Here is a 72089-nt window from a genome sequence, read left to right as displayed (position 1 = left end):
TGTCCGTCAAATTGAAAAAAAAAAAAAAAAAGTGGATGAGTATTGGGGTACCTGGGTGACTTTCTCCATTAAGCGTCCAACTCTTACTTTTGGCTTGGGTCATGATCTCAGTGTCGTGGGATCGATCCCCATGTCGGGCTCTGCACTCAGTGAGGAGTCTGCTTCTCTCCCTCTCCCTCTTTCTCTGTCCCTCCCCCTGCTCACTCTCTCTCTCTCAAATAAATAAAATCTTTTTAAAAATTAATTAATTTTTTTTAAAAGTGGATGAGTTTTTATAGAATTAGGTTATGCACAGCCCATCATCACAGAGCACTGTGTTGGGCAAACTTCTGCTATAAAATACGAGATAGTAAATACTTCAGACATTGTGGGCCAAGAAGCAAATATTTGTCCTGGGTGGGAAGCCCATTCTAGGCCCAGGTGCATCTGTTGGAGACAGTCTCAGGAAGAAGAGCGCCCTGTAGGCCAGATCAGTTCGATGGGGGAGTTGAAGGGGATTGAGCCCCTACTCTCAATTCTCTTTGCTCAATGAACCCCAGACCTTCTCCTCCTGGAGAGCCTGTCTGCCCTCAGGAGGCTAGAAGTGAGGTTATTGAGGCTCTAGCTCCCAGACTGGGAGCCCAAAGCATAGTGCCAGGCAGGTGCTGGGAACAGAGTGGGGAACGGCAGAGACAGGGTCACACCAACCTGGGTTTGTGGTGCTCAGCCAGTACCTCTGGGCCATACAAAACAGGTGATAGGTGGCACTTAGCCTGGCGGCTGCAGTTTGCTAACATTTGATGTAGCAGGAGAAGCTTAAAGGTAACCCAGTGTGATTTTGGGAGAATGACTAATGAGCACACCCTCACCAACATTGTCCAGAACAGGACCCCATCAATGGGTTACAGAAACACTTCTGTGGGTCACTACTGGTGTAAGAAAGAGAATGGAGTCTATCTCGGTTTTCGATTGCATCCATGTATATGGATGTATGTCCTGAATGCAATGTCAAATGGGTCTCTTACTGAGGACTGCACTTTAGGCATCCTTTTTGGTTTCTGTATACCTCAGAAGAGGTTCTCTCCTCTATTCATCAAATATGTATTGAACACTTACTATGAAAACTGAGTGACAAGCTCTTTGAGGAAAAAGGTCAAATCATAACCTTCTGCTTTCCCTGAAACCTACCATCTTGCCTGGCAGGTAGGAAGCAAAGAAAGGAAAGGAATCTGCCTGCATGTGAGGCCAATGTCTACTCCTTGGAGGCCTCTGGTGAGGGGCAGGTCTTTGCTAGCAACCCCCCACCACAGATCTCACAGGCTCTTACAACTAGAACTTCATACAGAGCCTCCAGTCCAGTGGTTCTCAGACTGTGTTCAGAGGAACCTTAGGGTTCCTTGATGTGCCTTCAGGGTGTCTGGGGCACAGGCTCTTGCCTTCCCTCCCTGACTGCAAGGGAGTGGCTTTGCATTTTCTTCCCGTATTTTGAGGTGACCTGCACATTTCTTCTGACCAAAGCTGCTCCAGTTCCTGAACATTAAACACCAGCCTCCTCAGAGATGTGCGCTCATGTGTACCCGAAGGGAAGAACCACCTCCCACCAATTTTCCAGTAATTGCTCTGTGACCCTCAGGGGAGGGAAGGCCTTGTGCTCACACTAAACAAACTTCAAAGAGCTGTTTGAAAGGGAAAACTGGTCACAGGTTCTTGAAAAGAGGTCAAAGGACATTTGATAACAGGGGGAGTGATTATTTATTCAGAGTGTGACATGGAAGCTCTGTGGGAGACTATGAGCCCTGCTCAAGCAAGTAAAATTGCAAGGTCTTTTTGATCAGGTGAGTTTTCAAATTTTAGGATGTGTAGTATCAAGTTCTGTTGACTATCAGAGGTCTGGTTTCCTCAGGAGGATATGAAAATAAGTCACCCCAAACGTACAACTGAAGCTGTCTGCTACCGTGTCTGAGCTTATGAGACCCAGAGAAAGAGTCAGGGTTCTAAGTGGGCCCCAACTAGCATGTGACTTTAGACAAAAGGCTCAAGTGATCCTCAACATCTCCACCTACAAACCCAGCGCAAGCCCATCTTTCTGCCTCTCCAAGTAAGACGACACAGATGGAACAATTTCAGGTCTTTTGATACTTAAGGTGTCATGTTATTCATTTTCCCCCAGTCATTTGTTTCCGGGTCTTGAAGGAAAATCTCACAAAAAGGGGAATTTTAATTAATACCAATTCACTGAGCTCTCAGCATAGCCTGAGAAAATGGTGACTTTTTCCAGTTCTCGAGGGGATTTCCTAGGAAGGGAGGTGTCCCTAGTGATTCCACAGCCTCATCTCAAGAGAGAAAAAAGAATCACTTTCTTTTTTTTTTTTTTAAGATCTTTCTTTCTTTCTTTCTTTCTATTTTATTTATTTGACAGACAGAGATCACAAGTAGGCAGAGAGGCAGGCATAGAAAGAGGAGGAAGCAGGCCTTCTGCTAAGCAGAGAGCTCGATGCAGGGCTCCATCCCAGGACCCTGGGATCATGACCTGAGCCAAAGGCAGAGACTTTAACCCACTGAGCCACCCAGGTGCCCCAAGAATCACTTTCTACAACAGCCTTGTGTTGGACAAACCATTCGCCAAAACAGCATGATGTTGAGCATAAGTCAAATAATGTTCGTGAACACCAAGTTTCATTTGAATGCGCCAGCCCAATGAGAGACACACTGCAAGGCTTTGCGATTTGTCAAGAATACATCCCAAGCTTTTCATTTCGACCTAATTTTCTACCTTGGGCTCTGGGTGCAATTAATCGTAGGCACTAAAAATCTCAGGAAAGGAGAAAGCTGTCTGGAAATCCTGAGAGAGAAGGGATAGGACCAGATTCAGGGACTGCCTGAGTTTATGATGGTTACCACACATGTCCATGCCCCCCTACAGCTGTAGTGCAGTGCTGTAGCCCCAGAAAAATCAAGCACAGGATGGAATGCAATCACCAAACAATTTACCTATGAGATAGCCTTACAAAACAAACCAGAAGTATATTCTTCTATGTTTAGAAATGAGAAAACAGTGATACAAAGACAGAAGCATGCCACATGAGTTGTAGAATGAATGAGGACATGTCACCCAGTTCTCATCAATCAGATGATACCATGCCCATGGCCACAGTGAACAGTCCAGGGAGAATCATAGGACATAGCTGAACAGAAATATCTGAGAAGATTATCTTTTCCCAGGTGGGCTGTTGCACAAATATAAAGGTTGAGCTACCAGTGGCTAATATGCCCACCATATGGAGAGAATCATTAAAGAGACAAAGATAAGGCTCCCTGATGGCACCTGGATTCAACCATATCTGCAGCTGTGTTGTTCCCAGGTTTTACTTTACTGTCTTTTAATCCAATAGATTCTCTCTCTCTCTCTCTCTCTTCCCCCCCTCCCTCACATGTTACCTTGAGATGGGTTGTCACTTACAAATAAAAAAAAACTTACTAATATAAGTGCTTAGTTATAAGGAGTGAGATTATATGCAAAATTTTATATTTTTAGTCATCTTCATATTTTTTACCATAATTCAAAAAAAGTGACTTATGTTTTATATGTAAAAAACATATAAATTAGAACTCTTGAAAATATTATCTTCATAAATATGTCAATGAGAGAATTTGCCTGCTCATTGACGTGAAGTTAATCCTTGGTCAACTAGAGTCAAAATGGGGACTTTCCAAACTGGGATGTATAAGAGATTTTGTGCTCTGAATGCCATCCAAGGGAAACACTTCTAAAACACAGAATGCTCGGTGAACCCACTTCAGTCTTTCAATCCAAGAGAAAAACATTTATAGCTGTGAAGTTATAAAAACACTTCCAAGAATCTAAAGTCAAGTGTTTTCTGGAAGATCAATTTGCTGCTTTGCACTCACTAGGATGTGTTATTAATAAAATACCTGTTAAACGATGGCTCTGAGCTCTGGTCTGCTGCTGCTCATGGCCAGGATTCCTATGCCAACCTCGTTCACTCCAGAGTCTGTGAGATGCTCTCACCATCACAGTGTGAACAACGCATGAGGCAGCCACTGCCATAGGCACAGTCCAAACTCTGGCCTGGCCAGAGACATATTCTGCTAGAGAAACCCCTGAGAGCAAAAGTAATGATTCGGTGCCCAAGATCAGAGAGCTGTTCAGGGAAGGAGCTGGAATCCCAGACCCTAGTAGGGGTGTCCCCAGCCCCTTTCACTCTGGGTCTCATTTGGAAATGATGAAGAAAATCCATGTGGCAAGTATATCAGTCCCAAACCATTGCCATCCTCACCTCTGCATGTCAGAATAGAACCCAGGCCATGTGATTATCCTCCACAGTGCTGTGACACTTGGGCCCCTGGGATGACACTTGACCCATGACAACAGTACTCAGATTCCACGGCCCCAAGACTGTAAGTCAAGGAATGTTGGTTCTGCAAGGAACTCCTGGGTCACTTAGGGATGCTTCTTCTAAATTGGGGAGAACAGAGGCCCAGAGAGAGGAAGTGATGTGTCTAAGGTCACATGGGCACACCTGGTGACAGACCTCAGACCCAAACCTGGATCTCACTCACCTGCCAGAGCACTCTGCCTCAAGAGATTTCCCATCTTCCCACATGCTTGCCTTCCACTGGTGCCCAGTGCCAGACCTCCAGCTCCCAGTTAATCCTGTAAGGTGACAGGTGTGCAGACTCGCTCGGTTTTGCCTGATCCCAGCTCCCCCGAACTCTGGAGACATCCACTATACCTATAAAAGAGGGATTTTTTTTCATTTTCCTTTTGTTTGAAAAATTGGTTTTAATGTTTTGATAAGCAATTCTAAGGCATAATTTTGAAAATGTTCAAAAGTCATTTTGAAAACAGAGCTTGAATTATTTCATTTTGACTCATTTGTGTGTATGTGTATAGATATAGACATATATAGACAGACTCAGATACACACACGTAGATGCATATATACTTTTCCATATACAGAAATACATATGGAGAAGGGAAGGAAGAGACAGGCAGAAGAGATCATATCCCATAAAACAGTAGCTGAAACTCTCCACCCCCAGCCCTTATCAAGCCTTTAGCATGGCTCACATCTCTGTCTTTGACTCATACTGAAGCTGGGGTTATCTTTGCTCAGCAAGGCCTCCAGAAGCACCTACAGAAGTGGGCACTCATGGTAGCTCGCAGCAGCTGGGCCCAAACCAGCCAGACTCCCAGAATTCCTTTCTGTTGGTCTGCCCACTAGCTGTACTCTTTCAAATGATTCCAAGTTACTAATACTGAAGAGAGGCAATCAAGAAAGAAAAGCAGGGATTGCATTGTGGCTTTAGGTGCAAAGTTACAGAGGTTGGGACGGGCAGATCCAAGTGGCAGAAAGTGACTCATCACTGTAGGACTAGAAGGTGAGCACCCTGCAAAATGGCTACCTTGAGGAGTCCTGGGAGAAAGGACAAATGAACCTTTGACAGCGAGGGGGTCAGGAGGTCTGAGGTGGGGGAAGGGAGAGGAACAGTCTCGAAGTGGCTTGGGGTTGCATGTGAGATTCAAGCCCTCAAGGGGACAGGAATGATTCTTCACCCCACTCTCCAGAGTAGAAGATTTTAACCAAGCCCTTAAGTCAAACCGGCTGCTTGTGGACAGCAGAGTATTGACTGTGTAAGGCGGGCAGACGATGTGCTCCAGCAAAGAGGGTTTGCCTGGATGCCCGACTAGAGCAGGCAGCTAAAAATGCTAAGTTTCCTTGTCTCCATCCTATGCGGCTGGGTACCCAACTGCCTTTTAGGTTCACACCAGGTTCTCTGATTGGAAAGCCTGAAAAGGGTCATGGGGAGCTATGTGCTGTCAAAGATGGGATGCACAGGGTTCCCCAATAGTAGGGGAACCTGCAGCCTGTTCTGATTAAACCATCCCTTCCCTTTCCCTGTGTGCCTACTGCAAACATGGAATTAGGTGTATTAATTAAGTAGTTCATTTGTTTTCCCCTTGAAAGGGTTCTCTTCAGGTAATTAGAGTATCTTAAAAAGCTGTTTTGGAGCTTGACATAAAGATGGACTTGGGTGTTAGACGGGGAAGGCCTAGAAAACTCTCCTTCTACTGGCAGAAAAGGAGCAAGGTCAGTGCTCAAACGTTCCCACATCTTCACAGGGTTCAAACTGGGGAAGAAACTAATGATTCTGGACCAGCAAGTCATCACCACACACACACACACACACACACACACACACTCCCCAAACCATCCCCTCAAGAGGAGAAGACTATACTATTGACCTGTCAATTCTTGGTGACTTCTTAAGAGTCCACATCCAAGCAGACCTTCATGATCACTGCAGGGATGGAGACCTTGATGAATGACCAATCTGAATGGCCCTGAAGGATCATTTCCAGCTGAGCTGGTAGCTAACTCCATAGGTCTGAGCTAGCTAACCAGAAGAAAAAGCCGCCATCACCTCCTGAGTTCTAGAGGCCTCCCCTCTCCCTCTAGGTCACTTTTTTGAGCAGAGAACATCCATTTTTGCATAGTCACATAGTCCCTGTCGCTGGATCCCAGGTAGAACTTTATGAATGGGGAGCCCCTTCAGTAGAACAGACTTTGTGTGCATGGCCTCAAATGCTGGGTGATGAACACGTCAGAATTTGTGTGGGCTCTTAACCAAGACATTAGGGAAGCCTGCCTGCATCTGAATGTCTCCAGAGGCACACTCCTTCTGAGTATTCACTTCTGGTTTGTGTCATCTTTCTGTTTCCTCAGTCTCCTTCCATGGCCTCTTCATGTTACTGTCATGTTACCTGCTTCTGCCAGCCACTCCCCCTTTTAAAAGAACTGATTTGAATCCTGTCTCTTTTGGGAGGCCAGATAACCAAGTACCAAAGGATAAATATACTCTTGGAGAAGATCAGAGAACTTTCCTTTGTGGAAGAGAACCAAAAAATCAGGAAAGAAGCGAAGTCCCACCAAGACCACAAGCCTTTTGAGCATCTGTAACTAGGATGCTGGAACCTCAGAAACAACAGAGGAGAGAGCCACACAACACTAAGAAGAACCTTTCCAAGGTCCGTTCAGTAGAGTGAGCCCAGAAAGCCCTGTTCACCTACAGTGAGAGCTATCTCTCAAATCTGGTCTCCCTGGGCTGCAGGCAGCTTCCTCTGCCACTTTGTAGAAGGATGCTTTGCAGAAGCCATTAGCAGAGCCTCCCCTGATGAGGGAGTGCCCAGTTTGAGCTCTGCAGTGTCTGACACATCATGCAATCGCCAGCGCAAGAGCAAAGGGCTCGACACCAGTCCCTCACATAGTGCACACACGGTCACAATTGAATGAATTAATGAAAGCATGAGTGAGTGAGCAAATGAGAACACAAGGATCTTGATCACTAGAAACAGTTCATGGAGCTCATGGGATTCTGCCAGTAGGACTCGGTCCTTTAAAGATGATCCTTGGCAATACAGAGACTCTTTCAAACTATTGTGTCAGCTGAATTAAAATTGAGAAAAGCAATACATTGAGTGGGATGCAGAAGCTATTCAAGTTCAATCAGTGAAGAGGACCAGGAGGAGGACAGACAACTGCCAGAGCTCTCTGGGGCAGTATCTGTGGCCAGTTCTTCAATGAGGAAGCATCAGTGGTTAACATCAGGACAGTACTGTGCCTACACCTGTGCATTGTGCTGAATCGGTGTACACATATTCACGTGGACCTTTGACACTCTGGATCTGGTGGTAATATACTCTTTGGGTGGTTCTTATAAAATCTTGAATCCAAGGACTTCTTTGGGCATGAGTGGGGAGCTGTGGGTGAACCAGGTGGAGGCAATATCTATAGGCCTGGGGCCCACAGAAGGCAATCCAAGAAAGAAACATTCTCAAAAATGGGGCCTGAATAGGGTGGATCCGGGTCTTCAGGTGCTACATCTTACCCAGAAATGTTACAACACCTGCAGTAGCCAGCCTCTAAGATGATCCTCTCCAGATGATCCTCACTTTCTAGTAGGCATGCCCTGTACCTCAGCTACTTAATCAGGACCGACTGGCAGAAATAAGAGCAGAGGCCTCCTAAGGTTAGGACATAAACAGCACTGGAGCTTCCACAGTGGCATTTAGGACCCCACATTCTGGAGGAAGCCAGCCACATGCTATGAAGACCCTCAGCTGCCCTGTAAGACATGTGCAAGGTGGGGAAGGGAAGTCCCCTGCCAACAGTTCCCTGCCAACAGTCAGCACCACTTGGTCAGCCATGAGCCTTCTTGGAAGCAGAACTCCCGGTCCCAGTCAAACCTTCAGATGATGACAGCCCCAGCCGGCATCTTGACTACAGTCTCGTGAAGGTCTTGAGCCAGAATGCAGCCCAGCCAGCACTCCTGAATCACTGGCCCTCACAGACTGTGAGCTAATAAACAGTCGTCCTTGTTCAAGCAAGGGAAATTTATTAAACAGCAACAGATAACTAATGCAGTGTCTATTTCAGCTTTCAGAGGGCATTTCTTTACTCAATTCCAAACTCTTAATTCTATTATCTGGATAATTGAGAGTGGCAAATATATGGCTCATGTACCTACTACCCCAACCCTCCTCATATTCAGGAAATACAGGAGGCAATTTTGGAAGACAAAATAAAAAGCTAAACAACATATGTGTGTATCCATATGAATATGTACATACACACATATACATACACACTCACATACACATATATACACATATGCATGTGTACTCTCTCTCACTGCCCCAACCCCGCTTTCTGTCACACACACACACACATACACAGTACAAAATTAGAACCTTGAGAATTTTGGATTTACTTTAACCTATGTAAAATGGGTAAAGTTCGATACATGAAAGGTTCTCTAAGGGAAAGGAGTGTACCCCAGCCAGGAGAGCTTTGACCAAAGTTAAGTGTGTGTTGATAAAATATCTAGAAGGGACATGTTTAGGAGCCAAACCAGGAAAATCAGGTGACCCAGGAACACAAGGTGCTGTGAACTTAGCCAGGCTCACTCCTAACATTTCTGAGGCTTGAAATGAGAGTCCAAAGATGGGCCACATACCATGTATCTGGATATTTCTAATGTATTTAATATAAACTTAGGAATGCTAAACCTGAACTTCTACCTGTTTGTGTCCGGGGCCTATGGCTAGCAACCAGGTGGTTCTCTGACCCTAAAACTTTGGAGGATTCCCCACCATCCCCACCAAGCCACACCTCACTCTTCTGACTCAGAGTTTCTAAGCAGTTCCAAAACCACATCCTCCCAGCCAAAGGGAGGAAGAGACTATAATTATCCAGGGAACCCAGCTCCTGCCAAGACACCCACTTTCAGCAGCTGGGGGCAGTTAACTTTAAACAAAAGGAGCAACTGTCTCTGGGTCCTCAGAGCAGACCTGTGATTTTCCCCTCTTCCCACACAAACCCAGTGCCCCCACCACAATATACCTAGCCTCAGAGGGGTCCAGTTTGTTCCAAACAACTTCCTTCCCATAATCTCTCTTTGCTCAGTGTTTGGCCAAACCTTCAAAAAAATTCCTTAGGAAACTGAAATTAAATTAAAAAAAAAAAAGAAGTCTTTGAGATTTGTAGCTTATTTCTCTAAAGTGTGGGGCCTGGGGCAGGGCCATCTTACAGACCTAAGGGCAGTTCTGAGCCCAGCCATCATGGATACCATTGCTAGAGGGTGCTCTTAGTCAAGGCCAGTAGAGGAGTTGCCATACTCCTCCTTGATCAGGATGCAGTTGAGGGGATAGAAGCATCTCATAGTTGACCACTAAGATCCCCCTCAGCGGAGATTCCATCTTTCATGACCCTTTAATATCCCTCACTGACAGCTAGTCCTTGGGTAGGATTTTACATCCCTCATTCTTTTCAAATGAGCGTAAGGGATTCTTGCTATCCATGTGAACACTGACCTGCTCAGGCTTAGTGAAAAAGAAATAAAATAAGGTCGGGGGAATCCAATTTTGCCAACTTCACTCTATGAGAATGGGTGCCTCAGTCTCCCTGTCTGCTCCTTCCAACCTCCCAAAGGGTGAGAGAGTTATTACCTTAAGGATAAAGACTAAACAATCCTCTTCTTGGCCCCTTGCCCATATCAGCAATTCTATCTGGTGCTCCAGGATCCCAGGGATTCTATAGATGAGGGATCAGTAGATCAAGCCCAAGGACAGAATTCTGCCCACTCCTGTTTTTCCAACCATGTCCACATCTTTACCTTATATCTATGGCTGCTTCTGTGCTGAAATGACAAAGTGAGTGGTCGAGATAGAGAGTGTGTGGCCAGCAAAGCCTGAAATATTACCATTTGACTCTTCACAGAAAGAATTTGCTGACCCCTTCTCTAGATGATGACAGCCATTAAATATTTCTAGTACTTACTATGTGCTGAGCATTGTTCTAGGTACCATACATATTGTTATCACATCCTCACACCAAGCTTTGAAAACATCCAATGAAATTATGCCAGTTTCACAGATAAGGAAACAGTAGCAGAGAAAGCTTAAGGAACCTTCTCCAATGTCACCAGCATAAAAGGGGCTAGGGCTCAGTGCTGGCCAGTCTGGGTCCAGAATCCATGCTCTTAATGGCCATACTAAACTGCCCGAAAATTCTGTCAGGAAAATTCCACATACATTACTGGTGGATTGATTTCATGCAGCCTTCAGACCCCAAATTTAGCCCCACAGTTACCTCCATAAATCACTTGGAGGGGATATGCCCACTATAAGGAACAAATGGGCATTCTGGAATTTAATAGCTTCTTAAATTTGATTAGAATGAGCCCATCTATGGGAGCCTGAACATCACTGGGCACCAACAAAATGAAGTTTCTGGCTGCAGTGTGAACCTTCCTGAAGACCTCAGTGACTCCACTCACACAGGGCAACTAATAAAGTCTTTTCTGAGTCACCAGCCAGGCCCTTCAGTGCACAGTCCATCAGTCACCCTGGGACACAATTCTGGAGAGGCCAAACTTTGCCTTTGCCTTAGCACATCTGCAACCCTTCCCATAAGTGACCCTGTTTTATCAGTTTGCTTCAAAGAAATGTTAACAGTAAAGTCCAGCTGATTAAAGTCCTCCACTGAGGGAAGAAATGACTGTTTATTTAAGTTCCTTGCTTTAGTGAAGCATGATTATTTCCATTCTGGAAGTGTTTTTCGGAGAAAACCAGCCAGCCATCGTTCAATAGTGGCTTTCAAAGCACTGGTTGATATCAATGAGAAGCAAGAGGAAACTTCTGAAAACAAGGCCATTTGATGGAAGATCCCAGAAGACTTCATGCATCCTGATCAAATAGGCTACTGGCTTCCTCCAACTGTTGGCCTGAATCCCAGTTGTCAGCTTGACAAGGATTTGAACAGCCCCACCTAACCACACAAACAGGAAGGTCTACTGCATCTATCGAATGTACTGGAAGTGATACACTCTCTCCCTTTCTGGCCATGTGAGGAGACAGGGGCATGTGTAATTGATCTTAGACATTTCCATTGTCTTGGCCATCTGCAGAGCAGGGTTGGCTGTGTTGCAAAACCCTGTGCAGATGTCGTGGCCAACTTAAACATCTCAGATGAAAAATTGCTTTTAGGTATAACTAACTTCCTAAAGTACTTCTGTCTTAAAAGGAATCCTTTGAAGGAGCCAGAAAAGTTGTTAAAATGTCTCTAACTCAACTCGTCTGTTTGGCAAATAAGAAACATGAAATTCCACCGCGTTTGGTGACAGGTGGCTAAGATCTCGCCATTAGCCCTGATACAGCTAGAGAAAGTCGGTCTGATTAATGAAATGGAAGAGGAATATATGCATTTGGTAAAACAGTGCTTTGAAAAGTAGTGTTGTTCCCATTCCAGCACATCTGTCCTCCTCCCCAGAGACAGCGACATTAACCATGCTTCCATGCATCCTCAGAAACATTCCAGATTGAGACAGTATCGTCGGTATATACACAGATAAACTTCTCTCCCACAAACCAGTGAGTCAGTGTGATCGCTCTGGGTGTTGCCACAAGCACAACTAGGACTGTTTGTATTGATGACATGCCACCAGACCCACGCCCACTTCAGAGAGTCATCACCTGCCAAGTCCTGCACGGGCACCCTCCACGCTCATTCCTGTTAGCAGAACACAGCCCCAGCTGACACTCTGCATGCTGCCCACCTAAAGTTGGGCTAAATGGACTTAAAGGCAAAAGCCCTGAACCCTGGCTGGACATTTAGTGAGGTTACCTATAATAGGCATGTGGCATGGCATGGCCCTTGGTATTTCACCAGATTGGGGGAAATCCTTTTTGTCTTAGACATTTATGCAGAAAGTTATTCTTCCTGCCAACAGAGCTGAAAACACCCTTCCATCAGGATGCCTGGGTGGCTCAGTTGGTTAAGCGTCTGCTTTGGGCTGAGGTCATGATTCCAGTGGCCCGGGATGGAGTCCAGCAGTAGGCTCCTTGCTCAGAGGGGAGACTGCTTCTCCATCTGCCCTCTGCTCCCCCTGCTTGTGCACTCTCTCTCTCTCTCTTTCTCAAACCTCAATTAAATGGGTGTAGTTAGAGCTGCCTTGCCACTCCCATGGGTTGTTGTGAGGATAAAATGAGTTTGGTATAAGCCAAATAAAATTATGAGTTCATGATTTTCTAGCCTATAGCCAGACTCCAGGAAAGAAGAGAAAGAAAGACCCAGAATCAGGGGGGGTTCACCAGCTAGACCAAGGTTCCAAGAGGAAGGAGATGCTCAGGGACAAGGTGAAGTGGCCTGAGGAGGGCTTTGTCTGTAGTACACAAGAAGAAGACTATGACACAGGGGAGACTCTTTTCCCTCAAGGGCAACCTCAAAAGGTTCAGGTTGTTCCCACTGATTTCTGGGCACATGTTGCTATGACACCCTCTCCACAACTTCTTCTAGATCCCTGGCAAAACCTGTTCTTAATTTTGTGCCACCTTTGGGGACAGCATGTTCCATGAACTTACTCCCTGTTCTGTGTGTGTGTGTGTGTGTGTGTGTGTGTGTGTGTGATCTTCCATGTATTTCCTGACATACCCTGCTTCTCCTGCTCCAGGAGAAAATGGACAAAGTCGATTTTCAGTTTAAAAGTATCTTTTTTAAATAGTTTTACAGATTTGTATTCTCCAGGCTGTCCAGTCCCAACCACGGGGCCTGCCCTCGGGCACCCTCCCTGATTTGTTCAGCCTACAAAAACCACCCTTGGTTTGCAATGAGTAATTGAATTTATTGCAAGCAAGACTTGGGTCTGTGGGGCACACATCAGCATCTGCTGAGAGGGTGCTGTGCCTGGAAGGGGGCTTTGGGCTGGGTACAATGCGAGGGGACACCAAGGGAATGATAACTTCCCAGTAAGCCAGGAAATGAACCAACAATCAGAGAAATCGCTGTAATTCAAAATTCCCCAGAACCTAGGCTTAGAGAGACCAGGATTTGGTAATCATGATCAATGTCATCTGAAGATTATGACAATTGAAGGATCATTTATTCTGTGACAAACCACCACCATTTATTATTTCATTTAATTTAATCCCTAAAGCCACTTTATGAGATAGGCATTATTGTCCTAGTTCATGGAGACTTTAAGGACCCTGTCCAATGTCACACAGTGAGCAATTGGCTGAGCTGAGATTTGAACCCAGGCTAACCTGGTGCTTAGTCAGCCACCACATTACGACATCATCTCCCTAGACTGATGCATTCTGGAGACATTCAGGAAGAAGGTGGGATGGTCAGAGGTGAAGGATAATTCTGAGGCAATTTGTGGCCAGATTTTTTTAAATATGAAATGAATTAGAGTAGGAGGAGGACATTGTCGGAAAAACAGCTCTCAGAGCAAAGGGTCTCGTGGAAATGCAAGAAAATACTTTCATCTTTAGTATCTCTAATGCCCTATCTTATGGATCAACCACTCTTGGTTAAAATGTTTGTTATAGAAATTGATACAAAAAAATAATTTTTAAATTGGCATTTCTACTAAAAACAATAATCTTCACTTGGGTTCTTCTAAGATTTGAGGGCTGTCCCTGGTCAGGTGAGAATGTGTTGCTTAATTACCTCTGTTGCCAGGATCCTGAAAAGTTGATTCTAGAATGACCTGTCTGCCCTGGTGCTCACCATCCTGGGCACGCAAGGCTCACGGAACCCCAGGGCAGCATCCCCTCAGAGCCATGATCCAAGTCCCACCCCTCAGTCAAGTGGAGCCCAGTTCTAAATTCACAGACTGAGGATTCCCTGGGGCTTGGCAGCACCAAATGACATCATATTCACAGCCATTAAATAGCTGATTCCAAACTTTGGATATATTCCATCTACATGTTTGATGTGAAAAAGCAAACACCAAAAAGTGAGGAGCAATAAGAATGTCATCAGCTTCTCTGCTCATAGTGTGCATCCTGAAAGGCAATTATTCCACTTCCTGGGCTTAATGGCTCATTCACCTTGAATTTCTCTAAAAGAAAAATATCTTCCTAGCAATGTCAGGCACAGAAACACTGGGACATCTCCACCACTGCTGATAAAAATGTAAGCATGTAGTACCTTTCAGAGGGTATTTTACTTAAAGCCCTTGGAATGTACATCCCTTGGGCTCAGCAAATTCAGTCCCAGGAATTTACCATAAGGAGCTATTAAATAGGTGTTGGCAGAGTCAAGGATGTTTATTTTGGCACTGTTTATAGTAACTAAAAATTAGAAACAACTTAATGCCCTATGGTAGAGATTGGTTAAATAATTTTTAAGATTTTGACTCAAGGGAATGTCATTCATACCATTAAAAATTTTCTTGTAGACATGCATTTACTGATGTGGAAATATTAACCGCAACTCTACTCGACTGTTTTGGGATTTTACTAGATACCACCTTTTCATGAATGACTTCTATCCCCTTCTTTAATGATATTCAAAGGACCATTTCATTGCGCTTGTCCCCTCAAACATCAAATGGCTTCCTCTAATACATCCTAGAATGTTGAGTAAATCCGATTTAAATTACCTATTATATAAGCTTATGGTACCCATTCTTGACTTGCCCAAATGGAAATCCCAGGTTTGATAAATGACCTCCTCTGGAAGTCATCATCTCCTCTGGATCCTGGTCCTACTTCAGAACTGCCCCAAATCTAACCTGACAACTTCAAGATACAGCTAGTAGAGAAGCAAGCATTGATTATGCTAGACAGGAAACCTAGGGACCAAAACCAACTTTCAAGATATACAAATACTTGAACATGATCCAAAATGTGGGAGTACACAAAGAAATCTCTAACTTTGCCGATGACTCAATTCTTCCAAATGATAAAATGGCAAGCTGTTCAACTGCAAAAGATCCAACAAAGAAATGAATAGTAAGCAGGAATTTATAGCTGTACTTCTCTGGAAGTACTAATAATTATACTTTTCCTTCAGATGACTTTCAGAAAAGTCATCTCTACTGTTTTTATAAGACAAACATGTCAGCCTATCCATCATAACCCTGAGAAGAAACACAGCCATTCACTGTGCCCATTTCTTGGCAACATTTACCCATCACCCCACTGAATCAAAGTGTAGCAAAGCCACTGCTATCAGAAACAGGCATTGTGCATTTACCCAAAACCAATTTCTAGCTGTATTTGGAAAAGTATGTGAACTTTAGGTTACCACATCTTTAAAAAGAGACTCAAGGAAACTCTCAGAGCACAAATAATGGTTGCAAAGATATGTACAAGGTATACAAACATTAGACAAGAAGGCAGAGAACTGGATGAAAATCCCACCCACTGACAGTGGGTGTGGCTTGGGCAGAATTGCCCTGGAGTTCAGAGGATTTGGTCAGGTAACATTCCTGAAAGATCCTCTCACGATGGCTGGAATTTACTAAGGGCTCAGAACAATCCTGATCTGCCTTTTAATGGGAAGTAGGTGATGGGATGGGAGCCCACCATGTTGAGGATTTTCAACCAGAAAAGATCATGGCACTAGGGATACTAATGTTATCATACAAACCAGGAGAGTATGTACGATGAGACCCCCTCCCCAAGACCCTTGAGAAACCAACCAATGCCCTGTCCCACCTCCAGAGAGCCAGCACTTGGTGGAAAGCACCACAAGGACCCCAGACCCATTCAGCACAAGATCTGAAAGCAGAGACAGCCAATAGAAAAAGGACAGGAGCCTGGCCAGAGGCAGCCATCCGTAGAAACTTCAAAGGCTTTCCCTATCCCCCTGTCAACCCCAACCAACACAGAGGTGTTCATTCAGGGGAAACTAAGAGGGTATAGGATGACAGACCCTTCCAAATACACAAGAACACAACACACACACACATGCATGCACGCACGCACACACACACACACACACACACACACAGCAGTTGGTAAATGGAAAACATATGTCATGAGATTAAATTTTTTAAATGATCAATACTAAATCTCAGCAATCAGAACTAGACTGTTGCAATAACTCAACATTACTGGAAAGTCATGGAAATGGACTGATGAGTCATTAGGGGGATCCCCACCCAGAGGAAAATGTGTATGTCAGGACACAACTGGCAGTAGTTATCGAAACAGAATTTACAAACCATGTCATGCTTTTGCCTCCAAAGAGGTGAGATGCCTGAATAAATTAGTTACACAAACGGTGAAAGATACCTTTTTTCCATCAACACCTATGCGATTGAGGTCGCTTGCAAGGTGAGGAGGGCGGTGGTCTTATGTGCATGGCCAGTCTTCTGGACCTCACAATGGTACTGGACACCAGTGCTTCCTGCTGTAATCCCTCCCCAAGCCTGGACATGAACTCAACAAACAAGCTCCTCACTTTCCCAGCAGCCAGCTGGTCACCTCAGACCCCTGGCCTCATCTGTGGGTACTCCCCCAAACTGTGGTTGTACTTCTGCTTTACTTCCCCTCAGAAAGCCCACGATAATCATTGCTTTACCTGCAACTCCTCCTGGAAATCTCACACTTTACAAAATTCCTGCTGCTCTGTGCCCTCTGGAGATTCAGGTCCTCTGCTTAAAAGTCAATGCTGAGAATGGAAGTGTGCTTTCCTCTCCTACGGGCAAGTTCTTCAGAGTCTTGATCCCAAATCCCAGTTGTGGATCATAGAGAAAAAGAGAGAGATGCCCAAACTTCCCCGTGATTTATAAATGTGTATATTATTGGAACTTAGTTGAAGCAGGGACATTTTGGCCTAAATTTAAAAATGGTACATCTTCTTCTAAGAAAAGTAAGACTTCAGTGACTACTGGAAACAGAAAGTAGTGGCTAGGTTCCAGTTATCTACTACTGAGGAACAAATTACTTCAAAATTTAGAAACTTAAAATAACAAGCATATTACTTCATCTTACAGTTTTGTAGGTCAAGAATATGGGTGGCTGGGTGACTCATCTGTTCCATGTGGCATCAACAGAGGTCATTGGCGCTTGGTTGGAGGAGGCCTGGTATAGTGGGTCTCTGATACACTGGCACCTTGGCAGGGGCACCAGGGACACTGAGCTCAGCAGATGCTCTTGAATAGAGCACTTACCTGGAGCCTCTCCAGCCTGGCAACCTCAGGGAAGTTAGTCAACCAATATGGCAGTCCAGGGCGCCAAGAGCAAGTGTTCCAGTCAAGACGCCCAGCTGTAAGCTACAGAGATCCCTGTGGGCAAACTTTGAATGGCTCAGGAAGTTACTCCTGCCTCACTCTATGAGTCAAGCAAGTCACTAAGACCAGACTGCATTTAGAAGGAGATTTAAATGTCACTTTTGGTGAGAGAAGTTGCAAAGAATTTGCTACCATCTTTCTTTTTTCCGACCATCTTTTGTCTACCACAGACCCTGCTGTTGTCCCTTTCACTAGTTTATGCTTGCATTAGGGCATCGAGTTTGCTCTGCAGATGACACAGTGTCTTCCCTCACTAGCTCCCAAGGACGTGATTCATCTTTTGCAGGTGCTGTAGCCGGCAGCAGACTTAGCATCACTTTTAGGCCTGGTAGAATTAGTGACTGTTAGAAAAATATCACAGCAACACTGATACTAACATCCATTCCAGCAGAAAATGGTGGTAAGAGTGTGAGTTTCGCAGGCACAGCCTACGTGGGTTCAAATCCCTGCTCTGTAATTTACTGGCAGTAAAAATAATTGGGCAAGAGGCTAAAATTTTCTGATCCTTGCCTTTTAAATGAATACGATACCTACAGCAGGTGTCTCAGGGGCCCCTCACCCCTGATCTGTATCCATTCTTTCAAGTAAAATATTATGGGGGACCTTCTGTATGCCTTCCAGGAGGTCCCCGGGACAAGAGCCCCAGTGGTCACACCCATAAATCACCCTTGACATGTTTTTTCCTTACTTCCTGCTTCCCTATCTGGGCTCCCTCCCTCCTGTTTCCTGGAATCACCTCCCCCATGAATGATCTGCATCCAAGTCTTCCTCCAAGAATTCACCTTCAGGGGAGCCAAAACTAAGGGAATTCTCATGTTGTAGGGCTGTTTTAGCATAACATAAGCTCAGAGCATGAGAAATGTCTGGCTGGCAAATAGTTGTCCCAAAACATGCTCTTTCTCTACCTTTCTTAGATGTCAGGACCACTCACATTTCCCCTGAACACAACCAGCCCTTTCCAGACCCATTCACTGCTCAGCCTTCCCTCCCTCCACTTGGTGAAACTCCCACTTACCCCAGTGCATCCAGCTCTGACCTCCCTGAGCCGATTACACCTCCCAGCAGCACACCTCTCTCCTTGCTGTGCCTTCCACAGTCTTGCGCTTTGTCACACTCATTACATTGTCTTTGCTGGTCTTCCGTATGAGACAAATTCTCAGAGGGCAGTGAACAAGTCTGTTTCTGCTAGCTAAGGAAGGAAAACAATATTTGTTATTTGTTGAATGAATGAATAAATGAATGGGTGAGCTAAATGTTCTTTCTTCTGTGATGTATGCACTATCCTCAACCTCTTCCCACTAGCCTTCCACCAACCTGCACACACAAGCACCCTGCAAGTCATTCCCCTTCTAGACTCAAACAGCATGCTGGTGTGACATGCATTTACCATGCTCTTCTCTGTAATACGAATTAGTGGGGTTTGTTTCTTTCTTTCCTCCCTTTCTTCCTTCCTTTTCCTTTCCTTTCCTTTCTTTTCTTTCTTTCCCTTCCCTCCCCTCCCCTTCCCTTCCCTCCTTCCCTCCTTCCTTCCTTCCTTCTTTTTGTGAGAGTCCCATCATAACAGTCTGAACCATGTGCTCATAGGAACCTCAGACATGTTGGTTTCAGTCACACGTGGGTCTCCCCTGCATAAGTTCCCTGTTATTACTGCACAGCACGTCCAGGCTAACATTCAGCCTTACCCCAATATCCACCCTCTTGCAAATCAAGGACAACTGGCTGCCCCTACAAAACAATATTCTCACCGGGGAAAGGAGCTGCCCCAAAGGAAGGGAGGTTGGGCAAGGGATCCCGTTGCAGACACAGCTGCTGAGGATTGACAGCCGAGGGACATGCTGCATTGTCACACCAGCCCTCCTCCAATCCAGCCCACGGAAACATGTTGCCCAGTTCCTAGGAAACTGGGGTGATAATAGGTGAGAAAAGAAAGCCTTCTCACAGGCTGTATAGTAGGAAACCGAATGCGTGGGGCTGGGCTATGGCTTTCCCAGACTCCTGTGGGGTCAAGGAAGCCCAATGGGAAAGATTTGTTCTAGGAGATATAGCAAAAGCCTGCAGAGAGCTCAGGAAAGGGTTTCCAAGTAAAGGTAAAGGTAAAAACAGAACAGAAGTTCCTCTTCTCCTTCTCCCTGCCTTGAATGTAACACCATGTCTGGGACTCCAGCAGTCATCTTGTGACCACGATAAAAGGTCAAAAGTTCAAGAGTCACTGATCCTGACATCTTTGAGCTGCCAAACCTCTATACTTCCAGTATGTGACAAGAAATAAACACCAATTTTTGTGCAGATCGCTCTCTATGGTTTTTCCTTACTTGCAGCCAAATGCATCCCAACTGATATGGATCTAGACTAGAGAAGACTCTTAGTTGCCACTGTGGCACCCTCCCCAGTGGCACCCACAGCTGGTGTGGCCTGGAGAAACAGGTGCTGTTTATGAAACGTCATGCCTGCTCTTGTTCCATGAGCTCCTGGAGAGCAAGGAAATGTTGCAGAATCCATCAACGTGTCTCCTTCTATACCATCACCAAGCCCAGCATCTCACTCGTGCCAGTTACTTAATAGACTTTTGTTTGTTTACCTAATTTGCTTATAAGCAGGATAAAACAAAGAATCTTCTTTGGGCTACTGCAGAACAATTGTAATTTAAGAAATATTGGAGTCAGTGCTGTCCATGAGCATGGGAAGGTCATGAGACTCATGGTTCCCCAACTTCCCCCAAATCACCCCACTCTGCTACCACATGTTCTGGGTTAAGGAGCTGGTGGAATGGAGAAAGGGAGACTGAGGGCAACCCCTTCAAAAATTTTCTTCCCTGGAAGATTGTAATTTCAAGTGCATTACAGGAATATTTTTTTAAAGATGGCAGCAGTCGGAGGGGGTGGCAGTTGGGTGGGCAATGATAGGCTCAAACAAAAAGCCCTACTCATGAGATATCATCAGAATACTTTCTCTCCAGGAGGTTTCTGAAATCAACCTTGGCTTAGGACTTTGAAGATAAATCTTCTGAATTTCCTCAGGATGAACACTGCTGAGTAAAAGCTGACTCAAAGACATGGCAGACTCAAGTGTTTACCAAGAAAAGTGTACTCAGCACTTGACATAATTCCGAAGGACTTTATCCTAAAACTATTTTTATTAGAGCTTGAAATAATTTAATCACAGGCTTCTGTTAGTCAGAGATCCGCCAGCACCCTGTGCCCAGGCTCTCAGACATTTAAACAGGAAACTCTAAGTCCAAAGAACAGAAAACATTCTGAACCCATCCAGGGAGTTAGAAAGTGACCCTCCCTGCTCCGACTAAGCTGTCCGCCTCCCCGGCTCCACTGTTGGAAGATAACGTTAAATCTAAATCTCAAAGTGGGGGTGGGACAGTTCTTTTCACAGTGGGATAAAGGAGTTTGCTCAAGGCTGAAGACAGAGCCTGACAGCATCAGAACTTCGAGAAGGGGAACTCTGATCTCTGAGCGTAGGAGGGAGTGATTCTTGGACTAGGACTCCAATCTCTTCCTTTTGTTACAGAGAAAATCCTCCTTGTTTGCCTCAGAACATCTCACCTCCCATGAACACCAAGAAGCCAGCACAATTTGTTCACTCATTTGTCTGATATCTTGGACATTGGGAAATCCGTAGACCTCTGCCTTACAAATAAGGCGGATTCCTTTGAGGCAACCAGGTAAACATCTGGGTAGATAAATGTGCCCACAGGGGAAAATCAGTATAGACACTCCAGGAGGAGGTGGAGGTGGAGGCCAGGGACTCTGTTCTCCTTGACCATGTATGCTCAAAACCTTCCCACTGTCCTTTGTTCATTCATTGACCAGGTATGAATGCTGAGTGCTTCATGTGAGTTCAGTCAGGTAATGCATGCTAAGCATAAGCAACCAGGACAACCAGGACAAAGCCAAAGTGTGCAGGGTACAGACCCTACCCTCAAAGAGCCTATAATTTGCTAGAAAAGACAGATGGGACACAGGCAACTTCAGTGTTCTAGAAGACCAAGTTCAGGGACTAAGAATGTGACATCTGGAGCTAGAGAACAGGGTTTGATCCCCATTGCTACCTTTGTAACTAAGGCAAGTTACTTAAGGTGCTCAAGCCTCAGTTTCCCCATATATCAAGCAGAGATATTATTACTAGCCGTCTCATAGGTTTGGGACAACAAAGGAGATAGAATCTGAGAAAGTTTTTAGGTAAAGCCTGGCCTGTTGGATCAATATATGACAACGATTCCAACTGTGAGGGCTTCCTGGTGCCCTAAGGGCACATAAAAGAGGTGTCTTTGCCAGGTTTGGGGGTTGGAAAAAGCTTCTCAGGAAAGACCTGAACAGGAAGAAGGAGTCAGCCCAATTGAACACAATGGGAAGTTTTCCAGACTGGGTAACAACACATGCCAAGTCCCCGGGACCAGAGACAACAGACCTGAGCAGAACCGTGAGTGGTTCAGTCCTTCAGATGGGGAGGGTCTCACAGGAGGTGAAGTGTCCACCTGTTCGCTTGATAAATATTTGAAACTGCAAACACAGCAGTGAACAGCTACAACCATGGCCCTCTTGGAACTTACATTTTAGTATAAGGAGACAGAAGCAGACAAAATAAATGACATAAGTAAGCCGACTGAGAAAAACCTCTTGGTTTGGACTCCAGCATCCTGCCAATAGGCAGCCATTAAAAAGTCTGAAACAGAGCAGCCACACCACCATGTTTGGGCTTCAGAAAGATGACTCTAGGGGCACCTGGGTGGTTCAATAGGTTAAGCATCTGGTTTCAGCTCAGGACATGATATCAGGGTCCCAGGATCGAGCTCCACCTTGGGATCCATGCTTGGTGGGGAGTCTGTTTCTTCCTCTGCTCTTCCCTCCACTTGGGCTCTCTCTCTTTCTCTCTCAAATAAATGAATAAATAAAATCTATCTTCAAGAAAAAAGAGAAGGAAGGGCGGGAGGAAGGAAGGAAGGAAAGAAAAGAAAGAAAAAGGAAGCGGGGGGTAGGAAGGAAAGAAGGCAGGCAGGCAGGCAGGCTGGCTCTGCCCTGTGGAAGATGAGCTGCAGTGGGAGGCCAGCCTGGAGGCAGAGGATCACGTCCCACCTTGAGACTGCGAAGCTAGGCAAAGTGTAAGCCTAGGATACAACTGCAGCCTGAGGAAATTGTGAGGCCATGGCCCACGTGAAATTCCCACAAGAGCACATCCCTGCCAAGGCCCCTCACCCCAACCCCCTTCAGCACCTCCTTGTGGCCAGTTCTCTCCAAAATGGGTTCAGAGTCCCAGGAGAGAATCTGATTGGCTCAGCAGTCTTGTCTGTGTCATGCAGTTCCCTGGGGCATCTCAGAGTCAGTCCTGTCCTGAGTAGCCTCCTCAGAGCCCTTGCGTGTGTCTACTATGAGCTTTTTGCTCTGTGATGCTATGGGGTCTGCTTTGGAAAGACAAATCAAATCCTGAACCTGCTCTCAAATTACTCACAGCCTCATAGGGGAAAAAAGGGAAAAGTTGAAAGCACTAAATGTTATAATAAAGGCCCACATAGGATTCAGGACTGGAAGGGACAATGAGTCCTGTGTTTGGTTCGGCTTTGTGGTGGCGGAGACATTGCAACAGAGCCCTAAGAGAAGAGTAGGGTTTGGAGAGGAAGAAAATGCATGGGCAAAGCCAGTTGCAGGGAAGCCAATGGTAAATGGGCAAGGTCTTCCTCTGGCCCTGTCCTTTCAGTGCAGAAGCCATTCAGCCACCTATCCATTCTTCTGTCCATTCATTCAACAAGCAGGTATGGATCCTACTGAGTACCAGACCGTAAGGACCGCCTCACTTCTGAATGTCTTTTGAACAATTGCTGGACATTTTTTTTTCTTACACATCACACAGGAAACAAAGACATGGACAACAGCCTTATAAATGCTTTGTCCTGATCTCTGGGTCTGGCTGGCTTCCAATGAAGAGAGCCCAGTGGTACCCAAAACTTTGACCACAGCCTGGCGACTCTGCCTGTTCTTTCTTCCAGGGAAGAAATTCTTGATAATGAAGAGTTGAACAGAAACAACAACAAAGTCGTGGTCCAGTTGCCAGAAATAGCCAAGAACTGCTTATTTTTAGGAGGCAAAATGTCACTCCTGATGTTTCCTTCATCAGGACCCTTTTGGACCCTGGTCCCCTGTAAGCCACCCTGAGGAAGGAGGTTCCAGTGACCCTCCCCATGAGTTTCAGAGAGGTGCCAAGCATGCTTTGCTCTGTCACGTGCTCCTGTTCCACCTTTACAGTCCAGGCTATCCACAACCTCTGCCAGGCTCCTCTGTGTCCTACATTCTTTTGGGACCAAGTGCTGGAGCTTGTCCAGCTCAAGCTTTCAGAATCAGGAAGGTCCTTTGTCACACAACTACAACATACCCTCCAGCGTTGGCTCTGTCTGTGATAAGGGTAGTGTTTGGTTCCCCCTTCTGCCTCCTCTTCCATGCTTCCTCTGAATTGGCTCAGAACACAGCTGGGAAAAGCAGAAGTGATAAGGAGTGGGATTTGTGGGTAAAATACACATCATGATAGAAACCTCTGACGGAAACCTCTGACGGCTGGCTTTTCCCTTGGAGGCTTATGGCAGCCCACATAGGATCACGTGGCTGCAGAGATTCTTCTAGGGAAGGTGGTGGGCCACTTCCAACCCATGTTACACTTCGTCGCACGGAAGCTTCCCTTGGTAGCCAATGCAGCTCATGCGTGATTGGTTTGCTTGCTTGCCTTCTTGTTAGCATATGGTTTCATATTGAGGCTGTCTGAAGTAGGACAGAGGCTGAGCAGGGAGGCAGGCCCTGTCATGACCAAAGCCAAGTCAGACGCCTTCAGAGACAGAGTGGTACAGCCTGACCTTGAACTACATTAGCTACAGGCAAGTGTGGTACGATTCCAGGCAAAGCTGAATGAAACTGGATTAAGCCTTTTTAGTCGGGGCGGCACTGCTTCTAAACTGCAAGGCCGCTGAGTTCCTTTGTTGCCCGTGGGCACCAAGACGTTTTAGCCCTGCACTGTCCGTCCTGGGCCTGAGTTGGCAAAGCCAGATCATGTGGCCCAGTTTCCATCTCCACTGGGTCCAAGGATGCTACTGTGGAGGGACACATTTTATATTCATGGGCCTTGTCTATAACCCAAGAATCTTAAAATAGTCAAAGTGCTCAGTGAGTTTCCATATGACATGATTCTTGCTAGATGGGGTTGCAAGACTGTTTGTTGAAGGAACATGGCAGAAACTCTACTTCAGGCACTCCATTAGGACAGTAATAAAGGAAGGTAAGGCACAGATGAGGCAGGGTAAAGGGGCCATTAGGACAAGGGTATTGAGCCTGGCCTTAAGTAGATGTTGAACGGATAGCATCCAGTGGGATTACCAAGCTCAAGAGAGGTGAGCAGGGGACTGTGGCAAACCCAAACTTACTGATTTTATAGCTCTTACAGGAAAGAGCCAAAGGAGAAAAAAATCTAGAAAAGCATACCAGGATGAATGAATGAATGAGTGGATGAATCCTGATCTGGACAGCAGAGGAAGCTACAGTCAAAGCCTTCAGACCCACAGGCACAAGAAGATGGAAGAGGTTAAGCCAGGATTCCAACCCAGCCCCAGCTACAGAGCATGGAGATTGCCAGCACCCTGACCACTTCCAGCAAAATCCGCAGAGGCGGGGCCAGGCATCCACAGCTTCGGTTCAGGCCTTCCATGTGATCCCAGTATGCAGCCAAGGCTGGGACCCTGCTGCTTATCTGAGGCACACAAGCTCGGAGCCTATCCCACTGCTTCAGAAACTTATTTATGTGGCCGAAATGCTACAAGGGTCTTGACCATTCCAAAGCTGAGGGAAAACCAAGAACTGAGCTGCGCTTGGTGGGAGGATCAACTTCAGGGAACCCCAAGGGCACAGGCAGGGTCTGCAATCTGCTGAGGGTGATTTTGAAGCTCAAGTGGAGCCAGAAGAGATGCCTGCCCTTGGGAAAGGTGCAGAGGCCTAGAAAGTTCCACAGTAGGAGGCCATGGTCACCAGCGCTCCAGGCCAGGACCTCACAGGCCTGCTAACAACACACTGGGGAGGCTCTGTCACCAGGCAGGGCCTGAAATCCAGGACTCCAAAAGAAGTTCTGAGTGGGGAACCAGGTGGGGAAGAATGGCACCAAGAAACACACGGAGCCTGGAAGAAGGGCTTTCCCTGGAAACACGGACATTACTCAAGAAGATATCAGGGATTCAGTTGCTGAGATAAGATGCGTAAGATGCAGTGGAATTTTCCAGATAAGGTCACTGTGGTGCTGTGACTAAGGCCTATGAGGGTAGTTGGCCCAACAGACTCAACATTCTTGGGTTAAAGATCCGAGATAAACCACAGAGGGCTCAGGCCATGAGCATGCCTCATGGGCACCCCAGGCCACCGTCCAGGGCCTCTCCTCAGCAGCTCCATCATTTCCAGTTTCCCTGGGACACCAGTGCTGCCAGGCTGGGGTCCACACTCTGAGGACCAGCAGCCTGCACCAGCACCTGTCTGCCCTTCTCCCCAGTACCCCTGCGGCTGCTGGGGTCACTCTGACACTCAGTGCCAGGTGGGAACAACAGTGGCCTGCAGTATCAGCTCCAAAGGCCAGGAGGTAGCCTATCCTAAAACACGGTGTGAGTGGAGTCCAGGCTGTGCTCATATGCTTATATTGTATTAACACCTGGGACTTTTTAAAAGGGACACGTGAGAGGCCAATGCCATGGTCAAGGCCTAGGAGCCACACCCTTCCCTGCAGAAGGCAGACCAGACTGCCCGCTGCCGGTCACTCCCCCTGGACAGAGAAGCCTTCCTGCGGCGACCGAGCGAGGTGGGATGGGGGAGGATGAAACTCAGGTGGCAATCTCAACATTTCTGAGGTTTGGTTTCTCTACCCTCAGCTTTACAAGGGCAAATTTAATCTTTGAACTTGAATGTCTCCTAAGGAACTTGGTAGTGAGAAAGGACTTGAAAATCAAATTCGGGTTACGGAATATTGTTTTATAACCTTTTACTGTTAATGCTTGCAGGTTGACCGTGACTGCTTTTCTGGCTTGGTGGCTGGCTTAGTAAAGGATATTTGATTCTCTTGCAAAAAAATAAAATAAAATAAAATCGGGAGCCTATCTGATTTGTTGGCTCTTCACTTTTGGCCATTTATGTCCTCGCACAACTGCCGGCCAGCCCTTCACCAGCCCCCCTGGTGAAGCTGGGCGTCAGTGCACGAAGCATGCGTTTCTGACACCCAGGCTTTGCTGCCCCTCCCAGGGCTAGCCAGTTCCTAGAGCACTATTTTCAAATGCAAACCAACCAAGACAGAGTCCACACCAGGATCAGCTCCTTTACCAGTCTCTCTCACCCTCCAGACCTCCACCCACCTGCCCTAAACCAGAGAGCAAAGATCATTCAATGAAATTAGTCACACTAGCCAATCCGAAGTGATCTAATGCTCCCCCTGTCTTGTCCTTTCCTTCTACAGAAACAGCAGTAAAGCCATGCTTTCCCCTCATTCCCTCTGCCTCCTGACCCAGCCTGGTGCATCCCCATGTGGCTCTGCGCGGCATGGGGTGGCCCCTTCTTCTGGGATCTGTAACAAACCATCTCTTCAATGACAATCATTTCCAAATCTGTTGGCCTCACCATACCTGAATAATAATAAAACTGATATTTTAGGGGCACCTGGGTGGCTCAGCTGGCTAAGTGTCCAACTCTTAGTTTTGGCTCAGGTCCTGATCTCAGGAGTTGTGGGATCAAGCCCCAGTCAGGCTCCATGCTCAGGGCAGAGTGTGCCTGAGATTCTTCCCCTGTCCCTCTGCCCCTCCCCACTTCAATCAATCAATCAATCAAAATAATAAGAATAATAAAACCTACATTTTAAAACAGTAATTTGGGACAGGAAATTTAATTCACATCCATTCCTAATCATTTCTGAACCTTCTGGGGGGGCTAAATCTACATTGCCCACCATCAGGCCCAGAAAGATTGGATGGAGATGGTTCACTTCTATTTCCTGGACGAGCAGCCAAAAGGTCAAGTAAGTGGGCTGCTCATCCCCACCCTGTGGGACACAGGCCGGTTGGAGTCCCACAGGACAAGAAGACTAAAACCTGGGGAATGCTATAAGGAGACATTTGGATCCCATGCATGGTACTTTCTTCCCTGCAGACGAACCCCCACTAGAGTCTCTGTTGTCCCCTCCAGATGTGGCTTCGGTGAGTCGGGAGAAGAGCTGGACACGTGGATCTCAGCTCTTCCCCAGGGCCAGGTTGTCCCCAGGAAAACGAATACTTGCTCTGCTCCCTCTTTCTATATTCTTGCAAAGGACTCAGCCCGGCTTGGGGCCAGCTGTTCTCCAGCTGTGCGAAGTCCCAGGAGTCCGTATTAGGAAACTCTCTGTTGCTGCCCATCTAAGCCACATGATGATGTAATATTGAAACTGAGCCCCCCATCGTCATCTCCAAAATGTAGCTTACAGGATTTGCCTTGATTTTTTTTGGCGGGGGATGAAATTGTGTAAAACCTATAAAATCTTGCACATTGTAAATGATTCAATGTCAGTTTCCTCTTCTTCCTTCTTGCTTTTTTCCTCCATCATCCCAAGCTCTCCCTGCCTCCATCCTTGCAGCTGGCTGAGCTTCTCCTGGCCCCGTGTGGCCCCACGCTTGGGCCTCCCTCAAGGGCCTGGTAACGGCAGATGGGCCGTTTCTGAAGAACCAGTGGCAGTACCTCTAGACTGTTGGCAGGAGACTATTTTGCTCTGCTTCAACCAAACAAGAAGGAAGCGGTTTCTGCAGGCACGCTAGGGAGGAGGAGGGCATCCTTCTTGGCTGAGCTCTGTGGGAGATGGGCTGCAGGCCCCCACCACCACTCCACAGGGGCTAACCACGTGAGCCACGGAGGGGGAGCATCTGTGAACACACAGGGAGGCTCCCGGCCCTGCAGCAGACAGGGGCTGCCACCGAGTGTGCCAGCTGGACTGCTCGTCCTCTAGACACCCTGGGACACCGCCCTCTGTGGGGTGACAGCACTCTGTGGGAGGCCAGACGCAGCAACAAGGAGACGTTGCGAGATGACATGGTCAGCAGATGCCCACAGGTGGAGACAAGAACAGGAAAACAACCACAGAACACGAGGCCTTTAATGTGTCCAAGTGAGCTATCAGCAGGAGTCATGGAAATAACGGGTGCGAATTGGATAGTAGGGGCAGGAGCCGGGAAACTTGGAAGAGTCCTGCCGGGGTGATCGTGTTTGTTCACACAGGTTGGCAAGTCCTGGAAAAACCCAAGTGACACACGCTTTCTCTGTCCAGCGGCGGACACTTTTGCAGTGCCTGCTTGGTCGTGAGGCCCTGGGCCGGTGCCGGGGATATTCCTGTCCCTGGAAGGTCTGACACTAGATATACAGTCCTACCCGCTCCATAAAGCCCCTACACATTCCCCTAGCACAGGAAATCTTTGAGATATCAAATTTAACTCTAGTGCCTAAATTAATTTTGGTGCCCACTCCTGGTGTCCACTGCCATCCTCAGTCGGTTCTTGGCCAAGTGGTATTTGATGAGGTAGGGCCTGCTTTCCTGCAGGTAGCTTCTCGAAGCATGAGGCCATCAGATGCTGACTACTGCCCCATCCCCCTGCTTTTGTGGCGGGGTGGGGTGGTGAAAAATTCCATTTCAGAAAGTTTGACCAATGGAATGAACATAAAGTAGATGAAGACATCAAGAAAACACCTTGTTTCTTTTGTTTGTTTGTTTAGTTTGGACTCAGAATTAAGCAGAATTCTCAGTTCAAGACACACACTCTTCATTGGTCCATGAGTGACCTGTGTCTTCGTCTGTTTGATAATAAAGAGTAATAATCCACGACTCAACAGGAGATCTAGACCTTGACATAACTGAGGTCTTTCTAACCCATCCCAGGCCTGGTCCCCCACCAGTCACCTGTTGTGCTCACTATCCTGAAACTTGGGTTGCTCATTCTCTTGCTTTCTTAAAACACAGACAATTGTAAACTTTTAAAAGCAGATAAGTGCTCTTCAAATACAGATACATACATATCTAAATATAGTTAAAATATAGTTTTATCATATGTGTGCCTTAATTACAAACATATATAAAGACACATATGTATGCAGAGAGAGAGATTTTAGTTTTAGCTGTTTTTCACTTTCACTAAAAAGGGATCCTGGTATAGATGTTTCTAGGACTTATTATTTACTCAATAATATATGTCTGAGGCTCCTCCGTTTTGCTGTGTGTAGCTATGTTTTATTCCTTTTCACCGCTGTAGAAGATTCGACAGAGTGATTACACTCAGCTCATGGACACATTCTCTTGTCCAGTGTGTACTTGGTTATTTCTATACTATTGTTTTTTTCCTCTGTATTATGGAAAACTCTAGGCATAGAAAGAGAGAGGATTATATAAGGAGCCGCCATGCACCCATCACTGGTGTTAACAATTGTCAACAAACGGCCAGTCAATCCCATATTCACCCACACTCCCCCCCCCCCCCCCCCCCCCCCCCGTACTGGAACACTCTGATGCAAATCTCAACTATCATCTGTAACTATTTCTCGAAGTCTGTTAGAAATACAGCAACTCTGCTTTCAAAATGTAACACAATCCCAGTATCACACTTACACCTTGCTATTATCATCAATCTGGTGTCCAAAATTCCCTGGTTATCTCTGTTCTTTCTAAGTGCAAGTTCCCCCCAACACCCCACCCCCGAACACTGTGGATGGAGGAAGTGCATAGACCACGCAGTCAAGGTGAGTCTCCACACTTGTCAGCAGCTCTCCTCCGGCTGCAGGCGGCTTCTTTTCTGGGTCATGGCTGAAGCTACCAGAGCCTGAGTGGGGGGAGCTCCGGGGAACCCTGGGGGAGGGGTCCCAGGAAGGAAGAGGTCGAGAGCTGCGTGGTGCCCCAGACGGAGGATCCAGAACGGGCAGAAGCACCCAGAGCTGCCCTTTGCTTCCGTCTCAAGCCTTGTGTCACCTCATTCAAGGTCAAAGCTCCAAATTCGAGACCAAGAGTCCTCTGCCGGCTCCTTCTCGTTTCCTTCCCTTCCTTCCATGCTTACAAGACAGGCAAGGAAGGAAAGAGAAGAGAACCGCAGGGAAACGCAAAAGTAAGGCTCAAAACCTGCCTGTAAACATCCTTGGTCTGAACCAGCGGTCAGCGAATTTTCTCCGGACAGCACCAGAGAGCTAACAGTTCAGACTTTGTTGGCACGATCACCCTGCCTTCAAAAAGCAAAAGCAGCCCCAGGCAATCCATAAACAAAATGACCGTGTGCTCACAAAACTTAATTTACAGAAACAAAGGGCAGGCTGCAGTTGGCCAGAGGCTATGGTTTGTCCACTTTTGTGTCTAAACAATACAACTAGTTTTGCTCCTGTATATTCCTCCTACGTTTTTGATGATTAAATATAACACTCTGGGATAACTCCTGTTCTTAACCCCATTTTCAGATCAGAAGACTGACATACGGCACAGCTAAAGGGGTAGACCGTGAATTGAACCCAAGAAGTCTGTCTTCAAAACCCTTGAGTTTTTCCCCTTTTTCTAGCAGCCAACGAATTTTAATATGGTCTTAACCATATATATTGCATACACAATATACAATTTTTTCCTAATGTTACAAATATTTCGGTCTTGCATTCTTGCTCTTTATAGATCACAATTGACACATAATTGTTCATCAACAGGGAAATCAGTTTCATTGAAACATTTTATACATCTGTTTATCTTCTGCTGCTGAATTCATCTAAGATTAATTCCCAGGAGCAGCATTCCCAGGCATCTCTCGGCCTTAGTAGTGGTGTGCTGGGGAGGGGGGCACTGGCTTGCGGCATTTGCCAGTTTTTATGGTGTCAGGAACTCCCATGATGGTGGATTTTAGGCTTCCAACACAACATCACTGAGCAGAGCTGGGAAAAGATGCCACACTTGGCCCTTGCAAAGAACAAGCTGCACCCAGCAGCCCCTGGCTTGATACAAATTGCCTTTCTACTTCCCAGGACAAAGTTATAAATGGAATTACAGGATGTGGGAGTTATTATCTGGAAATGACCTTGATGTTGCCTTTTTAAAACTGGATAGTGTGTGAGTGCCTGGGTATCTCAGTATTGTTTTAATTTATATCTCTGTTACTGAAACGGATCATTTTTCCACGGTCCCCTATGTGTTTCTTCCACACATTCCCTGTTCATGCTTCCCCCATCCACGAGGGTTAGGATGCCTTTCCTTAAACCCCCTATGCTGTCATTATTAATTCCTTGAGCTCGCCTGACATAATTTCCTTTATGTTCTGCTTTTATTCTTTTGTTATGCAGGAATTGGATCATAATCAATCCTTTTATTCTTTCATTGGTGAACACAAGAAACTCTATTCTATGTTTACCTATTCCACAAACATGGATTAAATGTTCAGTGGCAGGCATGATTTCAGGTATCAGGGATACAGCCATGACCAAAATAACATCTCTGTCCTCATGCCATTCCCATGGGGAAAACTGAAAATAAACAAGTACGTATGTAATGGAAGGTCTGGTGGTGATAAGATCTATAAGGACACAAAGCAGAGGGAGAAACCCGAGAGGGATGGAAAGAGGTACCATTCAGAAGTGTGCCTCGGGGAAGGTCACTTGAACAAAGACTTGAACTCAAGTGAAGGAGTGACTCATGCTAGTTTTTCTGCAATCTGATTTCTTAAAACTGAATTTACTAAGTTAACTGGGATTTGGGGGGGGGGGTGGAGGGGGATGAGGATATGATATAAAAGAGGTTCTGATTATATTTTTCCAACGTGTATGCAGTTATCTCAATACTTTTCCGTCCTCCTCATTTTCAGAAGCTTTGAGATAAAGCTGAGTCTATTTCTCAGTTCACTAAAATGTGCTAACATGTATTTTTCTCATAGTCTATTTTAGTTGTTATTCTTTGGCTCATCCTTTTGGGAAAAATCCACCAATTTTTGCTGATGCTCCTTCTTTAGCATTTCCAAATCCCTCTTTCCAGTCTCCAAATGAAATTCCATCTTCCCAAAAAGGCAACCTACGTCTTATCTTTGTTATCTGTTAACATCCTCCACGGAGCATAGCCAACATAGATTTTTAATACATTTTCATTAAAAGACAAATGAATGAACTACAAAATTCATTTAGATGTTTTCGACGCCACCTCACTCTTCTAAATAGGTCACAAGTGTCCAAGAGCTACTCTCCCACACACATGTACGCTTGCTCCTGTCAGCTTCAGAATAAACATCACATTCATACTTCTGTCCTTTACCATAAACACAGCAGCTTGTTAAACCAACTGAGGAAGAGCAGAATCCTCGCAAAGGCCAAGTCACCTCCATAAAAAAGGATATCGTTTGACTCTGAATTGTTTTATTGTCTTTATTTTACTTGGGTGAGATGAAAATCTTAATGGCCAGTCTTTAACGTGGTCAAACCATATGCTTTTCCAGTTCTGTGTTTACACCGTCTGTGCATCCATATTCCCACCAAAACCAAGCAGACCAGGGAGAGTGGGGCCAGTATGGTCCCCCAGGAGAATGTGGCAGCTGTGGGAAGAACAGAGTCACATCATGGGTGGAAGGAACATTCTCTCACTGCCAAGCAGGACAGTGCAGTGCATGTTTATAGAGAAGAGTGGAGCTGGAGTTCATTTTTTCCTAATAATTGTGCACTGGCTTTTCACAAAGCATGCCCCTCCCCGCAGATCAAGGATATCTGAGAAGGGCATCTGCGGCATTAGGGAAATGAACAAGGGAGAACAAAAATCGATCAGAGAGCAATCAGAGAAAAGAGCACAGAGTGGGGTGAGGTGGCGAGGGTCTCTGTTCCACCTGTTGAATAGTGTGCAATAAGAGATTATCCGTTCAGGTCTCAACCAGACAACGGGGACATGGCCAAGGTCCAGCGTGGCCTCTTCCAATGAGTGAGCATGTGAGGGGGATGATAGAAACTAACAAACACAGGAAGAGAAAACCAACTTTGAATGTAGGAGCTTTAGGTGTCAAGAGGATTGCTTGGACCCAGCTATTTTATATTCTACTCCTTGGCATCTCTGCATCATGAAAATGTGGAGAGTACAGATAAAGACGTGACAAGCAAACACAAGAACATGAGTCCTCCTGGACTCACTGATGACAAGGCCAGAGTTCCACATTTTTTTTTTTAAGATTTTATTTATTTGACAGAGAGAGAGAAATCACAAGTAGGCAGAGAGGCAGGCAGAGAGAGGAGAGAAAGCAGGTTCCCTGCGGAGCAGAGAGCCCGATGTGGGGCTCCATCCCAGAACCCTGGGATCATGATCTGAGCTGAAGGCAGAGGCTTTAACCCACTGAGCCACCCAGGTGCCCCAGAGTTCCACATTTTAAAGCTACTGTTTATCATCATCTATCTGGGCCTCTGGGAACCAACACAATTTCAGACTGTCTCTCTAGATGATTCTTCCACCTTAACGTCCCACAAGGCTTGGAAATGCATCAAGCTTTAATTTGCTGAGCAGCCATCGGGACACACCTCTCCATGGTGGGGACAGGCTGTTAGCTGTGCCCTCGGCCATGAGTCATGGCCAACCCCACAAAGGAGGGAGAAGGCTCACATTATGAAAATGTTTAAAGGTCCCCAGCTTCGGGTCCAGACAAACCACAGGTTCTTTTGGGTCACAATCTGAACCCCAGAAGTGGAATCTGCTTTCTGGGGGACACTTCCTTTCCAAGTCTGGACAACTACTGACTCTTTCATGGAAACAATCTAAAGCATCAGCCTTTGCATATGTGTCCTAGGACAGCGGTCCTCACACGTGAATAGGAAAGGAGCCTGCTACCTTACCCTCCTTGGCCTTACCCTGGAAGAATTGGGGTAGATCTGGGCTGAGGCTGGGGCTCTGTGTTTTCAGCTAGTGGCCCAAGTGGGCAGTGCTGGTAGTGCTCAGACCACAACTGGAGAAAAGCTGTATGCGTCATGCACTGTCCTGAGGCTTAACCAAATCCTCAGCTTTTCAATTACAAGTACATCTGCAGCTGCCTTCCCAGCAAGGGAGAGAGAAAGTGGAGCATTTTGTTGACTTGCTACAGATTGCCCAGAAGGCATAAGGAGAGCGCTGCTGGAGATCACTTTGGCTTCTGCCTTGTCCCCTCTGACTGTCAGCGGTCTCAGCAGTACCTGTGTTTCCCTTCCCCACTTAAACACTGGGAAGAAATCAATCTGGTCCAAATGAGAGCACGGGTTTCTCTTTTCTTCTTACTGTATATGGGCACTGAGTTGATGTGACTACAGTCTTGTGCTTTATCTCCTGGGAACCAATGTCTTGAACCTGAAAGCTGCTCTGAGCCCTGTGGATCTCCCAGCCCCCAGCTCTTGGAGAAGGGAGTTCCTCAATTTCGGGATAAAGACCGTCGCACACTCCTCCAGGTGTCACCAGAAACCAGCTAGTCCTGCTGATCCAGGGGCAGAACCACAGAAGGACACGGGTGTGTGTGTGTGTGTGTGTGTGTGTGTGTGTGTTTAAGTTTATCACAGAACCACCTTATCATTTTTCCTGAAGTCAGCTTGCTATTTAAATTTTTCCTTGAACATAATCTCCCAAAACCAGCTTCCACCCGACAAAAAATAAATCATAAGAACTGAGAGATCCGCTCTGGGTGGTCCACTAACAGGAAATGGGGGGACTTCCTAAGCCATCAGCTGGAGAACTAGCAGTTTTGTCTAGCAACCACAGACCCCTGCCCGTGCTGCTTTCCCCTCAAACGTCCCCCCAGGTACATACCTTCTTTGACTGTGGTGCGCAGTGTCTGAAAACTCAGTCTGTTGCGGACAAGGCATTTAAAATCTGTGTTCAAATCCTCCCTTATGACTGGATCAAAAATCAGGGGCACTTCAATGTAGTTCTCATTGTTCTCCGAGTATTCCCTGAGTGAGAAAACATCTGCTTAAATGCGCTGTAACCAGTGCAAGCCCATCTTTACAAGGGAGATATCCGAACATTCTCAACGAGAAGGACCCGCTGTGCTTAAATTGGTCTCAGGATTCATAAAGAGAGGGGCACCTGCCTTGATTTTGGTTCCCTATCTGGGAGAATTTCTAAACCTGTGCTTGAAGGTGGAAGTGACACTGAAGATGTTGGTCCTTGTAACAGGACACTTGTCACAAGAAGAACTTAACAGGAGCCAGTTTCATTTGGATGTTGGGAAAATTCATTTTTCAGGCCATTGACGAACAAAGAGGCGGTAGTGGGAAAGAAATATCTGCCTTGGAGAAACTTGACTGTAAGGCCAAAAAATCATTTGCATACTGAAGAGGAGGGATTTTCCAGGAATCCTGGCCTCCACTGTGTTTCTTCCTCTCATCTCCATTGCCAGCTGTAATTCCAGGAACCCAAGCTCAGAGCAGAGGGCCACAGACAGGCCAGGCCAGGGAATGGTTCTGGCCAGCATCGCTGCCGTTTGTAATGTGATCATCATCTGAAGATGCTTCACTGCTACATAGGAGCATGAATAAAAATATCACTGATGTGCATCTGCTAGGCCTTTCTTTTCTTTTCTTTTTTTTTTTTTTAATCCTTGGGAAAAAAGGCTCCTTTAAGTGAGTGGATAGTATGAGTAAGCTAACATGGGGCATGTGAGTGATACCATGCTTTTCCCAACAGGGACTTTGCAAGCAAGCAGTTGTGCTAACCACATATAATTTTGATTCACCACACTGCATCTAGAAAGATCTTTTTTGATAGGTCAAGTGGAAGTTGAGCCTAATTCATCATAGTGGAACTTGAATTTTAAAATTCCTTGATAATTTGATGGGTGCCTGGGTGGCTCAGTTGGTTGAGTAACTGCCTTCGGCTCAGGTCATGATCCTGGACTTCCAGGATCGAGTCCCGCATCGGGCTCCCAGCTCGTTGGGGAGTCTGCTTCTCCCTTTGACCTTCTTCTCTCTCATGTTCTCTCTCACTCATTCTCCCTCAAATAAATAAATAAAATCTTTAAAAAAATTCCTTGATAATTTGCAAAATCGAACGGTCTCCCTTTCTCAAACACAGATTTACAAGGTCTGACTGTCCTACTTTTGGGTTGAGAAAACATTTTCCAAAGATGAATGCTTATGAGAACAGAATTCTTCCTTTCTTTGAACATTGACCTTCCTTGATGCCCATAGCCACCCTCAGATACTGTGGCTAACTCTCAGACTCTTGTGAAGAGTTTGTGAAAACATTTGACACTCAGATTATAGGGTGCGGCATAGAAATGTATGAACTCCAAAGCATTTTTTTCGGAAAACCGTAAAAATCAAGAAACAAATGTTTAATGAAACAGCTAAAAAAATGCAACATCAATGCCAAGCAGTCGACTGCAGCCCAGCTGCTATAAGAAGTTCGATTCTTAAGAATAACTGGTGATACTTAGAAAAATTCAATTTTTAAAATTCTAAAAATCTGCGGTGCCTGGGTGGCTCAGTTAGTTAAGTGCCCAACTCCTGATTTCAGCTCAGGTGATGATCTCAGGGTCGTGGGATCGAGCCCTGTGTTGGGCTCTGCGCTCAGCCTAGAGCCTGCTGGAGATTCTCTCTCCCTCTTTCTCCATCTCTCTCCCAGCTCATGCCCTCTCTCTCTCTCTCTCTTTCTCTCTAAAATGAGTAAATAAATCTCTAAAAAAAATAATAAAATTCTAAAAATCCAACAGTTTACAATCAAAAAGATTATTTATAGAGTTGTGTGTCCTGGTCTGATCTGGTGCGACATTGTCTCTAGAAGGAAGAGCAAAGCCTTCGGAAATCCCATAAGATGCTTCTCAGCTGACAATGACCTTCACCCACTTACTGGCGCTGCCCTTCAGCCACACGGCCTCCCTGGTAGGCGTTCTCTATTCTGGTATTGTTGGCCATCCACCAGAGCATGGTGGTCGACTGTGTCCCGGCTCCTAGAAACACCTTACACGGGATTCTCAGTCTTGAACCTGTGCACAGCAAGACACCATGTCAGAGCCCCACCAGAGAACAGGGGTCACGCCAGCCCCCGTGGCCACCAGCAAATCCAAGTGGCAGACCCTGCCCCACCTTCTCAAATACCCCTCACTGGCCAATTCTTTCCTTAAAAGGAAACTCGTTTCCTTCAAATGATTCTGTTCACACAGAACACCAGTATCGATCAAGTGTCTCCAGTTCCCTCAACTGGTCTTCATGAGAGATGAAAACCCTGAGGGCACATGGCTTCCCCAAGGTCACTCAGCTCCTACAGGGCCTTCTGAATTCATGGATGCCTTCTCCCACATTTTCTTCTAGGCACCTCAAAAAGTCAGATGAATGTCTCAATTCTTTTTCTCTGCCCATTGCTGGTCTCAGCCCTCCTGGGAACCCCCATGGGTGATATGCCTCCTCCTGGTGGGTTTTTTAATGTACGGCCCCCCTTCAGGCTCTTCTCACTCCTTCACCACCTCTTACAACCTTAAGATTTCTTGGTCAAAAGCAACCCATTAAACCTGGCCTCACGTAATTCTGCCATGCACTTGAGTGCATTCAAAGCAACAGGGTGGGGAACTCAGCTCCATTTGGCTGGGGAATCTAGGAGCCAGGGTGCTGGAATCCCAGCCGGCAGCGACCCATGTGCCCACTTCCCCAGGTTTCCAGGTGGTTTATTCCAAGGGCCGAGGCAGCCTGTGTTGGCAGCAATCCCAGCATCTGTACCAAAGTCCCCCTTCTCTATGACCACCAACTAAAATTTAAAATATAAGCCCAATACCAAACAGAAGAGAGACCTGGATGGATGGATGGATGGATGGATGGATGGGGAGGGAGGGAGGGAGAATGAGGCCTACAAAACCATTATAGGGAAACAAACACCAAAATGGTACAGGCTTCCTGGATACATAGGCCTGTTGGAAGCCCAGCCTGACATGAGTGTGGCTTTTGACCTTCAATGAGCCCACAGTGATGCCCTGAGCAGCTTTTCTTTCCACAGAAGGACCCCTATGGGATCGGTGTTGGCACTGACTGGGGTCCCGTGAGACACAGTGATAGTCACCAGGGAAGTGGGCACTGGCCAGGACAGCCTGAGCCACAACCACAATGGGGTGAAAACTGGAAAACCCTGTCAGTCACTCTCATCATCCACCTTGACCAGCTGAGCAGCTCTTTCGACCACAAGAGACCGTCTCTGTGGGGCCAGCAGTGACGGGGTCAGCCTCGCGTTACAGATGGACTCTTAGGGAAGTGCTGCATGTCAGCCAAATTTTGGAGAGACTTATTTAAAACATACTGCAAGTATGTTTTATGCAAGGCCCCAGGAGGGGATCCTGCTGTTAATCCTCTCATACAGTTGACAACTGCCACCAGAACGTTGGGATTTTCACATTTAGATTTTTGCTGGTCGGGTGTTCCTGTGACAAAGTATACCTATTTGCACACAGTGCCATTTCTAACATCTGACGGAAGGAAAGATGTCATTTCTGCCTCTCACGCAGGGGCTCCAGGGTCCTACCCATGCACACTGCAAACCAAAGGGGAAGGGGACCTCAGGCTTTGGGACTGAAGGCACCCCCGTGGGTGACACAGTCCTCATAGGCCTTACCCAGTGAAGCTAATATGGTCTGGTGGGGAGAGATAATCACAGGAATTGTCTCCTCTTCTTTTTCTGAGAAAGATATGAGGAAAAGAGCTTCGATTAGGGAAGCCATCATTTCAAGCTGAGATTCAAGTTCCATTGTTTAGCTAATTAACAAAGTTATCCCCTACAGTATGGCCAGCCATTGTAAGATTCGACCTTTGTCTGGCAAAGGAAACAGGCTCTCCACAAAATTGAGCATCTTTGGCCAATGCCTTTCCCAGAAGAGATATTACTGGAAGAGGCCACAATTAAATACACTAACAGATGTTCTTTGCTTTGTGATAAATAATTAACCATTCCCTTCCCCGGCTTCCTGAATGAATTCTTAATAATAATCTTCTCAACGCTTACAAGATAGGCTTTACCCTAACGTCTATTTGCCCTAAAATCTCCCCCCTCCTCTCCATTCCTGCTTCCCCACATGCCTGCCTCAGAATACCATAGAGTCACTTTGAAAACATAAACAGAGACACAGGAATTTGGGAACCACCCGTTTCTACTGCTAATCCCACACTGAATGATAAGGAGCATGACCCAGCATTGGCTACTGTGTCTTATTAATAGAGGACATAAACTTTTTTGGGAGGCAGACAGAGGGGGATCTCTGAATAGAAACTCAGTTCCCCAAGAGGTTCGTCTCCCAAATTGAAGAAAGTAGGCACCTGACTTGGAGTAAAAAGCATGGCTGTGGGTGGGTAGAGGGCTGCCCATCTCCGTAACTGCTCACTCTTCCCTTCCATTTTCCCTGCAGAGCATTTTGAAATCCTAACATGAGTAAGCATTAGGCAGCCTCACAGCATGAGGAGCACATGGCTTCTGGGCCAAAACCAGGAGCCTCCCCACAGTCATGCCCCCCACCAAAAACACACATAGTCACACGTGGGGGTGGCGAGGGTAGTTAAATACCTCTGTGCTTCTCAAACCTAAGGGTGCATCAGCATCCGGTGGGGGTGGAGTGGGAGTGTTAAACGCAGATTGCTATGCTTCCCCCCACCCCATCATGCCCCGGGTTCTAACCTAGTAGATCTGGGATGGAGACTGAGATTCTGCAAGTCTAGTGAGGATCCAAGTGCTAGCTAGACACCCTCTGAGAAGCCCTGACAAATAGTGTGCTCACAACTTGGGGTAATATGTGGGCTGGCCGCCCCCTAGTGTTCTTGTGGAGTATCACATGAACAGGATAATTCTGAGCCCTTTGAAAGTCACCGGAAGTCTCTGTGATTTCCCACTCCAGGGAACAAGTTGTTGATAGGAATGAATCCTCACAGGACTATGTCATCTAGAGATTTCAGTTCATGGGAGATATCCCATGGGAGTTTTCCCTGTGGTAAAACTGAATATCTGGATTTTCTCTGGAAGGGGCAAAAAGTTACACTTCTCCCTTCATAGACCAATTATTTAACCTTAATATATTTTCAAACCCATCTGAAATGTCCTAAAAGACTCCCAATTGTGTATTCAGTATATAAAATAAATAAAAGCAGCATACTCTCTAGGGCAGAGTCCAAAACTCAAGCCCTTTTATGTTCCTTGTACCAAGCTTGATGTCCAGCATGTAGGCAGTAAATGTTAAACAATTTTAAATACTCATCAACACTGTTCACAACATTCTTTTCAAGTAGAACTCATTTAAAGCAATGAGAGCCCTCACTATCTGAAACTCTGATTTCAAGGGTCATGTGCCTTGGGGAAGCCCAAGAAAGGGGAATTTCCACTGGATATGCCAATGCAAAACCCTCTAACTAAAAAAAAAAAAAAAAAAAAAAAAAAAAAAAAAAAAACACAATAAAATCTTAATATCCTTGAATTATAAATAAAGTTCTGGCAACCATGATGCCAGATGGCTGTCTCTGGTGGTGCAAGCCTTCCAAAGGGACCTTCCCAGTGAACCGTTGTATGGCCCCCTCTGCTGGTGTGTTTTAGCCACACCTGGAACCCTACCAACCACTCAGCAATCCACCTTTCCTGAGAAAAACACCCTGCTCTCTATCTTTCAAAGCTCCACACATGTGTTTTGTGAGCCTGATGCTTTAGGCGAGTTGATAGGCATGTTTTCCTTTCACACTGAGGACATTCAAGGAATTCCACATGAACCCTCATTAGTTCTTTGCATGCTTGTTATTGACAGGGTGGGGAGGTCCCTCAGTGGCAAATACTCACTGTTGACACGGAGTTCAATATTCCTAGTCACGTTGTACAGCATGCCTTCGTGGGTAAACGTTATGGCACAGCTGTAATAGCCCGCATCCTCCACAGACACATTATAGATGAGTAAGCGAGAGGTTCCCTTCACACTTAGAAACTTCTCGTTGTCTTGATCCAGGAGGACAGAATCCTTAAGGGAAAATACTTTTCAGAGTTATGCTATGTGCTAATTTGTATTTCAAAAGCTATATATGAGTAGCACTCATATTATCAATCAGTGTTAAATATCCAACCCAAGAACTGCCCTGGTATTTACTTAGTGAATGTTCTTTGGACACACCACTAAATGTACTTTTTAACAGAGGGAATTTGTTAACAGATAAAATGAAATTGTGGGATGTGTTTAAACACAATGTTTATTGCACATTCGTGTGAGCACAAAGGGAAAAAAAGAAACTATCTCTTATTGGATAAAGTAGGTCATTACCGCCTTGGGAAACACGGAGGGAAGAGTAGTGGTATGTCATCAGGGTGACTGTAATATTCAGGAGATGTATTCAGGGAAAATAGAGAAATGATGTTAGAGTAATGACTTTAAAAATCATTTCAACTTTACAGGTCAGTAAAGATGGAGAAAAATTTGTAAGGAAAAACTAAGTGTGAGGAATGAGGGCACACTTTCCATATGGACAAAAAGGTCCTGAGGATTCTACACTACAGAACCCTCAAGATCAAGATCTCCAATAACAGAAAACGTTGAATGGGATTCGAGAAAACATCCCAATGAGCACAAAGTGTTCTCAGGAACCTATCTTTCAAAACCATGATGACTGAAAGCTTGCGACAGTCCAACATAACCTTGAGTCATCTCAGAATCTTGCTCTGAATGGGAGCACAGACATAACTGGAATAGTTTGTCAGCTAGTGGCTCATCAAGTGCTATTCTACAACATGTTTAATTAAAAAGAGAGATCTTATTGTTCCTAACATGAGTCCCCAGAGGTAAAAAAAGCCAAATGGGGCTCAGTCCCCCAATTCTTCCAAGGCCACCAAAACCCCAGGGTTTCCCTGCATGGCAGTAGTGTTTGGAGCCTGGCCTCCCATGCTGGAGTGCTGGCTTTACCATCTACCAGCTGGGTGACCTTGGGCAAGTGCCCTTACATTTCTGTCTCTCTGTTTCCTAATATGTAAAATGGAGATATTAGCAATCTCCACTTTGGTAGGTTACATGCCAGGGAAGCTAGACCAGAATTATACACAGTACCTGCTCAGTAATGATTAGCATTGGTATCCTGTATGTATCTTGTAGCTATAATACCAGTCAACTGGCTGAGCGTCTCTTGATTGAAAGGTTAATTTCTATCAAATATTAAGCAAGTAACTGTAGTTTTCAGTATCAGTCTATGGTCTATCTAGATCAGGGGTCAGCAAATTTTTCTGTAAAGGACCAGACAGTAAATATTTCAGGCCTACAGTCTAGATGCCCTCTGTCCTCTGCTAAATTTGAAGAGCCACTCAACTTGGCCCTTGCAGTATGAGACCACAAACAGCATGGCCACCTCCCAGTAAAACTGTATTTATGGACAACGAAATTTGAATTTTATATCTTTTTCACATATAATGAAATACTAGTCTTCTTTTAATTTTTTTTAAGATTTTCTTTATTTATTTGAAAGAGAGAAAGAGAGCACCGTAGGGCAAGTGGCAGACAGAGGGAGAAAGAAAAGCAGGCTTTCTGCTGATCAGGGAGCCTGAAGTGGGGCTCGATTCCAGGACCCTATGGGGATCAATCCCAGGACCTGGGATAATGACTTAAGCCTAAGGCAGACACTTAACTAACTGAACCACCAAGGCATTCCTAACTTTTTAAAAAACATTTCTTTATTTATCTTAGGGAGAAGGTGAGGGAGAGAGAGAGCAAGCGTGTGCTTGGGGTGGGAGGGGGGGAGTGAGGGGGAACAGAGGGAGAGAACCTTCAAGCAGACTCCCTGCTGTGCATGGAGCCCAATATGGACCTCGACCTCATGACCCATGAGATCATAACCTGAGCCAAAGCCAAGAGTCAGATACTCAACCAACTGAGCCACCCAGGTGCTCCTCTTTTAATTTTTTTTTAACCATTTAAAAAAGTGAAAACTATCCTGAGCTGTCGGGCAGGTGACAGGTCAATTTGGCCACTGATCATAGCTATAGTTTGCCCATACCTGGTCTACACAAGTGCTCTATGATAGTATTTATTCAACCAGTCAAGAAAACAAGTATTTCTTTTTTTTCTACATTGCTATAGACAAATGTCCGTGTAAAAAGCTATTTTCTGGAGTAAGCTGTCACTTACTCCATTCATTTTGCATTCTGGCTTCTCAAAGTTCTACTCTGAGGACCCTTACCCAAGCCACATACAGATGAACAGAACCTATTAGTCAGCCCCCTTTTAAAAAATAACTGGTTGAAAAAAACAGAAATATAAAAGTGAGTATATTGTCCTCAGAATGAGCATTTTATATCTTTCCTGTGTCTAGTAAAACACATTTTAATTAAAGCAGCAATTTTTAAAGACGTACCTTGTACCAATGAATCTTCATGTCCATTTTGTTATGGGTGAATTCACTCAGCTCAGGGCAAACTAAGGACCCAGAGGTTGACAAAGTTAGAATTTGTGGGTACGATATGAAAGGGAGGGAAGCTTCTGTCTTCTCAAAAACCTTGAGCTCAATGGACATTTCATCACAGTAAGAAGCATTTCTGAAGTAAAGGGGAAAAAGGCATAATAAATGACAAGGCAAAATAACAGCAACACTAAATGAAATTGAGGATAATTTTCCCAAACCCATTAAATTCTGGGAATCATCTATCAACTGATGTCAAATTTCAGAAAACTGCAGAGAACTCTGGGTAAGATCTCTAAAATATTTTTCGCAATACTGCATGGGGGAAATGAACTTGGCAAGCTTCTTTTTTAATTTGGGTTTTTTTTTTTTTTAATTTTTGGTTCACCTAACTAACCTCAATATCATAATTCTATTAAGACCATAGGACCGGGGAAAGGGTAGAGGCAAAACATTGATAGAAACATGGGGAAAACAACATAAAAATACAGTTATCTCAGCTAAGTAAGTTCCTGGCTACATAATCAACAGAGACCATGAGAACATGTGCTATATGAGGAGGGGAAGGGAGGAAGAAGCCTGCACAGCAAAAGATCAAACAGTCTATATCTAAAGAAGGAAGAAAGTGTGAAAAATGTCTGGAGAGAAGTAAGTGATAAAAGCTTGGTACCTGAAAGTAAAAAGAATGAACTCAAATGGATAAAGCCAATATCTAATATTATATTTCATGTCTGCTTAAAAAAAGGAAAAGGATGAACAAACATCTTTGGCACAAAGAAATGCAGAAAGCTATCACCTTGAAAAATACATAATCTCACTGTAAGTCAAAGAAACACCAATGAGGACAAAAGACCAGTGCACACCTGAACATGGGCATGGAAGCAGCTGGGAGAGGTGTGTGCCAGGCCCTGGACTCGGTGCTCTCCGTAAGTTATTTCATTTATTATCCAACCCTACAAGGTAGGAATTATTAGCATATCATTTTTAGATGAGGAAAATTAGGTATACAGAAATGAAGTTACTTCCTAAGACTGCAGAGCTACTTAGAGGTCAGACCAAGGTTAGAAGCCCAGGAGGGCTCTGGGAAAACCCCTAAATTGGGGCAATATCTCCAGAAACCAAACTTATTACACATACCAAGAGTTCCAAACCTGTTCACATTATTGATCTGGTAATTACATATGGGCCAGACAGTCCATGAAAATAACTCAAAAAAGACTGGTGGGTAGAGAGTAACTTGGTCACCACCCACATTCTCCATGTGGCGTGGCCTCCCCACAGCAAAGGGATGGTGGTCATTAGGGCTGTTCACCGAGTACGTCCAGTTCCCCCGCCCTGAGCAAACAGTGGAATTACACATCATGGCCCCACCATGGGTGATAAATAAGCCTTTGTGGTTTTAAGCCACTCAGATTTGGGGGCTGTTTGATTTAGCAGCATAATCTACCCACCATGGTTGACAGAAATCCAAGCGGGTTCTAGATCAGAAGCGAATAAAAATCACAGGAATAGGGCTGTGTTAATACCTGCCAAAGGGTATTAGGGCGACTACTGTTGCTTCTTACTCCACTGGAACCCCAGTCTTAGAGCTGGAATAGAGTTCTAGAGATCAACCAGGGGAACTCTCTCACATGCTAAGGAACCTTGACCCTGGGATTTCATCTGCCCCTCTCAATCTCAGAGCTCTCTTTTCCTACAAAATCAGAAAATAAAGGGGTGCCTGGGTAGCTCAGTTGGTTGAGCACCTGACTCTTGATTTTGTCTCAGGTCATGATCACAGTGTCATGAGATCGGGCCCCACATCAGGCTCTGAGCTCAGCAGCATGTCTACTCAAGATTCTCTCTCCCTCTCCCTCCACCTGCCCCCCTCCAAAATAAATGAATAAATAAAATTTTTTTTAAGAATAGAAAATAAAATAAGGGAATTAGGTACAATCTTTTTAATCAAGTAGAAAAAGAAACTTTAAGACAAACAGGACTCAGTTCACATCTCCCTGGTTTTTGCATATTATCCCTCCAGTAGTCAATAAGTATTGCCTTTGGGAAAGAAAAGGCATTTCCATATATATATGCAGTCCATCTTCTATGGTGCTCCCGATAACTAGATGCTTCACATGCTGTGATTTCACAGGACTCCCAACAAACTCTCCCCATTCGAGAGGAGAAAACTGAGATCCATAAATGCCAAGTAATAAGACCAAGGTCCTACTGGCTAGAAAATGAGAGGGCTAGGATTCACACTCATACCATTCTACGTCTGAATTCCAATCTTTGTCTACCACACTATTAAATTTTCTTAGTAGCACTCCTTAGGAAAACATTAGAATTTTCTCCTCTAAAAGGTAGGAAAAACTATGCATTTATAGCTATTGTAAAATCAGATATCCACATTGCCCTGAAAGGGAAATAAGAGACTGCCTACCTGTTTCCTAGGCAAGGTCCACAGACAGGACTGAGCACACCACCCCCTACCCTCCACCTCAACACACAACATCTAAGACTGGGGCTGATATTGTCTGAAAATCTCCCATTCACCAGTCATTCCCTTGTGCTATGAATCCACTTTATTTGGTTCTCTTTCCAAATGAAAATCCTCATCGATACAACTCCTCCTTAAATCAAGCAGATTTAGGAGATGTGCAGGCTCTAAAGCTGGCTAGTAGAAGGAGTGGGCAGAGCCTGGGGGCAGGATACAAGCAGCAGCTGGAGACAGAAGACCAGAAGCACCAGTTCCCAGTCTGCCCTAATCCTTCCAGGAGAACTTAGCCAGGCAAGGTTTGAAATCACCAGCACTAACTGCACCTACAACTTTCTCCTGCAAGAAGTAGCAAGGGGGCGCCTGGGTGGCTCAGTGGGTTAGGGCCTCTGCCTTCGGCTCGGGACATGGTCCCGGGGTCCTGGGATCGAGCCCCGCATCAGGCTCTCTGCTCCGTGGAGAGCCTGCTTTCTCCTCTCTCTCTGCCTGCTAGTGATCTCTGTCTGTCAAATAAATAAATAAAAGAAAAAAAAATCTTAAAAAAAAAAAAAGAAGTAGCAAGCTTTGCCAAGACTACTGAGCGGGAAATGGACAGTCTTTTCAATAAAAGGTGTTAGGAAAACTGGATACCCACTTGCAAAAGAATGAAGTCAGACCATTACCTCATGCCTTGCGTAAATTTTAATTCAAAATGGGTCAAAGACCTAAACACAAGTGCTGAAACTATAAAAACTCTGAGGTGAAAACACAGGGCAAAAGCTTTTCATTAGATACAGCAATCTTCTTGGATAGGACATCAGAAGCAGAGGCCACCAAAGAAAAAATAGATAAATTGAATTTTATCAAAATTTAAAAAAACTTTGTGCGTCAAAGGACATTATCAAAAGAGTAAAAAGGCAACCCATGGCAAGGGGGAAAATAGTTGTAAATCATATATCTGGGAAGGGATGGATAGCCAGAATATAGAAAGAATTCCTACAATTCAAAAACAAATAACTCGATTAAGGAATGGATAAAGAAGATGTGGGGTCACCTGGGTGGCTCAGTGGGTTAAGGCCTCTGCCTTCAGCTCGGGTCGTGGTCTCGGGGTCCTGGGATCGAGCCCCACATCGGGCTCCCTGCTCAGTGGGGAGTCTGCTTCCCTTCCTCTCTCTCTGCCTGTCTCTCTGCCTACTTGTGGTCTCTATCTGTCAAAGAAATAAATAAAATCTTAAAAAAAAAAAAAAGAAGAAATGTGATACACACACATACATACACACACACACACACTGGAATATGACTCAACCATAAAAAAGAATGATCTCTTTCCATTTGCAATGACATGGATGGATTTAGATGGAGTAACACTAAGTGAAATAAATCAGTCAGAGAAAGACAAAGACTATATGATTTCACTCATAGGTGAAATTAAAGAAAAATTGTGTTCATCACAAAACAGATGAATAAAATAAAAAAGAGACAAACAAACAAAAAGATTCTTAAACCCTGAGAACAAACTGGTGGCTGCCAGAGAGGAGATGGGTGGTGGGATGGGAGAAATAGATGAAGGCGATTAAGAGTATACTTAGCAATGAGCACTGAGAAACGTATAGAATTGTTGAATCATTATACTCTGTACCTGAAACTAACATAACAGGGCATGTTAATTATATTTCAATTTTTAAAAGAAATTTAAAATAATGAGACAACAAAAATTTTAAAGTTAAAAATGGGCAAAGGACTTAAATAGACATTCGGCCAATAAAAGACACAGAAAGATGCTTAGCACTACTAATTATTAGGGAAATGCAAATCAAAACCATAATATATCACTTCATGCCCAGTAGGGTGGCTATTATCCTTCTCCAAGAAAACAGTAAGTGTTGGTGAAGATGTGAAGAAACTGGAACCCGTGTATACTGCTGATGAGAATGTAAAATGGAGCAGCCACGTGGCAAACGATATGATGGTTCCTCAAAAAATTAAACATAGAATGACCACTGATCCACCAATTCTCTCCTGGGTTTGTACCCAAAATAAGTAACAGCAGGGACTCAACGAGATCTTTGCACACCTATGATCAGATCAACATTACTCACAGTAGCCAAAAGCAGGTAGACTGTCCCCTGACAGATAAATGGGTAACCAAAACATGGTGTATTTATGCAATGGAATATCATCCAGTCTTAAAAAGGAAGGAAATTCAGATACACCTTCAGTGTGCATGACCCTTGAAGACACTGTGCTCAGTGACATAAGTCAATCACCAAAGCACAAACACCGTCTGACTCCACTCCTCTGAGGTAAAGTACTCAAATTCACAGAGAGAGACAGAAGGTGGGGGCTGCCAGGAGCTGGGGGACGGAGAAGGAGGAGTTCGTGGTTAATGGGCACAGAGCTCCAATGTGGGAAGATGGAGAATTCTGGAGATGGACGGCGGTGACGGTTGCACAACAAAGTGAATTGGAAAGGATAAAGAGGAAGGGGGCTCCAGCCTCCACATCAGGAGCTCTGAGTTCCTGTCTCAGCTCCACACACACCACCTGGGAGCATGTTATTAGTGAGCTCGGTCCCCTCACACGTACAATAAGCAGTTGGGCTAACTCATTCCTCAAGTCTCATCCACTGTTCTACATCAATTTCTTCTCTCCAGGTGGATGTGGGCATGAACAAAATGGATCAAGTCCCTGCGGAACTAGAGTTTACATTGTAATGGGCTAGACAACATTAAATAGGTAAACACATGTGTGTCAGGTGAGGAAAAATACCAGCAGGGGAAAGAGAGGGACTGTCAAGAGTACTGGTTTAGGTAGAGTAGCTAGGGAAGTCTTCTCCAAAGAGGTGAAATTCGAGCAAAGACTTCAATGAAGGGAGAGAAGGAGCCATGAAGGCATCTGGGGAAGGCTCTCAGGTAGGAGGTTTCAGGAACAGTGAGGAGGACAGAAGGTCCTACACACTGGATTTTGAAATCCACGTCATCATTGAAGAACCATGCAGAAGCCCATTCTGGAAGGAGAACCACCCCCTACCCTAATAGTCCCAGGGGATGTGGGGGTTTACCCGACAGTGCAGATGTAGGTGCCAGAGTCCTCCTGCAATGCTGGCAAGATCCAGAGAGCACCATCCTGGATCCACATTCGTGTCTCTTCTTCCCCTCGGACCGTTGGAGCAGAATCATTCTTACGCCATGTCACATTGACATGGGGGCTGACAGACGTCCACAGCCAGAGTTGCATCTGGGGGCACCTCAGAACCACAGGCTCCCCTTCCACCCTGAAGTCGGTTTTGAAATGCTTGCCAAGAAATCTGCAGTTTTCTGCTGCCACTAAAGGACAGGGAGACCACAGTCAGGCTTTGGATCCAAAAGCTCCTTTGACAGGCACATCTGAAGAAGCTGAGTGCCCCCAAACAAGTGGCCTGCACCCTGGGGGTCCCATTAACACCTCCTGTTATAATGATTTCAAAACTCCCCAAAACAACTTTAGGGCTTCTGTCCATTCCAATTTAAATTTTGTGGGAAAAGTTAAATCTGGTTCATATGGGGACAAAAAACGGTTAAAAAGTTTGGTCATATTTTTTCACTTGTTGACTCCTTAACATTAAAAGTAGATCTGGGCTGAGTTCAGATAGAAAAAGAGCTTAGTTGTGACAGGACATGTGGTTAAAATCCAAAAGCATCTTTTATTGAGTCCAAAGGCACTACTTTCTGGGCTCACTCTTTGGCAGAAATGATTGATGCCCATGCAACAGAGGAGATGGGCAGGAGGAAGATCTGTCCCACTTTGCTTTTTGAAAACAACAAACTTCACTAGATAAACAACTACATTTCCCAGAGAAGCTGCAGGCAGGCCCTCTTCAGCTAGATTAGTAAGATTTGGTAGTAAGATTCAGCTAGATTCAGTAAGATTGATTTCTTACCTGTGTGTTCCTCAGGCTGAATGGTGAAGGCTGAAACACTCATTATCAACGTGTACAAGATGAACATCATTTCTGGCAACTTCTGGAGGACACAGGAGATGGAGATCTCAGGTCCAGCACTCGGTAGCCTATAGGAGGAGACAGAGGGGTCACCAGGAGCCAGAGAGAGAACCCCTTGAAGTTGGTCCCGGCAGCAGGTTCTGGAGGCTTCATCTGATGATGGAAATCATTTTGTCTACGGTTTTTAGCAAGAAAATACAGAAGCTTTGAAATTGCATCTCAGTAACTATATTCACTGAGCATACCTACCATCAAACCCCCAAAACACTTACAAGGTGTCTTGGAATAGATGTTCATATCCTAATGTCTCTCTCCTGGAGTACGCCTTAGCATTCTCTGCCCTGTGCCAAGATGCTCATTCCTCAGCTATGGCCACTGCTCAGGTTCTCTTCTCCTTCAGGTCCCTACTCAGCATCCCTGGTGGTGAGGTCTTCAATGACCTTCCTGTGTGAGCTGCACCACCCTTCTGCCTCGATGCTCCACATTTTTCTTTCCTACTCCATTGCTCTCTATGGCATTCCTCATCAACCATGTCTCCACCCTCTGGAATGCCAGCTCATGGGCTCAGAGATCCTACTGTATTTTACTCACAGCTACATCCTTAACTTCTATTTGTTAAATGAATGAATGAGTGAATTAATCACTAGCTGCGAAAAAGGTTTCATATTTTACATGTCAAAGAACTATTCCTATTGTCTTTATGGATTAACTCTTACTTTACACACAATTCCGACATTCACTGGCAGACTACATACACCATGAACTCTCTGGTCTCCTGAGGGGAAAGCCAAATAAGGTCCAAATTGTGAATAACATACACAAGTTCGTGAAGCACTTCTGCCTACATACCTTCCCAAGACCAGAGCACCAGGTGCCTCTTACCTCCCTGCAGTTCTCAAATCATATCGTAATTACCTGTCATATTAGCTCATCAATGCCTCAACAATACTGCCAACAATCCTCCTCAAAACTGAAATGCATGAAACAATAGCCATGGCAATTGAGCCAATCGTGTAAAATGGTTCTGGCTCACAAGTCCGTGGATCAGATGGGGGTTGGCTGTCTTAGATCAAGCTGGGCTAAGCGTGGCTCCAGGCTTTGGGTGGGAGCTAAGTCGGCTCCATTGTCTCTCATCCTCCCTAGATCTATGACTGCCTGAGAGATAGATGAACCTCTTCTGTGATGGCAAAAACAGAAGCAACATGGACAAGAGCACTCAAAGCCTTGCCCAAAACTAGCTCATTCCCATGTGCCCCACATTCCATTCACCAAAGCAAGTCACATGGCCAGAATTGCCATCAGTAGGGCAGGGAAATTACCCCCACCTCTAGTAGGAGGAGTTCCAAGTTATGCCAGGAGGGGAAACACGTGGGAGCAACCATGACACCTACTACACCTGTTTATAATATGGGTGGGGACAGCCTTGAGTCCCCGGAATAAGCCTGGTCTTATTCATAGCCCTCAAGGCCTACAAGATGCCCAGTCCCAGAAAATTCCAGTGAGTATTTATGATCAGAAACTAGCAAGGACTTGAAGTGATGAGTGAGTCCAGGAAAAATAAATAAATAAATAAATTCCCTCCTACTACCCCTCCCCCATTTCCTTAAAGTTTAACTTGGTTCCTGTTCCTGGAACAGATATCATTGTGAATGTCTCACAATAAGCCCACAGGGCCCTTAGGTGGCCAGGGCAGGGTTAGCAGACTGAGGAAGCAGTCCTTGTATGCTAGAAACTCTCGCTCATCAGAAGGCATGTGCTCAGAATTGTAGTCTGAACTCCCCCTCTGGTGATTAGGAGCCAGGATGGGTAGTGAATGACCTGAGATGTGCCCCTTCGCTGGGTGTCTGCCCCAGGGCTGTTTCCTCTAAATTCTTCCTGGTTCTGCATGGTCTTATCCTTCACATGTTTCTGAAATACAAATATTTCCTGTAACTTTAACCACTAACCCCAGCCTCAGGTTAACCAGGCCACTTGATTAGCATAAACGTCACATCAGCATTGAGCAAGGTGCTTTGTCCTCTACACCCACATTAGCTTCTCACGTCCCTAACTGTGCTGATCCCCGCCAGACTCACTGGTTCTCTAGAAAGGATATGAAAGATGTTGGAATCAAATACACATGTATAACCAGTACCACATATCCAAATAAGTGAACGAAGTCAAGGATGGTGACACAGGGATACGTGTAATAGTGACAGCTACTGAGCTGAATACTGAGCATCTATTCTCTCATTTTACCTCCATGATGTGAGTATCATGCCAATTTGACAGATCATGTAATAGAAGAGATTAAGGAGGTTATGTAGCTGAACTAATATCTTACAACTAGTAAGCAGGAATTGAAGTTTAAACTAAACCCAGGACTACTGATTCCAAAGCCCTAGCTCTTCAAAAATACAGTTTCTATGACAGATGTGCTAGTTTCCTCCTCTAATATTAGTCTTTTCCTGCTTCCCCAATTATAGAATACCTAACTCAACGCAGCACATCACTAGCCCACATAAAGACTACATTTCCCATCCTCCCTTGCAACTAGAAGTGGCCACGTGACAGAATATAGGCCAATAAAACATAGGTAGAAAAGTGGGCTCCTTCTGGGAAGTTGACTTAAAAGTCTCCTCAAAAGACTTCAAGGTCTCCACTGGTCTGCCTTTCTGCTGGCTCAGTCTGGATGTGATGGGTGAACTGTAGCCATCATGTTGGGCCACAAGGCACAGGCCACTGGCTGGCAGTGCTGGGGCAATAAGACAGGAGCATGAGTCCTTGGTGGCTTGGCTTCGTGGAACAGCTCTCCCACCCTAGACTTTTTTGGTTTCTGGTTTTTTTTTACGTTTAGACTTCCTGCCATACACAGCCAAACCTAATCCCAATATGCAAACTTTCCAAAGTTTATGAAAAGGACCCCGGGAAAAGGAACCCTGCCGGGGCTGTCCCTAGTCCTCTTTCTGATACTCAACAGTTTCAGAGCGCCAATTCAGCTCAAAGGCAAAGGAACTGGGCAGCCTCCCTTTGGAGGGGAGCACCCCACCCCGGCAAGACAGGTGCAGGCTTAGCCTTGATTTATGTGCTTTGTAACCAAGTTTAAAATTATTTTTATGCCAGAAAGTCTGGCTGATGTTAGCTGAGGCTTCACAGAGCTACAGAGCAGAAAGTGTCCTAGAGAAATCCCCTCACTTTCTTTTTCAGGTGTGTTGAAATCACCTTGGACATTAATCCTCTTCTCAAAATTACACATGTGGTCAGAGCGAAAAGTAGAAATGTTTCAACGAAGATCCTGTTCCAGTGGAACAAAATCTTAAACTGTTGTCCTCCTCAAGCAACAGCTGGCCATTCTCCATCTCCCCTTTGGCCCCCTTCCAACCCAACCCAGAGGGACCCCTTCACTCAAGGGAATTGTATTGGTTGCCCTATGAGGACTCGGGTAAAACAGCCACTTTACTGTGACCTCTTCAGGAAGTGGCTTCAGGTAATTAAACCGCAAACACGGAGTAGTGATCATTTTCAAAAATCAAAACCTCAGGGGAAGGCTGGAACCAAAATCGCCAGTGTGGGAAAGAGTAAGTCTTTGGCAGGCCCAAAGGAAAAAGAATTTGTTCTGCAGAGGTTTGCAGCAAAACATTCCTCTCCTGACCTACTTTCTTTCAATGTGTCTTTAAATTACAGACAATTTGATATTTCTGCTTGAATCTGAGTTGACCTTTTTACTGGAAGAAAGAAATTTTAAAGGCAGCTGGTTCCAAGAATTTGAGTGACTTTTTTTTTTCTTTTTTTTTGGTCGCACAACCATGTTTCATGTTTCACTACACCCTGTTTGAAAACAGAGGAATGAGATGAAAAGCCGGTCTGCGCATAAGGAAATCTCCAATACTGTGTGAAGAGTGAAGGGAGGGAGAAAGAACACAGCTCCCTGGGCTCAGCCTCCTGATCACAGTCTGCTTCACTTTCTCATTTAATTCTGAAAAGTTCCAACAAACCAAAAAGGTGAGAGAATGGTATAACACCCCTTTGTATTCCACCTAGATTCACCAATTATTAATATTTGGCTTTATTCCCTTTCTCTCTGGCTCTCTGTCTCTCTGTCTCTCTCTCACACACACACGTACATATTATATACACATATACCTATTTTTCCCCTGAACATGGGAAAGTGGCAGACATTCTCACCCTCCACCCCTAAAGACTTTAGAGTGCATGGAGAACACATTTTTAGCAGACTGAGGACAAATGTGTAAGTAAATAATAGAATGATAGCTCCAGAGATAAATTTTCAGGCATTTAAAGTGATGCAACATCTTACTCCATAATATATTTTAATGTATCTCTTGATTCACTGAGCTTTAACTTCTCTTTATTTCTGTCTTCACCTTGTTACCGGAAGTTTATAGGCAACTGCCCATCTCTGAGTCAGGAGGTACAGTCATCCAAAAAAAGCAAAACAAAGGTGACAGATCTTGAATATTAATGAAGTCATATCAGGCCTGACGCATACCATATGTCACCTCCAGTTCGTAAAATAAATCCCTAAAAACCAACACATGTTGGAGCAGGCATGTGCTTTAAAACCTTTTGACAGCCATGGGAAAATAAATATTTTCACTAAAGTGAAGCTTGGGAAATTTTTTAAAATTCAAAGCAGAGACAAAGTGAGTATTTTGAACTCAGTCTCTGGAAATCACAGAACATGAAGAGTTTGGGGAATAAGGAAATAAAAATAAATGTAAATAAATAAATAACAAGGTCCTATATTTCTCTGAAACTAGAAGCAGAGAAATATAGGACCAGGTTTGAGGCAGGAGGTTTTTTTGTTTGTTTGTTGTTTTGTTTTGTTTTGTTTTTTTAATATACTGGCTCAAAGCAGAACCCTGGATGGGTTGTCCACAGCTTATTGCTGTTTCTACTGAAAAGAGAGAAGCCAGTTTCCCCGTCACACACACACACACACACACACACACACACACACACACACACCCCAGAACTGAGGGAATTCAGTGCAGCCTGGTGAGATTGTTTCTGGTCTGCATGGCTGTGTCAGGATAAGAGCACCTCAATGTCCTTGATCCTAGTGGGGCCTGGGAGTCTGGGAGCCATGGCACAGGAAGACCCATCTTTGGGCCACGATGGGCTGAATCTCAAGGGAAAATTTAGAGAAACTCAGACTTGGCTCCACTAATGGCTACAGGCTATCTATTTTTTAATTTCTCCCAACAAGTGTCCCTTCTCTCTAAAAGCACTCTTTCCCTGTCAAACCTTTTGGACTTGGCCAACTTCTGCCCCCAAGAACCACTGACTAAGAGATTTGGTAAACCAACCCAATTCATCTCTGCACTCTTTCAAATCCTCTGTTCACACTTTGCATTCCCAGTAAGGCTGAATCATTCAGACGCACTCCCCCCCAGCCCCCCGCAGACTGGACCATCAGCCACAGATACTTTCTTCACCACAGGCGAGCCCCTCACAAGACCACTCCTCTAGCTCAGAATGATTGCCATCCTCCTGCAAAATGACTGATGCAGAAGCTCCATCCATGAGGCGCTCAGTATGAATCCACCAGGCTTCAAGTTCTCCCAGCCTGGTATCTGCATAAGAGGAATTTTCCGCTCTAAGAAATTCCAGAGGGCAACACTCATGAGCCTAGAAGAGTGCATCATCCCCATTATAAACATGAAGCAATGGAAATAGACTCAGATACATTTAGTAACTTAGCCAAGGCCACAAAGCTAATGCAATGCTAAAGTGGAATGCAAACCTGAGTCAACACAGTCTTCAGCTTTGGTATTCCTCCCCTGCTCTGTAGAGGCACCAGAACCCAAAACTAGAGGGGGCACCATGAGCCATTAAGCTTAGCAGCCCACCTAACAGTCTTCCCAAACCCGGCATCCCCACAGATGGCCAAGTTTAGCCCTCATTAGATGGGCACTTCCAGTCTTGGGAAGTACACATGATCAGAACCTTCTGTCATTTCAGAATGCAAATCTGCCTTCTCCTAAGCTCCACTCCTTGGTCAGATGCCACCCCACGAAGCAGCTCAGAAGTCTAGCTGTATCTTGCAGCAGTCTGGAGAGTTTATATAGGAGAGCACACGGACTCGAGAGTCTGAAAGAACCTTGTAGGCCAGCTCGGTAGTTCTGTGCCAGGGGTAGATCACATTGCCTCTGAGAGGCTTAGTCTATTCATCTGTAAAATGGCTGCAGCCTGGCGTGTAGCAGAGAGGGGCAGATGGTGTGTGATGTGTACAGAGCGCTGGCAAAGAGAAATCACTTGACGAGTGGTGGCTCTCATCAGCATTTTACAGAAGCAGACCCCAAAACTCAGGAGGTGACTAACTTTCTCAGGATCCTGCAACTGACAGAACTAAGGGAGAAGTCAGAGATGCCACCGTCTGTGTTCTTACTAAGTCCTGCTGAAGGTCCATCCCACAGCCTGAGAACTTTCGGTACTGTAGGCAATAACTTACTAGAACCGGTTGCTACTAAGAAAGGTGTTCAGCTTTACCTAGTGGAATCAGAAGCCTGACGCCTAAATCCCTATCATAGAAGGGCGCTTAACACGGAAACACAATCACACACACACACACACACACACACACACACACTCAATCAACACCCGGTGTGTGGCATTCCCATGCTGTCATTCAGACTGACATCTTAGTGATAGAGCCTCTAAGCACACACAGCAAAAGACTGAAGCTGGATTCACTCTACCATTAACTGGCTGTGTGAGCTTAGGCAAGTCACTAACTGATTTACCCAATCTGGGAAACAGTTTCTTCATCTAAAATAAATACAAGAGCTGAGCTATTGAGAGCTCTTGCAACCCTCCCAGCCACTGAAGTCCTGAAAGTTCCAAACAAGGTTGAATTTGCACTTAAGTTTCAGCCCTGGACACAGGTTCTGCTTCAAAAGCACCAAATCCAGAGCTTTAATCAGATAACCACAAATCTCATCAACTCACTTGCAGGAATCCCAAAGCCGGCAAAGAGCTGAGGCACAACTCAAGACTTCTGACTTCTCCCGGGGATAGGAGTTCTAGGTCTTTTGGACTACCTGCTGGGTTACATTAGCTCTATGCTGATATGGGACAGGTACCACACATCCCGTAAGCTGAAGATGGCTTTCAACCTCTTATAATCTGAGTGTATGTAGTGAACACCCCAGATATTTAAATTATCAGTCATCCAGAAAACCTGTCCATCTGAAATATAACATGGACAGAGAAAACAAAGACAGAAAGACCCAAACAGGTGAAAGAGAGCCCATAAGATCCTGGCACGAAGGCGCGGATATTTTACTCCTAGAAGCAGCTTGGCAGCTCTCTTGCAGCAACTCGTTCTCCGAGTCTACGAGTCTTGTTGCTTCTCAGAGTGACAATTATACTTTCTAAGGATAGCCACAACAGTACCTCACATCTTACGTGGTCCTCTGTAATGTGACGGTGCCACTCTGCCAGCAAAATGTGGAGCCCAACTCACCAACCTTGAATATGGGCCAGCCTGTGACTGGCGTCTAACCAACAGAATGATGCTGGGTGAGAGCTTCTAGCTGGGGTCTTTTGGATGTTTTCTCTGGGGAAAGACAGCCACCATGTAAGCTTTCCAACCACCCGAGACCACCTCACAGAGGAGGTCACCTGTAGGGGACCGAGTTCACAGTTCCAGCTATGTCTGGCCTCCCAGGAATCCCCTCAAGAACTCCAGCCATGTGAGTAAAGCCATCTTAGACTCCCAGAAGAGTCAATTCACTAGCCAAGTAAGTACCACTGCTTGAACTCAATCAAACCACATGGAACAGAAGAAATCACCTAGCAGAGCCCCTCTCAAATTCATGACCTACAAAAATATGTGAGTTATAATAACATGTGTGTTGTAAACTGCTAAATTTGGGGGCATTTTGTTACACAGCAGTATGCAACCAGAATGCTTGATCAAAAGCAGATTAGAGGTAGCAAATTAGAAAGAGGGACTGGGCTGGTGAACCAGAGAACACAGAGAAGGGAGAGGCAGTTGATGGCCTAATAACACAGGACACAGAAAGACATTAAGATAGATGCAGAGGGGGAAAGGAAAGAAAAACATTAAGAAAGTGCAAGAATCAAAGTTACGGCAATCAGGAGCCAGTAAGAGCAGACACCAGTGGTCCCCTCCACCTCCCTGTGCCCGATGGGGGCATCAGGGTGTTATAGCACAAAACAGTTGATGTTCATGGTGATTTCCTTGAATCATGAAAAACAGTTTAAATTTTGTTCAGAATCCAGAACTCTTAGCATCTCCAATTCTTCTGCCACTATGCCCCAAAGAAAAGGGAAGACCAAAATCCTCCTCAGAAAGGAGGGAAGGAAGTGCATGTTACATATTCCTTCCTGGTAGGAAGGGGAAGTAGAAGAAAAGGCTTTGGGGTGGGGGGCAGGGGGTTCAGGTTAAAAGGAAGGAAACCACAAGAGGAGGTAGGCATATTGTCCCGCTCCTGACTCTGAGTTCAAAACCCGAGTGCAAAGAGACAGAAGTCCTGCTAGCCTGAGTTTCTCACTGATGAGGAAGAAACCCAGATACATCTCTGTGCTTCAAGTCGGGAATGGGAGGTAAACTGAGATCTGGGCTAATTTGGGGCTGCTGTGATAAAGGACAAGGTGACCTGGAGCTGGATATTCAGTCCATAAGGAGCAGTGTGGCCAAAGATGGAAACATGTCTCCACCAGCTGGTAAATATCACTTAAGCAAGCCCTGAGCCCTCTGTCCTCTGCTACCATGCCTTTCCTGGGGCTCCTCGGAGATCCTCGCAGTCTAGTAACAGATCCTATAGCGTCCGTTCTGACTAGTTGGTGCTTGTCCCCTGCTGGTTGTCAAACATCTTGAGTATCACCTGCACAAGTGGTCAGTCAAAGCCAGATGAGAAACGTGGCCTGGCGAAGACACAGAGAGCCTGTGGAGCCGGTGAGGGGCACAGTGGGCCCAAGTTGGCCATTGTGGAGGCTATGACCCAGCTGTAAGATCAGACTGTGGGTTTTCCCAGCTGCAGACCTCAGCAGTAGATTTGGCAGGACACCCCATGGCCAGTCAGGTATAGGAACATCTCCATGGATACCAGTGAAGGCCCCAGGCCATCAGGTGTGGACTGCCACCCTCCGCATCATGCCCTGGGGCATGGCTTCCATACTCTCAGACTCCTTCCTGGCTAGAAGAAAGCAATAAGGTGAGAAACTGAAAGCCTGAGCACTTACCCCCAAAGAGACTGAATAAATCTAAGAGAAGCAGATGTGAGCCAGCAAGATGGAGAAGACATGGTACTAAAGGGACCTCAATCACCAAATGAAAGGCTTGTTAGAAAAGTTAGAAAAGAAAGGTACATTTTTTGGCATCAGTTTACAGTGAATATAAATTTTCACCATGCTACAAATTTTAGAAATATTCTCTTCCAGGGATGCCTGGGTGGCTCAGTCAGTTAAGCATCTGCCTTTGGCTCAGGTCATGCTCTCAGGGACCTGGGATTGAGTCCCACATCTGGCTCCCTGCTCAGCAGGGAGTCTTCTCTGCCTGCTGCTTTTTTTTATTATTATTATTTATTTAAGAAAGAAAAAAGAAGTATTTCCTTCCAAAATTAAGTTGTCAAAAAAAGGGGGGATTTTCTGTTTATGCTTTGAAAAACCATCTTCCATCCCTGGGAAATGTGCCCGCCCAGAATGGCTAGTCCTCTGAGAGTCACAGAAGGTGGCAGCTTTCCCCAGCCCTGTGTTTAGCATGTCCATACAAGCTGATAAAAGTCAAGCAAAAACAAACAATTGAAAACCCAAGTGATTTTTATCTCTACTGTGTGGGGGAAATCCCTTGCCACAAGAAAGCTCACTATTTAGCTGAAGACAGCCCAGACTGACTGGGTTTTCCGCAGACCCAAAAAGTCCCCAGAAGCCCTTTGCCCTCCTCTGTGTCTGGGAGTGAGCGTTCCATTCACACACATAGCCCCTCTTGCTACTCTCAGCATTGGGATGTCCCACCATCTTGTCCCAGCGCCAGGAAGAGATCTATGAAGTCTGAGATCCTGCTTTCTCCCCGACACTCCAACCCAACTGAGCAACATGCCATGGTAGACAGACTCACGCTCACCAACATCTGGTACTTTTCTACTTTGGGGTACACACAGGATGCCACGTCTCTGTACCTTGAAGTCAGAGATAGCCGCAGAACAGGTTATAGCCATGAAAAGTAAGCAGGAAGGCCATGAGTCACTTGCAAGCCTATGCATTTCATTTCTGGTGCCCTACCCTCCAGCCCCCTTTTCTCTGAGCCCTCATTTATTGATGGTGGCCACATAGGATGATCAGGTCAACCTGATAGGAGGATGAGGTCTACTTCCACCCATGCATCCAGTGTGTTTCCATGTCTGTTTCTCTTTCTGCTAAGTAGGAGAACACCTATTTCCCACCCCAGCACCCATGTCCAAACAATCCAACAGACGATCTCCATGAGTTCTCTTTTGAAAATGTCCTCAGTAGCTATCATGAGCCATTATGGTCAGACACAGCTGACCAATGACAGTGATACTGCATGTGCAAGAGAAATGTGTTATATTAAGCTACTGAGATGTTTTAGGTTATCTATACCTTGGACCGATATGCGCAACAATCGAAGAGAAGAAATAAGACATCGGACTTGTTTTCTGTTGCTTTGTAGAAATCCCACAAACTCAGTGACTTAAAAGAACACCCCTTCATTAGTCATACGGCCATGGGTCAGATGTCTGGTCTCATCTTGGATGAAGTCTCTGCTGAGGGTGTTAGAGACTATCAAATCCCAAGGTTCTGTTCCATGTGTTTGTGAAGTCAGTTCCTTGTGATTGTATAAACTGAGGTACCCACTTTCTTGCAGGCTGTCAGCCAAGGCCACGGTCAGCAGCTGGAAGTTGTCCACCATTTCCTGACCCATGGCCATTTCCACAAGACAGTTTGTTTTTTCAAGACCAATAGAGCAACATCAGATGTTGCTTCAACTCTCTCCGACCTCTTGACTCTAACCTCTAGATCTTTTTTTTTATTTTTTATTTTTTATTTATTTATTTATTTTTTAAGAGCCCACCTGGTTGTTTCAGGCATGCTCAGGAAAATTCTTTTTGATTAACTTCAAGTCATCGCATCAGGGTCTTAAATTATACCTGCAAAATTCCTTTACCTTGGTGGCAGAAGGTAAATCTAATCATGAGGGTGATATCCCTTCACATTCATATATTCCATCTTCATTCAGGGGAGGGGGAATTACACAAGGGCATGGATCAGTGGGGGTCATCTTAGAATTCTGCCTACGGCAGACATTTAAAAAAACATTCTGATTAATATTAGTTCTAGATAATCCAGGACCCATCCAACGCTGTACATTCACTTCTTCCTTGCTCCCAAGTAAGAAAACCTTGGTTCAAATATTCTGAAGCTTTGCTATTTAAAGTATGGTCCATGGACCAGCAGCATCATTTGTGAAGAAATGCAAAATCTCAGGCTCCAACTCAGATTTAGGCATTGGGATTACGGGCATATCAACAGGATTTCTAGGCAATGAAGAAGCACTCGTTTTTAAACTGCCTTATACTTGGGGAGCCTGGGTGGCTCAGTGGGTTGAAGCCTCTGCCTTTGGCTCGGGTCATGATCCCAGGGTCCTGGGATCAAGCCCCGCATTGGGCTTTCTGCTCAGCGGGGATCGTGCTTCCTCCTCTCTCTCTCTGCCTACCTCTCTGCCTACTTGTGATGTCTGTCTGTCAAATAAATAAATAAAATCTTAAAAAAAATAATAATAAACTGCCTTATTCTTAAGTAGAGTAGGCAGATGCTGACAGGGAATGAGAGCAGAGATTATAGTAAACCCCTATGTCCTGATCACCACAGCTCTTCAGAGGGGTTTCTGAAATTTTGCTGTCAGAATTGTATGATCTGATGATGATGATATTGAAGATGCTAGCTAACATTTACTGAACACCAATATATGCAGGCAGTAGGCAAAGTTTTCCGTTATTTTCCCCAACATTAAGTGAACTACATATTATTATTTTCATTTTAGAGATGAAGACATTGGGGCTTACAGGAGTTAAATAACTCCTCTAAGGAAATGGGGCAGGTTTTGATCCTAATCCCTTTCACTCTGGGGGTATGTGATCATATTGTCAAAGCCAGTCCGCAAATCACAAACTGGGATCTGGGCCAGTTCAGCTTGTGAGTATGCATTATTCAGGGGAATGTTGATGTTAGTCTTCGTTGAATGTATTTCCCAAGAGACAAACTCATTCCAGTTGTTCACTGGCTTTATCACTCATAGCCTCACATATTTGATTTACTGCATGGCCCCCCAGTACACTCAAGTTTGAAATCCCCAATGAAGCCAACGTATTCTTAAATGTCTCCTTGACGTTTCATGAAAACTTTGTGTGGTATGAATACTTTCCAGAGATCCTTAACCATAGCAAAGAACCTCTGCTCCCTACCCCATCCCTGTCATCCGATGAGTGAAACTAACATCCAGAAGCTAAATAACATGACGAAGTTGCGTGGCAAGGTAACTGGTCTTAAGCTGGACTCTTTGGGCCCAGAGTCAAATTCCACAATAATTCACCTCCTTCTGTTTAGGAAATTATTTATGCTTGTTATGAAACAGAGGTTCTTAACACCAAAGTGTGTTTCAGAAATGTTTGTAGGGAGTTTAATACAGATTTTCAGACTTCTCTCGTGTGCACACTCCTGGTGTGTAAAATGCCCATTTATCTGAAGTTTATCAGATAAATTGCAGGTTCAGAACACAGGGTTTGAAGGAAGAAAGGAGGAGTCCCTGAAGAGCTAATAAAAGGTGGGACATATCGCTTCTCGGCCTTTTGGCTAAGATCAAGTGTAATAAAAGGTGGGACACTAAGGAGTGTCAGAGATGGAATAGTGCAGGGGATCTCGGCCTTGGGTATACATCAGAACTGCCTGGAAGGTTTTCAACACTACTAATGCCCAGGTCCCAGCCCCCAACATGAATGATGTAATTGGTCCCAGGTACAGGGATTTTTAAGAGCTCCCCAGGTGATGGTAATTCTCGGCCAGGACTGAGAACCATCGGAGCGGGGACTGAGATGCCAGAGGACCAACAACTCCATCACTGTTTCTTTTATGACCCTCCTGGTTCTGGGCGGCCGGCCGGCCACAAAAGCTTCCATATTCCCTTCATCTCTTGGCTGCACTTTGCCACCCTCTTCTCTCCTATGTTAGGCAATGTCCCTTCATGAGTGGAGAACAAAACCACTAGGAGCCTGAGGTCAAGTTCCAGACACTGAGATACTTATCATTCCCTCTGCGCCTGTTTGTCCATCTGTTAAATAGAACTCTCCTATCTAAGACGTCCAGCCTCTAGCATTCATGTCAAACCCAGCAGGTCTCTGTGACTTCTATTTTGAAAATGGCTTCAAACATTTCTTGTCCTGAAACAACTCAGTGTGCTACTGGATCTGAAACCTCTTATTATCACCTAAGGAAGCAGTTCTCAAAGTGAGGTCCGCAGACCAGCAGCAGCAGAATCAGCATCACCTGGGAACCTCTACCTCAGACACCCTGCACATAAGACTGGATCACAGTCTGAGTGGATGGAGCAGTCTGTGCTTTCTAAGCCTCAGGGGTGCTAGTGCACCCTCAAGTTTGAAACGCACTGGCCAGTGAAACGCACTGATGGTCACCATCATGACCATGTGCCCTCATCCGGACAGCTGGTGATGGTTACAGAAAAAAGACAACTCAAACCCGTATGACCCAGGCTTTGTCCATTGCATTTTCATGTGACACGGACTTCTGCTAGCCCGGGGGAGGTGAGGAGGGATGGAGTCTGAGGGTCTTGATCACACAGGGGTTTGCTGTATAACAGCTGGTGGGTAAGGTCCGGTGGGAGCCAGAAGGTTGAGGGGACACCTGCTGGTAGGGCTTGGCAGGTGCTCCCAGGCAGCTGGGAGCAAAAGAGACTGTCCTCCCAGCGCCTCTGACACCATCCAGGCTTCCTGCTGGCCTTTTGGGGTAACCAGAGGCTAAAACATGGAAAATGCAATGGAACTGAACAAAACTAATGAGATGTGAGAGAAGGTGCTCTTCCTGTTGCGCATGTGGGAATATGGCACTGAGCCGGTGAGAAGGAACCCACTGCCCTCTTGAGATGGCAGAGCTCAGAAAGAAGAGCCATGGCAAGACTGAGCTTGGTGGGGTGGGGTGAACTGCAGAGAGGGAAGCTGGCCACATCCCCCGGCAGACCCCGAGCAGCTAGGGGAACCCTGCAAGGTCAATTCACTGAACTATTTACAGAAGAGGAAACTCAGACGGATGCCAGCCTTGACCTGGATCACAGCATTTCAGTGGCAGAGCTGGGGGCCACAACGTAGGGGACCCCTGAGGGAGCTGGGGTTCCACGAGGAGCAAAGGACTTCCAAGGGGAGGGATTCAAGAGAGAGTGCGCCAAAGAGTGAAAGCCAATGTTTCAGCCGCACCCACAGAGTGAGCCGGACTACTCGAAGTGCTTTACATGATTCATACTCATTTACTTTTCCCATGACCTTATGATCCTCCCCATCGAGTTCACTATTTACAGATGGTGACATTGAGGCACTGAGGGGTTAAAAATAAATTGTGCAATTTACTTAATAATAACTGAGGATAAAAAGCAACTTTATTTTTAAAAATTGAATCCAGTGTTATTTCACAATAATGAAGCAGAGGATAAAGGTAAGCTTAATGCTGCCTGGCTATCAATAACTGGCCAGCTGCTGGCCACCAGGTAGATGACCTCTATTCAAAGGGTACCCTTCATTCACTACAGCATAGAATTTTATAAGACAGTTATGATATGGACACACATGTGACATATAGCTAGGAAGAGGGAAAATCTCTTGAGAACTTGAATGCAGACCCCTTAGCCCCACGGCTTATACTTTCCCACCACGATCTGCTCACTACTCCTCTGAGACAACCTGGAACACTGGCCCTCAGCCAGCTCTGAAAGCACAAGTATTAGAAAAATCACACCTACTTTTAAAAAAAGAAAACATGCCATGCTAGAAAACCCCCTGACCTTCCGAAGAAGCAACCCTCTAAATTCAGTGTAAGCCTCACAGGCACAGGCTCTCCCGAGGTGACTGTCTACAGCTAGGAGTCTCTTTTAATTGGATCCCACAGCATTTCTGCCTGTCACTGTGAATCACAGAAGATCCTCAGAAATCCCCTGATCCAGCCCGTTTTTGACAGAGACGCTAAAGCCTAAGAAGGTCAGGGTCACCTTCCAACATGCAAAGGTCGCAGAGATGAGGAATATCACCCAGAGAAGGCACTCACGGTCCAGAGACACCAGGAAAGCCACCCCTGAAATGGAACCCAAGTGTCCTGACTGCCCAGATTCTCTCCCTCTCTCTCCCCCATTGTCATTCGTCTCTCACATTCCCTCTCTCATTCCAGCTCTCTCTCTCTCTCCTTTCCTCTCTCTCTATTCCCCTCATTCCGGCTCTCTCTCTCTCTCCTTCTGTCTGTCCCCCTCATTCTTTCATTCCCTCTCTCCTCATTCCATCTCTCATTCTCTCTCCCTCTCTCCCCCCTCATTCTGTCATTCCTCTCTCCTTCCCTCTCTCATTCCCTCACGCCATCTCTCTCTCATACCGTCTCTAGTTCTCTCCCCCTCATACTCTCTCCCCCTCATTCTTTCATGACCTCTTTCTCTCGTTCCCTCTGTCTCACTCGTTCTCTCTCCGCATTCCATCTCTCTTTCTCTCTCACAGTCTCTCTCCCTCTCTCTTCCCCCTCATTCTGACACTCCCTCTCATCCTCCTCTCTCTCTCTCTCTCTCTCTCTCTCTCAAAAGCCTCTTACCTGCAGCCCTGCATTCTTTGACCTTGTTGCTTCTCGCCTGGGGAAGGCTGCCAGGCCTGACTTTTACCTTCAGTGGAAACTGGGCAGTCCAAGCCGGGATTTATATCCCCGTCCTCCAGGGATTTCCTAATAGGGTTTGTGTCACTCTCTCTGACTGAGAGGCTATGGACACACCTTTTCCCTCCTCACAGGGGAGCACCCTCTCGGTGACTGCGCTGGGTGCGTGATCATTCAGATGGGGAAGTGGCCAAGGACACTGTGCGCAAGTTTCCCTGTTTTTTTGTGACTCGCTAAAACTTGCGTAGTTCCAGCTGAGAGGCGGTTTTGAAGTGATGTCTCTATTCTGCTGGCCGTGGCCTCATCAAAGACAAAAGGAGGTCTTCAGGTCTTCAGCCAGTGGGCTGGGAGGTGTTTTCCCCCACAAAACATCCCTTCTGGGATAGAAGGGAAGTTAAGCTTTGAGTTCCCCGGTTCCCAGTCTTATATGATGTTTAATTGTCATGCGAAGGAAGAGGGTGACTTTCCAAGTCTTTATTACCACTTGTGGAATTTGCCTAACTGAATAGCTTGTCCTCTAGAAATGGAACTTCCGTCCTAAGTCATGTCTGTACAAAACAAATGTCTCCTAACTCCCCCTGCAGGAGTTTGCCCAGGGCCCACTGAGACCCCACGCAAGGCCTCAGATACACAGAGCCCACAGCAGCCCTCCCCCTGCCGGGTTCACTGCCCCTGCTGTCTGCCTGGACAGGCTTGCACCCAGGTCCAGTCCCCTCCCTGTGATGAACAGGAAGCCATGTGGAAAAGGATACGAACTTGGCGAGGACCAGGGCATGGGGTGGGGATGTGAGCCCTCTGGGTCCCGTGTGCTCTTGTTGGGCTGAGCTGTGTGGTGTAGGCAGGGGTATAATATGGACCCCCCCCATGTTGGTGGATGGAAAAGAACACTTACCCGAATGTCTTTTAAAATCCATGTTGCTAACCTTAATGGCACTTTCCATCTAACTGACTCAGATACTGGGGTTCTTACAGGTAAAAAGGCAGATGAGAAATGTCTAGAGACAAGTCAAAACAAATGGCTCCAAGTTAAAAGCCCACAGGCCCTAAATTTATCCTTTTGCTAACAAGGAAGAGAACTCCCAGGGAATCTCAGCTCAGACTGGGTAAACAAAATCGGAGAAAAATATACAATGTTGGACCTCGATGGAAACTTAGACGTGGTCGCAAATTGAGGTCCAGGCACTTAGGGGGACCACAGGTGAGAAAGCTGTATTGACTTATATAACTTCATGATAGAAGCTGGAATGTCCCCAAAATGGACTTTGTTGGCCAAGGGGTAAATATTACACTGTATCCGTGTTTATCCTTTCTCCGAGGATCAGTTGAAGGGAGAATGTCTAGTTTTGTTCCAAAATTTTGACATGGTTATTAAAGTTTGAGCTATAAATTTGGGGTCAAGCCAAGTAATGTTGAGGGTATAAATTCACCCCTATGCAGGGAAATTTCCCCAAATACCTCATCATCCCAGGATGAAGGGTATGCAAATAACTGAGTCCTGTCCTTGCTCTCTCTGTGGTCAACCAAACACACCAGCACCAGATAACCTTGCCTCGGCTGGGATCATACTCACTCAAGAGCACAGGGAAGCCCACAGCTTAATATAGTCAAAAAGAGGAAGTGAAACCCTGCGGTCTGCTGTTGGCCATATTGAAGTATAACTGCTGATCTTGTGATCCATAAAGAGGAATTTACGTGACCTCACTTCTTCGGTGGGAAAATGTGATCATGGAGCCACAAGAATTGCTTGAATGGCCCTTGAAAGAAAGATGACCTCAGACCCAACCATCACCAAAAGTCTTCGTGGAAAAATGCCCCCCCCCCCCCGGCCCGTGTTCCTCCATTACCCACCCATCTGCACTGTCTACACTGTCCTCTCCTCACTGTCACCAGAGCATTTGTTTCAATTTCTCCACCAACTGATGGGAAATGAACAAGGCACAGAATGTTCTGAAGTATCTCGAAATCCTCTGAGGTTTGAGGTGAAAGTAAGCCAGGACGTTTATTGCAAGGATTGAAGCAATGAGTCTTTATTTTTTGAACCCAGGCCTTTCCCAGGTCTACTTTGGGTCATAAATGAACAGCATCTTCTGAAAACCCCTGTGGCAAAGTTCCAACTCCCTTTCCTCCCATGGAAGCCAAAAGGTAGGGAACCGTGAGAAGGGAACTTGGAGAAGCAAAGAGCCTGTGGTGGCCACTATGTCATGGATTATAACATAGACTGTTTGTCCCTGGTTTGCTGGGACAGCCTCTGTCAAATTATCCAGATAAATTCACTCATTCTTGCCAGGTGAGAGTCCTTAATTTGGATTAAGATTATGGTTATCACACCCACAGGATCAATTTAGCAATCAGCACCCATAAAATTAAAATGCTTAGGCCTGTTCTGGTCAGCTGGCCAATGACAGAAAAAAATCTCTCGTGTCTTATTCATAGAGACAGAGGAAACGTCATACCATGTATCCCCATCCCCAAACATTATTAACAACTTCACAAGATAAACATGAAAATATTGACTACAAATGGGCTTTGGTCTCATCTGTGAAAAGAGAGAGCTAAAATAAATGAGTTCTGTATCAGTTCCCTATTGCTACTCTCACAAATTACCTCAAACACTGGCTTCATGCAACACCCACTAATTAATTCTCTTACAGTTCTGGAGGTCAGGCGTTGGACAGAAGTCTCTGTCCATGGCCTGAAATCAAGATGTCAGTGATGCCAAGCTCCTTCTGAAGGCTTCCATGGAAAATGCACTTCCAGAGGCTGTTCTCATTCATTCACGGAGGCCGCTAGTACATCCGCTTTTTCCCATTGCTCCCATCATCATGTGACCTTCGTTTTCCTTTGAGCTCTGTGCTCCCTCTTATGAGGACCCTGGTGGTTATATCTGGTGCTCACCCAAATAAGCCAGGATAAACTTGCCACCTGAAAATTCTTACCTGAATCACATCTGTAAAACCTCTTTTGCCATGGAAGGTCACCTAATCGTAGGTGACAGGAATTCAGACGTGGACATGGTCAGAAGACCATGTTCACTGGCGCACGAGCTCAGAGGTTGCTTCCAGTTTTCAAAGTCTGTGCTCTATGACTGTAAATAGAAGCCTAGGAAAGTGCTCTACGTGACTGAGGATTGGAACACCAACATTTCCTTTACACCGAAGGGCTGAGCTGCTCTAGCAAGTGTAGACAGAGTCTGCATAGAGCTTTTGAGATCTACAGGAGAGATTGGGTTTTGCTGTCCAATCCAGAGAAAATCCAACCTTCATTATGGAAAGCTTTTTTCTTGCCAGCTTGTCCTTTTGCTTCTTTCTCCCTGCCTTGCTTTCCAGAGAGACTGTGGAAAGGGATGGACATGTGCCCATTGTCCTTGCAACCTGCCCATGGGACCCAGAGCATGGGAGGAGGGGAGCTGGATACCAGCCCCATTTCATGCTAACTCTTTCTCAACAATACCCAGGCCCAGTCCAGAGACCTCCCCTCCCCTGTTCCTCCAGCCACACAGCCAAGCCTTGCCCTGCCATGGGACTCTGGAGGCACCAGGCCAGCCCCACCTGCTCCGACTTGAGGCCCAGTAGATGCCCCTGCTTCCCTGGCCTTGCCTTTCCGCCTTCTGGGCCTGAGACACACCAGTGCAGGGATGTGGCCTGCCCAGGAAAAAACCTAGAAGCCATCCAGAGTACTAACAAGCCATTCACAGAGATGAAGCCACATTCTTTGCTCCAAGGGAGGGGTGAATAAAAATTTATTTTCCTTAGAACCAGAAGGAGGGACAATTTCCTTATGATATCTGATTTCTATAATAAGCCATGCAATGTTCATTCATCTGTCAGCTCAACGCCGCCCCCCCCCCACCCGCCCCAAGAGGAGGCAGAAGGACCTGGCCGGCCAATAGTCTGGGTTGCTTCCTGATCCAGTCTAGACTGAAAGAGAAGAACCCAAATCATGACCTCACAGACACAATCAGGTCGGTCCCCGGCACAGTATCATCCTGACGCTCCTGGGGCACAGAGATGCTGCCCTCCTCGACAGTTGGCATAGCACCTTTCTGCCCCTTCCCAAAGCAGGGCTCCAGACCAAAGCCTCAGAGGCACAGCCAGGTCCTGCTCTGGCCGGGAGGAGAGCCGCTGGATTCACCCGCCTCGGGCTTCACAGCACGGAATGGTGGAAAAACCATTAGACAGCAACTCCGAGATCCCAATGAAAACCTACCACCAGACCCCACCATCAGCATCCACCCACCTCTCAGGACAACCCCAGCCTCGCCTCCACCCTACCTTTCCTGCTTCTAGGCCTCCCACTGCCCACGGATCCCAGCAGCTAAATCTTCTACTCAGTACTTCACAGACTCCCTCCACTCCTGTTACAAGACTTACCAAACTGACCTTATGTCCACAATAAAGGTGGCTTAAAAAACAGTTTTTATGCTAGCATTCTTAGGGGTGTGTATGTGTGTGTGTGTGTGTGTGTGTGTGTGTGTGTGTGCTGGGTTTGCAGGACAGGGGTTCTCTTTAATGAAGTGCTGTACTTATCCCAAGTACTTGCCCAGGGTCAGGCCAGCCTCCCACCATAACCAATAATCACTACTTCTAGTGCCTGGCAGGGCTCCAGCAGGCATGGAGAGAGACCCAACAAAAACTTCAAAAGCAGCTCTCAGTATATTAAAAATCGAAGATCCACACCCAAACTGAGTCACAGGCATCATCAGTACACACGAGATGTTTACATTTTAAAAATAAGTGCTAGCAGACACACAAAGGCAATACATGGAACTCACTGGAAAACACAATTTCCAAGTCATCCTTCCCATTCTTTGGTGACTGTGAGTCTTGGGTCACAGGGCCTTTCTGGCCACTGTCACTCACAACCCCCCCAACCCCTAACCACCCGCCTGAATATCGCCCGATCTGCCAGGATAGCTGCCAGTTTCTGGGCAGCTCTTTTCATGAACCAGGAGACCTCTCTGCTTTCTAATGGGCTCTCAGTAACCTGTCAAATATTTTGCTTTGTTGAGCTGACGGCCGAGCCCCACACTTCTGGAAAACAGTGATGGGGACTGACTCACCCTGCAGGGCCCCAAATGCACCCATGACCGTCTCATCTGTGTATCACGTTATAGAATGCACAGGCTCACGGTAACCCTGCCTGCCGGTGACACGCCAGCCCTGGAACAGGCACACAGAGCCCTGACCCACCTGTCCCCGTTGGCAGACACACCGCCCCCGGGGCAGGTGTAATGGGCCAGCTCAGCATCTGGGCTCAGCAGGTTTGAACAGCTGCACTAAGGGCCTCGACTGAAGTTCATCGCAAATGAGAATCCACGTTCCTCCGTGTCCTGTCACAAGCTGGTGCTCCGGCTTTCCCAGAAACTGACATGCGAAGTGGTCACACATGGTTCCGCTTTGCCCGGCACTCCCGAAGCTTCTGGTTCTTCCCTCTTGGGTCTGTGAGCGGTGATGTCACGCTGCTGCAGCTAGCCTCAGGCCCCAAACTGTGGCCAAGGGATACACCGGACGGGGACAGGGGGGTGACGGCCGCACCCCCTAACCTGGCCTACGAGAGGCTGGCTGAGCTGAGAGGCTAGGGGCGGTTACATGCCAAGGTGTATTTATACAAGCAGTGTTTTTAGAGTGACTTTTAAAAGAGTCCACAGGGAAGCCCATTGCTATATCTGCCCAGCTCAGAGCCAACAATTGCCCTGTGGTAACTGTGACTTTTATTAACCGTGGCTATCCTCTGAGGCTCTGACATCCAGGCCTTGCTGATCCCTCAAGGGCAAGCCAGTTCCTAGAGGTAGCACACAACTCAGCCCCAACCCTGCCTCT

The 72089-nt window shown here is 45.8% G+C and overlaps 1 protein-coding gene across 1 annotated transcript; it reads right to left on the bottom strand.

Annotated features, from left to right (window-relative positions):
- Positions 1–32978: 32978 nt before the first annotated feature.
- On the bottom strand, positions 32979–66281 carry IL1R2 (interleukin 1 receptor type 2). The gene is made up of 9 exons (XM_059407857.1): positions 66214–66281; positions 50314–50441; positions 49456–49720; positions 43896–44076; positions 41350–41524; positions 39154–39216; positions 37408–37543; positions 35365–35507; positions 32979–33151 (listed from the first exon to the last, which is right to left on the bottom strand). Exons 1-9 carry the CDS (start codon positions 66225–66227, stop codon positions 33012–33014), a joined length of 1245 nt encoding a protein of 414 aa, XP_059263840.1. The 5' UTR covers positions 66228–66281; the 3' UTR covers positions 32979–33011.
- Between the last annotated feature and the right edge of the window lie 5808 nt (positions 66282–72089).

This window comes from Mustela nigripes, chromosome 7 (assembly GCF_022355385.1).
Source record: "Mustela nigripes isolate SB6536 chromosome 7, MUSNIG.SB6536, whole genome shotgun sequence".
NCBI classification, from domain to species: Eukaryota; Metazoa; Chordata; class Mammalia; order Carnivora; family Mustelidae; genus Mustela; species Mustela nigripes.
The sequence above is the reverse complement of the archived record's forward strand: the minus strand, read 5'-3'. Positions and strand labels throughout refer to the sequence as shown.

What these genes read in the sequence shown, in the direction of transcription:
- IL1R2 (XM_059407857.1), bottom strand. An exon ending in GTGGCTGAAGGGCAGCGCCA is followed by an intron (nt 35,508 to 37,407) that starts GTAAGTGGGTGA and finishes TTTCTCACTCAG; the next exon opens with GGAATACTCGGAGAACAATG. An exon ending in GCGCACCACAGTCAAAGAAG is followed by an intron (nt 33,152 to 35,364) that starts GTATGTACCTGG and finishes TTCTTCCCACAG; the next exon opens with CTGCCACATTCTCCTGGGGG.